Source organism: Solea solea, chromosome 10, assembly GCF_958295425.1.
Source record: "Solea solea chromosome 10, fSolSol10.1, whole genome shotgun sequence".
NCBI classification, from domain to species: Eukaryota; Metazoa; Chordata; class Actinopteri; order Pleuronectiformes; family Soleidae; genus Solea; species Solea solea.
Window position 1 is genome coordinate 29081213 of NC_081143.1, and position 71247 is coordinate 29152459.

The 71247-nt window shown below is 39.6% G+C and overlaps 6 protein-coding genes and 1 long non-coding RNA gene across 9 annotated transcripts in view; 4 read left to right on the forward strand and 3 right to left on the reverse strand.

The window, feature by feature from the left end:
• Positions 1–7307: 7307 nt before the first annotated feature.
• LOC131467641 (uncharacterized) lies at positions 7308–12010 on the reverse strand. Its single transcript, XR_009241518.1, has 2 exons — positions 11450–12010; positions 7308–7954 (listed from the first exon to the last, which is right to left on the reverse strand). It is a non-coding gene; the product is annotated as an uncharacterized LOC131467641 (long non-coding RNA).
• Positions 11102–16381, forward strand: cbx8b (chromobox homolog 8b). Of its 2 annotated transcripts, XM_058641664.1 has the most exons (5): positions 11102–11259; positions 11435–11478; positions 12783–12848; positions 13327–13393; positions 14395–16381. In XM_058641664.1, the coding sequence occupies exons 1-5, from the start codon at positions 11191–11193 to the stop codon at positions 15277–15279; spliced, it is 1131 nt and encodes a 376-aa protein (XP_058497647.1). In that variant the 5' UTR covers positions 11102–11190; the 3' UTR covers positions 15280–16381. The 2 variants fall into 2 exon arrangements, with proteins under 2 accessions (XP_058497647.1, XP_058497649.1); XM_058641666.1 differs by lacking the exon at positions 11435–11478 and having other exon boundaries at positions 11170–11259.
• A 2628-nt stretch (positions 16382–19009) lies between these two features.
• c10h17orf67 (chromosome 10 C17orf67 homolog) lies at positions 19010–25111 on the reverse strand. Its single transcript, XM_058640997.1, has 4 exons — positions 24901–25111; positions 21531–21619; positions 19949–20079; positions 19010–19401 (listed from the first exon to the last, which is right to left on the reverse strand). Exons 1-3 carry the CDS (start codon positions 24953–24955, stop codon positions 19963–19965), a joined length of 261 nt encoding a protein of 86 aa, XP_058496980.1. The 5' UTR covers positions 24956–25111; the 3' UTR covers positions 19010–19401; positions 19949–19962.
• Positions 25112–26404: 1293 nt separating this feature from the next.
• dgke (diacylglycerol kinase, epsilon) lies at positions 26405–36991 on the forward strand. The gene is made up of 11 exons (XM_058641071.1): positions 26405–27297; positions 28256–28415; positions 28502–28621; positions 28720–28863; positions 29591–29748; positions 30101–30149; positions 30948–31061; positions 31270–31341; positions 32445–32572; positions 32725–32836; positions 33381–36991. The coding sequence occupies exons 1-11, from the start codon at positions 26843–26845 to the stop codon at positions 33591–33593; spliced, it is 1725 nt and encodes a 574-aa protein (XP_058497054.1). The 5' UTR covers positions 26405–26842; the 3' UTR covers positions 33594–36991.
• Positions 36992–38415: 1424 nt separating this feature from the next.
• LOC131466549 (uncharacterized) lies at positions 38416–48051 on the forward strand. Its single transcript, XM_058639852.1, has 11 exons — positions 38416–38686; positions 39404–42694; positions 42796–42932; positions 43526–43666; positions 43740–43878; positions 44651–44735; positions 44829–45001; positions 45387–45447; positions 45549–45663; positions 46325–46416; positions 47100–48051. Exons 1-11 carry the CDS (start codon positions 38654–38656, stop codon positions 47258–47260), a joined length of 4428 nt encoding a protein of 1475 aa, XP_058495835.1. The 5' UTR covers positions 38416–38653; the 3' UTR covers positions 47261–48051.
• A 4641-nt stretch (positions 48052–52692) lies between these two features.
• On the reverse strand, positions 52693–59448 carry LOC131467327 (keratin, type I cytoskeletal 13-like). The gene is made up of 8 exons (XM_058641166.1): positions 58995–59448; positions 57502–57584; positions 57136–57292; positions 55885–56049; positions 55350–55475; positions 53938–54158; positions 53543–53568; positions 52693–53429 (listed from the first exon to the last, which is right to left on the reverse strand). Exons 1-8 carry the CDS (start codon positions 59370–59372, stop codon positions 53326–53328), a joined length of 1260 nt encoding a protein of 419 aa, XP_058497149.1. The 5' UTR covers positions 59373–59448; the 3' UTR covers positions 52693–53325.
• A 7756-nt stretch (positions 59449–67204) lies between these two features.
• krt222 (keratin 222) overlaps positions 67205–71247 on the forward strand; it is a 28569-nt gene continuing 24526 nt past the window's right edge. Inside the window, exon 1 of one of the 2 annotated variants that reach the window (XM_058641427.1) lies at positions 67205–67544. In XM_058641427.1, coding sequence (XP_058497410.1) covers positions 67539–67544 — 6 coding nt within the window. In that variant the 5' untranslated portion in view covers positions 67205–67538. Of the gene's footprint in view, positions 67545–70932 lie in introns of those variants that run through there. The other variant, XM_058641429.1, reaches the window with a different exon arrangement.

Genomic DNA, 71247 nt, shown 5'->3' on the forward strand with positions numbered 1-71247 from the left:
GTGTGACAAAAAAGTAATAGTTTAGTATGTCGTCCAAAATTTGACAAAAAAGCCATACTTTAGTATGTCGTCCAAAGTGTGACAAAAATGTCATACTTTAGTATGTCGTCCAAAGTGTGACAAAAATGTCATACTTTAGTATGTCGTCCAAAATTTGACAAAAAGGTCATGCTTTAGTGTGTCGTCCAAAATGTGACAAAAAAGTCATACTTTAGTATGTCGTCCAAAATGTGACAAAAAAGTCATACTTTAGTATGTCGTCCAAAATGTGACAAAAAAGTCATAAGTTAGTATGTCGTCCAAAGTGTGACAAAAAAGTCAGTTTAGTATGTCGTCCAAAATGAGACAAAAAAGTCATACTTTAGTATGTCGTCGAAAATGAGACAAAAAAGTCATACTTTAGTATGTCGTCCAAAATGAGACAAAAAAGTCATACTTTAGTATGTCGTCCAAAGTGTGACAAAAAAGTCATACTTTAGTCTGTGGTCCAAAATGAGACAAAAAAATCATAGTTTAGTATGTCGTCCAAAATAAGAGAAAAAAATCATACTTTAGTATGTCGTCCAAAATGTGACAAAAAAGTCATAATTTAGTATGTCATCCAAAATGTGACGAAAATGTCATAATTTAGTATGTCGTCCAAAATGTGTCAAAAATGCCCTAGGTTAGTATGTCGTCCAAAGTGTGACAAAAAAGTCATACTTTAGTATGTCGTCCAAAATGTGACAAAAAAGTCATAAGTTAGTATGTCGTCCAAAGTGTGACAAAAAAGTCATACTTTAGTATGTCGTCCAAAATGTGACAAAAAAGTCATAAGTTAGTATGTCGTCCAAAGTGTGACAAAAAAGTCATACTTTAGTCAGTCGTCCAAAATGTGACAAAAAAGTCATACTTTAGTATGTCGTCCAAAATGTGACAAAAAAGTCATACTTTAGTATGTCGTCCAAAATGTGACAAAAAAGACATAAGTTAGTATGTCGTCCAAAATGTGACAAAAAAGTCATACTTTAGTCTGTCGTCCAAAATGAGACAAAAAAGTCATACTTTAGTATGTTGTCCAAAATTAGACAAAAAAGTCATACTTTAGCATGTCGTCCAAAATGAGACAAAAAAGTCATAGTTTAGTTTGTCGTCCAAAATGAGACAAAAAAGTCATACTTTAGTATGTCGTCCAAAATGAGACAAAAATGTCATACTTCAGTATGTCGTCCAAAATGAGACAAAAACGTCATACTTTAGTATGTCGTCCAAAATGAGACAAAAGTCATACTTTAGTATATCGTCCAAAGTGTGACAAAAAAGTCATACTTTAGTATGTCGTCCAAAATGTGACAAAAAAGTCATACTTTAGTCTGTCGTCCAAAATGAGACAAAAAAGTCATACTTTAGTACGTCGTCCAAAATGAGACAAAAGTCATACTTTAGTACGTCGTCCAAAATGAGACAAAAACGTCATACTTTAGTATGTCGTCCAAAATGAGACAAAAGTCATACTTTAGTATATCGTCCAAAGTGTGACAAAAAAGTCATACTTTAGTATGTCGTCCAAAATGTGACAAAAAAGTCATACTTTAGTATGTCGTCCAAAATGAGACAAAAGTCATACTTAAGTACATCGTCCAAAATGAGACAAAAAAGTCATACTTTAGTATGTCGTCCAAAATGAGACAAAAAGGTCATACTTTAGTATGTCGTCCAAAATGAGACAAAAAAGTCATACTTTAGTATGTCGTCCAAAATGAGACAAAAACGTCATACTTTAGTATGTTGTCCAAAATTAGACAAAAAAGTCATACTTTAGCATGTCGTCCAAAATGAGACAAAAAAGTCATAGTTTAGTTTGTCGTCCAAAATGAGACAAAAAAGTCATACTTTAGTATGTCGTCCAAAATGAGACAAAAATGTCATACTTCAGTATGTCGTCCAAAATGAGACAAAAACGTCATACTTTAGTATGTCGTCCAAAATGAGACAAAAGTCATACTTTAGTATATCGTCCAAAGTGTGACAAAAAAGTCATACTTTAGTATGTCGTCCAAAATGTGACAAAAAAGTCATACTTTAGTCTGTCGTCCAAAATGAGACAAAAAAGTCATACTTTAGTACGTCGTCCAAAATGAGACAAAAGTCATACTTTAGTACGTCGTCCAAAATGAGACAAAAAAGTCATACTTTAGTATGTCGTCCAAAATGAGACAAAAAAGTCATACTTTAGTATGTCGTCCAAAATGAGACAAAAACGTCATACTTTAGTATGTCGTCCAAAATGAGACAAAAGTCATACTTTAGTATGTCGTCCAAAATTAGACAAAAATGTCATACTTCAGTATGTCGTCCAAAGTGTGACAAAAAAGTCATACTTTAGTATGTCGTCCAAAATTAGACAAAAAAGTCATACTTTAGTATGTTGTCCAAAATGAGACAAGAGTCATACTTTAGTATGTCGTCCAATATGAGACAAAAAAGTCATAGGTTAGTATGTCGTCCAAAATGTGACAAAAATGTCATAGGTTAGTATGTCGTCCAAAGTGTGACAAAAAAGTAATAGTTTAGTATGTCGTCCAAAATTTGACAAAAAAGCCATACTTTAGTATGTCGTCCAAAGTGTGACAAAAATGTCATACTTTAGTATGTCGTCCAAAGTGTGACAAAAATGTCATACTTTAGTATGTCGTCCAAAATTTGACAAAAAGGTCATGCTTTAGTGTGTCGTCCAAAATGTGACAAAAAAGTCATACTTTAGTATGTCGTCCAAAATGTGACAAAAAAGTCATACTTTAGTATGTCGTCCAAAATGTGACAAAAAAGTCATAAGTTAGTATGTCGTCCAAAGTGTGACAAAAAAGTCATACTTTAGTCAGTCGTCCAAAATGTGACAAAAAAGTCATACTTTAGTATGTCGTCCAAAATGTGACAAAAAAGTCATACTTTAGTATGTCGTCCAAAATGTGACAAAAAAGACATAAGTTAGTATGTCGTCCAAAATGTGACAAAAAAGTCATACTTTAGTATGTCGTCCAAAATGAGACAAAAGTCATACTTTAGTATGTCGTCCAAAATGAGACAAAAAGGTCATACTTTAGTATGTCGTCCAAAATGAGACAAAAAAGTCATACTTTAGTATGTCGTCCAAAATGAGACAAAAAAGTCATACTTTAGTATGTTGTCCAAAATTAGACAAAAAAGTCATACTTTAGTATGTTGTCCAAAATTAGACAAAAAAGTCATACTTTAGCATGTCGTCCAAAATGAGACAAAAAAGTCATAGTTTAGTTTGTCGTCCAAAATGAGACAAAAAAGTCATACTTTAGTATGTCGTCCAAAATGAGACAAAAATGTCATACTTCAGTATGTCGTCCAAAATGAGACAAAAACGTCATACTTTAGTATGTCGTCCAAAATGAGACAAAAGTCATACTTTAGTATATCGTCCAAAGTGTGACAAAAAAGTCATACTTTAGTATGTCGTCCAAAATGTGACAAAAAAGTCATACTTTAGTCTGTCGTCCAAAATGAGACAAAAAAGTCATACTTTAGTACGTCGTCCAAAATGAGACAAAAGTCATACTTTAGTACGTCGTCCAAAATGAGACAAAAACGTCATACTTTAGTATGTCGTCCAAAATGAGACAAAAGTCATACTTTAGTATATCGTCCAAAGTGTGACAAAAAAGTCATACTTTAGTATGTCGTCCAAAATGTGACAAAAAAGTCATACTTTAGTATGTCGTCCAAAATGAGACAAAAGTCATACTTAAGTACATCGTCCAAAATGAGACAAAAAAGTCATACTTTAGTATGTCGTCCAAAATGAGACAAAAAGGTCATACTTTAGTATGTCGTCCAAAATGAGACAAAAAAGTCATACTTTAGTATGTCGTCCAAAATGAGACAAAAACGTCATACTTTAGTATGTTGTCCAAAATTAGACAAAAAAGTCATACTTTAGCATGTCGTCCAAAATGAGACAAAAAAGTCATAGTTTAGTTTGTCGTCCAAAATGAGACAAAAAAGTCAAAATGTCGTCGACAAAAATGTCATACTTCAGTATGTCGTCCAAAATGAGACAAAAACGTCATACTTTAGTATGTCGTCCAAAATGAGACAAAAGTCATACTTTAGTATATCGTCCAAAGTGTGACAAAAAAGTCATACTTTAGTATGTCGTCCAAAATGTGACAAAAAAGTCATACTTTAGTCTGTCGTCCAAAATGAGACAAAAAAGTCATACTTTAGTACGTCGTCCAAAATGAGACAAAAGTCATACTTTAGTACGTCGTCCAAAATGAGACAAAAAAGTCATACTTTAGTATGTCGTCCAAAATGAGACAAAAAAGTCATACTTTAGTATGTCGTCCAAAATGAGACAAAAACGTCATACTTTAGTATGTCGTCCAAAATGAGACAAAAGTCATACTTTAGTATGTCGTCCAAAATTAGACAAAAATGTCATACTTCAGTATGTCGTCCAAAGTGTGACAAAAAAGTCATACTTTAGTATGTCGTCCAAAATGTGACAAAAAAGTCATAAGTTAGTATGTCGTCCAAAGTGTGACAAAAAAGTCATACTTTAGTCAGTTGTCCAAAATGTGACAAAAAAGTCATAATTTAGTATGTCGTCCAAAATGTGACAAAAAAGTCATACTTTAGTATGTCGTCCAAAATGTGACAAAAAAGTCATAAGTTAGTACGTCGTCCAAAATGTGACAAAAAAGTCATACTTTAGTATGTCGTCCAAAATGAGACAAAAGTCATACTTTAGTACGTCGTCCAAAATGAGACAAAAAAGTCATACTTTAGTATGTCGTCCAAAATGAGACAAAAAAGTCATACTTTAGTATGTCGTCCAAAGTGTGACAAAAAAGTCATACTTTAGTCTGTCGTCCAAAATGGGACAAAAAAGTCATAGTTTAGTTTGTCGTCCAAAATGAGACAAAAAAGTCATACTTTAGTATGTCGTCCAAAATGAGACAAAAATGTCATACTTCAGTATGTCGTCCAAAATTAGACAAAAACGTCATACTTTAGTATGTCGTCCAAAATGAGACAAAAGTCATACTTTAGTATATCGTCCAAAGTGTGACAAAAAAGTCATACTTTAGTATGTCGTCCAAAATGTGACAAAAAAGTCATACTTTAGTCTGTCGTCCAAAATGAGACAAAAGTCATACTTTAGTATGTCGTCCAAAGTGTGACAAAAAAGTCATACTTTAGTATGTCGTCCAAAATGTGACAAAAAAGTCATAAGTTAGTATGTCGTCCAAAGTGTGACAAAAAAGTCATACTTTAGTCAGTCGTCCAAAATGTGACAAAAAAGTCATACTTTAGTATGTCGTCCAAAATGTGACAAAAAAGTCATACTTTAGTATGTCGTCCAAAATGTGACAAAAAAGTCATAAGTTAGTATGTCGTCCAAAATGAGACAAAAAAAGTCATACTTTAGTATGTCGTCCAAAATGAGACAAAAAAAGTCATACTTTAGTATGTCGTCCAAAATGAGACAAAGAGCCTCAGGAAAGTGCAAAGAGATGCAATGTTTTTCACACGCTTTGAAAATGAGTCTATGCATAATCATGCAGGACGTCTTCTTACAGCTTCAACCTGGACCTGCTGTTGAGTCAAATGATTAATAATCAGTCCACACTAGAGTCTTATTCCCACCAACGCTCCAGCCACATCAAATCCTTCTCTCACAGCAAACAGACAGTGGGAAATTCCCGTCTGGATTGAGAACAACATCACCATCACCCTCTGTATCATGTGTTGTGTGTTTTTGTCTCTGGACAAAAAGAAGTTGTCAGTGTGTGGATGAACTGGTTGTATAATCCCTTCAATAAACACGATCTGTTTTATAAGATTGTGTCATAACTGAGGATCCACCTGCGGCTCATGTTCAGTGTTTTTGACTTTATTTGTTTCTGACACTGGATTTTAGATCATAAACTCAGACGCAGATATTTTGAGAGGAACAGGAGCTCGTTACATATACATTAGCAATGTTTAAAGTAACGGGAAAAGAGTCTGTTTAACACAACGTCCAATTAAGACCAAATACACAGGAAATGTTCAATTGAAGTCATGTTTTATTTACATGAACAGAGTTACACTATTCCTGATTGTATTGAACTCCCATACTGCAACTTTTACTGCAAAATTAAAAAAGGTCAATTTAACACACTTCTTTAGAACCCTAACCCTAAAAGAGGTGCTGGTGTGCAGGTCATCTTCAGTGAGATGCAGCTCAAAGAACATGGTCAGATATTTATAATTCAAGTCACACAACAGTTGAATAAAAGGAGAACTTTAAATCAGTGAGGCAGCTTTCACCAGCCACTTTATTAGGTACGTGGAACCTAATAAAGTTCTTCTGCCGCTGTAGCACATCTGCTTCTAGGTTTGACTCTGAGTGTGTGTGTGATTGTTTGTTAAACCAGTCTGACCAGTGGGAAACATTCAGGTCAGCCTGTTTGGCGACAGAAACAACACTGCCAAGTTCATATAACACAAATAACACCTTTCTTCCTTGTTTTAACTTCATTGGCTGATATTTGACAAGCAGTTGAGCAGATGTACCTAATAAAGTGGCACGTGGTTTGTTTTTGTTTTATCATGAGCTGCAGAGTTCACCTGTGCAAAGATAATAATCACATTATCGAAGTTGTATTAACCAGATTCAACAAAACGGTCCTTGATTAAGATCACAGACACAATGAATTCCCTTCCTTGTGTCTTGTCTTGTTGGCACGTGCGCCGTTGAAACAGTTGGATGTCACGAACGTGACGCGGCTCGTGATGGTGGCAGTTTATTAGGGAATCACGCAGCTTCATGCAAAACAAAGGCGCCAAACAAACAAGGCACTGAAGCTGGGGGGGGGGTAGTGACCTCTGTCCACGTGTCTGCAGACGCGGGTGGGTTCTGCAGGAACGTCTCGAGACCTGTGTGGGAAAACGTGGCTCTGTGTGAACGCGATCAACTCACTATAATAACCGCAGTGGCGTGTCCGCCGTGCGGTGTTCTTCTCAGGCGCCAATAAGGCCAGATTTAGATTGTGGAGAGGAAATCCAGCATGAAAGGCTGGATTTATATACAGCATATCAGGAAATAGTCTCATATAATATAAGGAAATCCTCGTGAGTGTATAGAGTCAAGATTTACAACGAAATGCTGGGAAAACTGGACTCAGTGTGGTTAAAAACATCTGATATAAGCATCACTCACTCACTCACTCACTCACTCACTCTTCAACACAGACATTTAGTGCCAAGATTTATATAATAACATTTATAAATAAAGACACAAACCGTGATGGTGATGACGTGTTTTAATGACTTCCTAAAGAACGTGGGTTAAACAGATGAATCCGTGCTAACGAGTCAAATCAATCATCCCTAAATAAAGAGGACTTGCTCTGTCCTCTGTTGTCCGTTCTCTTTTTATAAATGTTTTACAGTGTATTGTAGCTCTGCTGTTTCTATATCTATGTGTCCACGTGTTAAATACTGTATGTGATGTGTTCGTGTGTAACCGTTGCTTTAGGACCATGGAAGTCATTCAGCTGCTGATTTCTTTCCGATCTAATGAAGAATGACCTTTCATTGGCGCATCATCGTGAACGTCACACCCAAAATACTGATCATTCCAAGCGTCTGTAGAACAAGGACAATCTGAATCCGTTTATCTCTCCGCTCTGAGTGCGCGCGCGCGCGCGTGCTGCCGAGTGTCTGTGTAAAATGTGCTCGTTCTCCTCACCAGGATCCTGCGTCTACATCTTGCCCGGATACAAGGCAGCCAATGGTGTTGGTTCCGCGGCAGCGCCGCTGCTCTGCAGACGCGCAGAGACCAATCGCATCCAGAGGCTGAAGGCGCTGCTGCTGTTTGTGCCAGAGCCATTTCTTCTCCTCCTTCTTCTTCTTCTTCTTCTTCTTCTTCCTCTTCTTTCTGTCTGCACGTGATCTGCGTTTGTCAGAGCAGTGAGGGAGAAAAAAGACAAATTAAAACACTTGATATTCAGTATCATAACATCATGCCTTCATCCGCGCGTCTGATCTTCAAATACTTTATATTAATGTTTGTAATTAAAGCCTTTTCTTTGACTGTAAATCATTTTTCCAGAAATGCGGGTGGTTTATTCTCTTTTTCTGGAATATCTCCTTCCATTGACTACAGCTCTGACTGAGGAAAATGTCTCTTAATGTCTCTTTTATTATCTCTACAATGGGATTATCTTCATTATGTTCGACTGGTTGTCTGTGAATCTGTGACTCAAAGATTCAAGATTCAAGATGTTAATGTGCCATTTGTGTGCAAAGGGACGTCCGGGCACATGAGGCAGGATTTCATGTGCAGAGGCTCCTTTAAGAGTCTGTAAATACAAATAACAAAGTGACTAATCGTATAAGGCAAACAAATAAAGAGCAACTCAAAATAAAATAGAAAAAGACTAGAAACAACATATTTTAAAACTTAAAAACACTAACCACAGTGGAAACAGAAACCACACACACTGGAAATGTATATAAATACTTATATACTTATATATAAATAAATGTGTCGCACTTGTGTTGATTTATTGTACATGAGGGAAAATCGAAGTTTAGTAAAGATTATTGCACATTTTACTGCAGCTGAAGGATGTGACGTACAACCAGGCTGTAGTGAGGCCTCCAAGAGAGCGCGAGGACAGCGCGAGGACGCATTTATGTGCATTTTCTTGTAATTGTCATGGACAAGATTTGCTAGTGATTCTGATGCATATTTAGATATTTTTAATCATAAGAATAATTGCTCGCCGTGTGATAACCTGGAGGAGTGTATGGACTGTGGAGGAAACTAAGAGGCCTCAGCACAGGTTTGTCATGGAGTGACTGGTTTAAACTGTTCAACGAGCTTAACGATAACAAATGATCAGAGATAAAACACTGAACTGCAGTTAAACCTTTACATTATCACTCAATATAAACATAAACTCAGCCCGTGTCTCATGTTATACAATTAATCATTTGAATTTAATGTCGCCGCCACTTTATCACACAGGGACTGAAAAGATTGAAGTCTGCAGTGGCTGTTATTAATAGACAGGTTTTAACATCGTTAATGTTGCGTCATTGCGTAATCCAAGTGAAACAACGCCCTGATTATTCATGGTTGTTGTTCATGTTTTCCTCGACTCGCTGTGTTTATTTTGTCTGAATAAACTGCCGCATATGCAACAACAACAACAACAACAATAACAATTGTTATTATTGTTATAATTATTATTATTATTATTATTATAATAATGATTATAATAACTATTATAATCCGTCGTCAACAGCTCCGCAGTTTACACATCTTAAAAGTCACAGAAAAAGAAGCCGACCAGGAACAGTCTAATTAATTTAAACAAGTTAACATAAATAAGGTGCAATAATCGGATTATTATTATGGTTATTTTTATTATTATGTACATTCATTGATTTATTATATTATAATGTTATTAGTAACAATTGATATATATATATATATATATATATATATATATATATGATGGTATATGAACGAACCTGTGTCCTGCAGTGACTTTTCTTCTTTTAGACTCAACAAAAACAGAATAAAGATCTAAGATAATTTTATTTTTTTATTTGTTAGATATTTTCGTTTCGCTGTCTTTATTTAATTTATTTTATTTATTCTGTATCAAACGCCACGGCGGCTAAAATGTTGTTTTCTTTTGGATTTAGACTATTTAATCTTATTAACATTTATTTAAATGATCTTAGTGCATGGAAACAAAACATAGGCCCGTATAGATTTGTTTACACTGATCAATGTTGCGACATGTTAAAAAAAAAAAATTTAATCGATAAAAGCGCGACCGACTGTTGAAATTAAAGAGATTAAAGAGATACTGCTGAAAATAAACATATGATTATGTGCATATACATGTGTACATAATCATCTCATCTTTCCTTGGTTTCCACCATTATAGATCAACACTGACATTTCGCCTGCTGCATGTCTTCATTCATTCATGTATTCATGTATTTATTTATTTAGTGAGTGAGTGAGTGAGTGTGTGTGTGTGTGTCGGGTTTATCGCCTCGTAAAGCTTCTCACAAACACTAAGAAAGTCTTGATTGGTGCAAAAAAACCAAAACCCAGCATTAATATTAAGGGAAAATTAAAGGGAATAAAATATACGTAAGAAAAAGTTAAATAAATTAAAATTAATTATAGATAACATGAATATACAACAATGTGTGAACAAATAAGGTAAAACACACACCTGCTGAGCTGTATTACATACATTAATACATTCTTCCTATAATATAACGACATGATTCCTATAGATTGAATACATCTTGAACTGGGATTGTCAGAATGACATATACAAATACAGATACATACACATATACATATACAAATACAGATACAGATACAGATACAGATACAGATACAGATACATACACATATACATATACATATACATATACAGATACAGATACATACACATATACATATACATATACAAATACATACACATACACATACACATATACATATACAAATACAGATACATATACATATACATATACATATACAAATACATATACATACACATACACACATACAGATACAGATACATATACATGATCCGAAAAGGTGACGTCATCTGACCCAGGAAGAGTAGTAGCGCAGGTGTGGGAATGTATTAAGTGTGTGTATGTGTATGAAGTTTGTGTGTAATAATAACACACATACACATCTGCTGTTAAACGTGTGTTATTTCCACTGTTTACACGTTTCCCTGCCGCGCGCTACATGATATTTTTGCTACCACGTGCACATCTGAATGTGTGTCACATCATTTGCGCGAGATTGTGATTCACCCGCCACCGCGCGGGAGAAAAAAAATCCCCCCTCTCTCGTCCTCCCCCCGCAAGAATTCACTCAGGCGTTCGCTCCTCCCCTCACTTAGCAACCCGAGCACGTAGCAACGGCTAAACCAATGAGCGCTCTCCTAGAGGTTCCACCGACTGCGGTTTCTTAGCAACGCTGTAAAAAAAAAAACTGCTCTGACGTCCATTCTGTTCGGGAGTATTATGGTCTGTCGGGAATTCAGAGTGGCAGCGACTGGAGAAAAATATCTGCGCTGCTAGCTGTGTTAGCCAGCGTCCTGCGAGCTAACGGTAGGAAGCAGCGGAGTGAACATGGAGCTGTCTGCCGTCGGGGAGCGAGTGTTCGCCGCAGAGTCTATTATCAAACGCAGGATAAGGAAGGTGAGGCGAAACACTGCGTGTGACATTTATGAACACGTATATATATATATACGTGTATATATACACATGTCACATAGTGCACCACCATCGCTCTAACGTAACACTACTGTATTTGCCCCGCGAGCTAACCCAGTGGTTTGTGTTTGTGTTTGTGTTTGTGTGTGGCGGCACGCAGGGTCGCATCGAGTACCTGGTGAAATGGAAGGGCTGGTCTCCAAAGTAAGTGCTGTCTCATTGTCTCATTGTGTCTCCGGCATGTTTACTGTCTCTGTCTCTGTCTCTCTGTCTCTCCACTGTGACTGTCGTTAGCTTACTCCGAGCTAGCAGCGACACTACCGGATTAAAACAAGAAAAAAACGAGGTGAACACTGTAGCTCGTGGGCTAACGCCACGGTCACACACTTATCACGGCAATTACCCTACAGTCTGTACACGCTGCTGTCTCTCTCTCTGTGTGTGTGTGTGTGTGTGTGTGACAGCTTGGGCTGCACGATACAGGAAAAACATGCGATATCTGGTCGTCGAATATCGCGATAAATGAACAAATATACCTTTATTTATGTATATACCTGAGTATATTGCACATAAACATGTATGTCAACATAGAAAATTAAAACTCCAAATATGGAGAGAGTGAGTAGTTGATATAAGTTATAGTTGTTGAATATTGCCATTCTAATATGACATTAGTGATAAATACTTATACAGAGAGAATTCTTTCCACTTTGACTTTGCTGCTATTGTTATAACTATTGTATAACTATTGTTAAGCAGTGAACAGTCTTTTTTGAGTTGCACATTTAAAAAGAAACCGTATTTAAGTAAAGAAAATTTTAATAAATGTCACGTTTCTATGTCTTGAAGAAGGTTGAGTAATTGTTAAAATATTGCCATAAAATAAGTTTAATATCACCATGATGCTTAGATTTGGATTCATTGTTTCCCTTTTGGGTTAACTGCTAAGGTAAGGTGGGTTTACATCGGTCGGTTTTTATGGGCAAGTAATACATTTGAGAAAAAAAAGAAATATTGCATGTGTTTTGTGCTTAAGAGAGGTGGTAAAGTTAGTGTTATTGTTAAAACATTTAAGATAAAATATGCATATTTTAGTCCACATATTACAAAAAAATTGAACATTTGAAATAATGCAAATCATTTTTACACTTGTGAGCAATGAAAAAGATTGTTGTATTGATACATCTCAATGCGTGCAATGGAAGGAGACTCTGGGAATAAAAGATGATGTTTAAAAATCTGGAACGGTCCTTTAGCTTCTGCTTACTGCATAGGCTGCGCACTTTCTATAGTCTATTAAACTAAATGCACAGTTATGTAGTTTCCACCCTTTTTAAGCCAATACAGTGAGTGAGTTCACGGACATAAGCCGTAGGTGATGCAAAAGTCTGGGTGACCAAAAATTAAAGTTCCAACCATATTTAAAATGAAATGCTGACTTTTAAACATTTCCTGTTCTAAACAGAAACATTACCCTTGTGTCTAATTTGATGTTTTTAAATGGACAGATACAGCACTTGGGAACCAGAGGAGAACATTCTGGACCCCCGACTGTTTGCTGCTTTTGAACAGAGGTAAGACGACCAAGCAGAGTCGCTGGACTTTAATATGTCCATCATCTGGTGTGGTCTTCTGCTGCTGTAGGACATCTGCTTTATCTGCTTTGAGGTTTTCGATGCGTTGTGTGTTCAGAGATGCTCTTCTTCATATGGTGGTTGTAACAAGTGGTTGTTTGAGTTAATGTTGACTTTCTATCATCTTCATCCTGGCTGGTGACTCTTCTGTGACCTCTGGCATTTTGTCCGAGAACTGCTGCTCCCTGGATATTTCTCTTCTTTTTGACCATTCTCTTTAAACATCTCAGTAGATAAAGACAATGTGAAATATTTAGTCTGGCACAGACAACTATGACCACATTCAAAGTCCCTTAAATCACTTTTCCTCCTCATTCTGATGCTCGATCTGAACTTCAGCAGCTTGTCTTTGTTTGACATGACATGTTTTTTCTTTTTTGCCACTCACGGTGTGAGTCTGCTGCTCTGTTCTCCACAGGGAGCGTGAGAGGGAGATGTATGGACCTAAGAAGAGAGGTCCAAAGCCCAAGACATTTCTACTCAAGGTAAACTCAGTCGCAGACATAAGAAATGAAAATCCAACTGTGGTGTCTGTCTTTTATCAGTTTACTAACAAACATATGATAATAATAATAATAATAATAATAATAATCAAAACTGTTCAGAAATACTTGTTGTTGTCACTAAAACCAAAGACATTCAGTGTCACGTCTTGGAGGAGCTTTAAGAAACCAGAACATTTTCACAGTGAAGAGGCTGAAATCACAGGACAGCTTTTATTTTTACAAGAAAGAAAACACATTTAAAAATAGTAATTTCATTGAAGATTAATAGTCGCTTGCTTGTTGCAGCCCTAAAAACCCAGCTTCCAGCTTTTCAGGAGAGTGAACCGTGATAATTGCTCAATGAGCGACCTGGTGGAATGTCTGCTGGAATGTCTCGTATAAATCCTGTGGCCTGACAGGAGCCTTCGCTTCTTTCCACTCGTTTGTTTTTTACCAAAATCTCAGATCACACTGAGCTGTGAAGTTTCTTTTACATTCATGCCCACAGCTGTAATCCACGCATCACACTTTTTTTCTTTATACTAAAATGTTTTGCATGTGAGTGGGAAATGCATAGTGCAGTAAAATTAAAGTCAACAATGACATTACATACAGCAAATTAAAAACAGCACAATTCATACAAAGTTTCCAGAAAGCACAAAAGAGTTATAGAAATAATAACTATACTCTCAAAACACGGCACCTGTACCAGTGTTTCCACTGATAATCGGTGCTGAATGTGATGTTCATTTAATTATTGAATTAACTGCAAATTAAGAGATGTGACTCACACTAATACTTCACTGGCACGGCACTATCTTAAGTTAGAGTGTGAGAGCATCAGTACGTGTCTCTGTGGTCTGCTTGTAGTGTAAATATGAATCAATTCTTCTTCTCCGGTCGATGCCACTCTGAAGTCAAGGGAATCATAGAAATCAAGTGTTGGGTTTGAGGAGAATCTGGAGTAAAACTGTCCCTGTAATTGTATTTTAATTTTTTAGGCGCAGGCAAAAGATAAAGCCAAGTCTTATGAGTTCAGGAGTGAGGCCGTCAGAGGGAGGCACGTCAGCTACCCAGTTCCAGAACCTGTCATCACCCCCAGAGCAAGAGAAGGCCTCCGAGCAGTCGTTCCCACCATCTTCCCTCCCAGTACTGTCAACCGCGGAGAGAGCATGCGCGTCCGACCACCAGAACTCAGCACCACCCTCACCCTAACCCCTCAGCAGACGAGCACAGACGGACTCATCCACGTACCCAAAAAGAGAGGGCCCAAGCCTAAACCTCGCTTCCATGACAGCGGCTGCGGCCCTGCGGCCTCCGAGCCGCACAGGAGGAGGAGGGAAGACGATCAGGAGAGCCATGCCCCTCACAAACTGGTCAAGTACCAGGGAGTGGAAGAGATGAGGCTCTTCCACAGACACCCGGAGAACCACAGTCACGGCCAGAAACGCCACCAACACCACCACCACCACCACCATCATCATCATCACCACCAACAGCAGCAGCAGCACAACAGCGGCAGCTCCTTTAAGCAGCTGTACTCGGAGCGCGGTCTGCATCCACACAGGACAGACATGGACGTTCACAGGATGAAGGAAGGGTCCAGCTTCCTGGTGCCTGCTCACTTCAAGCACCGGTCCAACACGAGCCCGAGCTCGAGTCGCCCGAGCCCGAGTCGCCCCGCCGAGCTTCCACTCGCAGAGAAGCCGTACTTCCTGGACAGGCCGTCCCCGGCGCGGCTGGACGACAGCGTGGACGAAGTGTCGTGGAGGCCGTCCCTCAGCAGCGTGGAAAAGGTGCTGGTGACGGACGTGACGGCCAACTTCCTGACCGTGACCATCAAGGAGAGCAGCACTTCAAAAGGCTTCTTCAAAGACAAGAGATGATCTTCTGTTCGTTCGTTTGTTTGTTTGTTTGTTTTGCATTGTGCTTTGTTTTCTCTTGACACTCTGATGTGATTTTAAAGATCCAGTGTGTAAGAAAATAGTAATACTTAAACGTGAGACCTCAAATTGTCACAAATGGAGGACCTTTGCTCTCACCCCTCCCTTTCCCAAACACATCAAAAGACTACGGTGGCCTTCACAGACCAGAAAGGGTCTTGGTCTTTCTTTTTTGTGTGTACCAAGATTCTGCTTCTAAAGCAACACACACACACATTTCAGCTGGTTAGTCTCTTCAGGCTGCTGTAGAAACATTGGCACAAAATGTCTCGTCTAAAATACATAAAATGTTTATTTTAATGTCTGAAAAACAAATTTTATTTTTTACTTATACAAATATACTATAAAGGGTAGTATATGCAAATAAATCCTCCCTTGATTTTACGCACTGGACCTTTTAAAACAAAGCAGTTTTTGTATGTAAATATATAAAAAGCGATAACACAATGTGCATATGTGTATATATTATAAAGCCGGACATCTATTTAATGTACTGACCAAATCAAATGAAGTCCATTTTACATTGGTTAACATGAACGACTTGTGAATTTCTACTATTTTGCAAAACATAACAAACTAGAATGTATTTTTATTTCATTTCCACGCTTCTCTTTCAGCCTGAGCTCACGTTAGTACGTCAAGGTCTGGATTTTAAAATCCAGTCTGTGGATGATAAAAATCTCCATAATTAGAACTAATTAGACTGAAGATGTCCTGTTCAATTTCAAATGGTTTAAATTTAAAGAAAGGGAAAAAAAAAAGAGAAAAATTAACTAAAGCACTTTGAATCTAAAAGTATTAATCCGTTTTGTTGTTGTCCTTTGTCATGTCTCTAACGTTTCTAGTTGTAAAATAAATTAATAATCCAACACAGACACTTTAAGAGTTTCCCCAAGGCGCATATAACTACTACTATAGTATATTTTAAATTTTTCATAGAAAAAATCATGCTGCATTCATGTAAAAAAAAAAAAAAGGAAATAAAAAAAACTTGCTGTCAAGTTGCTTTTTAGACGCTTTTCAATAAATATATTGAATTTTCTCATTTCGTTGTGTTGATGTTTTTATTTGTTTTGCCGTTCAGGCCTTTAAAATTGACAGGAATCTTTTTAATTTATTTTCTTTAACCCAAAATCGGAGGCGCAGATATTGTGCAAACATCCCAATCGCTACTGTTATTAGTTACGTTTTCATTTCTTTAATTATATATATATATATATAATTTTGTCCCGTCTTTCACGTCATCAGTAGACGAGGCCTCCTCTCATCAAACCGCAGAAAAATGTCTGTTCGTTTTTACTTCCACATGTTCACTGACGTATGTATATATATATATATATATATATATATATATATATATATATCTTTTTTTATTATATATACATATATATATATAAAGAAAATAAACAACAAACGTGAAAACGAGATCGCATTGCAACCTATATTTTTTTATATTTTTCTTTTCTTACATATAGTGTATGTACGTGACGTATTAAAACAGACAAGACACGGATGATGTAGAATAATAAATAAATAAAACACAGCGATAAAATTGGCTCAACAGACGCAAATAAACGTTTGCGTTCATTTATATTAACATGGCTGATCCGTGTGTGTGCGCGCGCTACAGCGCTGTCTTAGGCTACAACAGAGACTTTAACATGAGCTATAATGCTAATAAAATTATTTTTAATAAGCAAACAAAGACGGAACATTGGTATATTTGTATTTTCTTACCTGCTGCCACGCGATGCCATTAAATATCTCGGCCGCCATCTTGTGAATCATTCATCATCGTCATCATCAGATGAACCTGACGTCAGCAGATATTATTGTCGTAAACACGTACACGCGCGAGCTAAAATGCTTGTTCGAACATTAGCACGAGTTCTGCTGTCGATGTGAAGGTAAAGCTTTATTTCTCTGACCCGAGATATTTGTGTGAGTAAATACAGACACTTAATAACGTAGTTAATTATGATGGCGTGATGAAAACTGAAATGTGACGTCATAATGAGACAATTCATCTTAATTCAAATGCATTGTCATGTACATTATGTTTTATGTCGTCACTTTAATGTATTGGGTTTTTTTAAATATATATGCTATGGACGTTTTTGTCTTTGATAAAGTAAAAAATAAATAAAAATAATAATAATCATCATCATCATCATAATAATAATCATCATAATAATAATGTTGAATAAATTGAATAAAGTTTGTAAATAATGAAATAAAATAAAAACTGTCGCCATCGGTCATTTAATGATGTTCTATGTTCTCTATAATTTCACAAAGATCCATCATTATATTGATCATGTAACCTTAATTTTTGTAGTGGAACGAGAATCGATGCAAATACCTGTTTATAAAAACACCAACAGGCCAAAACAGGCCTACACTGCTACACTGTTTCCTATAGATAAATATTATTCGATTTATCTCTAACTCGTCATGGCTTTATTTTGAGGCTTTAACGTGCGAGGTTACGAAAATAAATAAATAAATGGACAAACAAATGAATGAATGAATGAATGAATGAACAAACAAATGAATGAATGAATGAACAAACAAATAAATGAATGAATGAATAAGACGCAAAACGAAAATGCGTCCAGGGCTTTTTGTTAATTACACACACGTGAGGTAAATGTAATTTAAACGTTATGTAAAGTGAATGGTGTCGGCACGAGTATTTACTTATTTATATATTCATGTTTGTTTGTTTGTTTGTTTGTTTACTTATTTACTTGTGTATCCGCCCGCATCCCGAAGAGACGGACTTCACGTGGATATAACGCGTCGGAAACACGTGGTGAGCTGAAGGCGCGGTCACGTGATCACTGATACTCGGATCATTGAGGGCAAAGTACCGCCATGAAACAAATAAAGGGTCTTATCTTGGCTTATGAGTAAATTAATTCATTGATTTTATTTTTAAAGAAACTCAGGGTAAAACACCAGCATATAAATAATGGATAAACAAAGAAGGAATATATATAAGTATATACTTTTATTTATTTATTAAATAAACCTTTTTTTATATAGCACTTTAAGTTATTGACAATATGCATATGAATCCAGTGACTAAATAAACCACAAATAAACAACAATGTATTCATAAATCAGCTCCTAAACATGATCTATTTAGCGTCTAAAATGGTTCTTCTATAGTTTCACCTGTTCCACAAACTCACATACTCTTCATAGTTGTACAAACACAATGGTTTAATTTTTACTCTTAAATCATAACCACATTTTACCACATTTTACCACATTTTACCTGCAAGTCAATTATTTCCTGCTTATCCCAAAATATATCAATGCATGTGTCTTTAAAAAAACTATGTTCATGTGCTCCCTAAACTCCACATTATGTATTATATATGTATACATATATATATATAATATACTTGTATGTGTATGCATTATATTGAACAGTAAATGAAATACATTGATTTATGTTCCAGTATTTGTCAAACTGCAGTTTACACAGTGAAAATGTATATTTGCATTTCCATAAAGGCCTTTTACTCCCACATTTAAATTTTAGGAGGTGGAGTCGGGTTAAAGGTTAAAGGTTAAGATGAGCATCCCTAACTCCTCCTTCCTTTTTTTAATATCAATGGGTGAAAAAAAAAAACCACGATGAAAGAAGAGTCCACCATTGTCATTATCACTCATGAGATTTATTTTCAGTGGAATGAAGAGTTTTCTACTCTGTGGTGAAACATGACACACAGTTCACAGAGGAAAAGAAACAGGAAGCTACACCTGCTTCTAAACAGAGAGATTAGAGTCAATTATAGTATTGATGATATTGTTTATTTACTGTGTAAACACATTTGGAGACATCACCAATAACTGCATCATCATTTCTTCAGCTTTCACTCAGGAGCAAAACTGAAGCTTGAATTTTCAGACCTTTTATTGTGATGTCACAATAACATGGTTTATTTTGGCCATGTCACTAACAGTGATGGTGGTTTATTAAGTCTCTGTGTTTGTTGTTCAGACGTTTTCACTGCCGCCATTGTCGAGTCCATGTTCACTTCAGCTTCTTCACTGTGAGGAGGAAAAAACAGTGAAACATCACTTTAAATGAGATTAAACTCATTTAAACACAGTTTCAATATAAGAAAGCCTCTGTTATTTGAGGAGAAACTCCATATTATGCAGAAATCACTCAGAAAAACACAATTAAATATTGTCTTTTTAGAAAATATCTATTTTAAATCAATTTGAGGTTTCCACGACAATAATAAGAAAACAGACGCAGTAAAAACCTTCGACATGAATGTGTTGGACAGCAGTGTTTTGCTGATCGATCAGGAGAGCCTGGGCCAATAACTGATACCCATATATGTGTTTTCCCATGTGCCTCTAACTGCACAAGTCATTTTGTCTCTTTTTCTAGTGAAATTAACATAATATTTAGCAGATGTAGATACATAAATAGTCATAGAATGTTGACTTGTTTACTGATATCAGATCATTTCTTTTAAAGCAAATATTGGTCAATACTGATAATATACTGATATCGTGCTGATAATGTTGTGCCTCCCTCAGTGTAACAGTAATGACACCATTAAAAACTGAGCCTCGTGGTGACCTTTGCCCTCGTCCTCAGACAGGGTGTCCGTAGTTCCTGTCACAGCGAGGATAGCAGTGAGGGTTCAGCCAGTTCTCCATGTTAGTCTCCTGGGCTCGTTGATCCAGAACCTGCATGTGGACCATGTGCTCCTGCACAGGGAGACACGTGTGCGTGGTTCAACAGCAGCAACAACAACAACAACAACAACAACAACAATGATAATGATAATAATAATAGCAACAACAACAATAACAACAACAACAACAATAATAATAATAATAATAATAATAATAATATCCAGGAATATTAAGGTCATGGGAGAAATATGGGCATTGTTAAACTGTTAAAATGACATTCACTGTTATATTTTGTATATTTATTTTGGTAATGATTGATTTGAAGTTACATATGAACTCTTTCATGAAAGAATCACACAACAAGGACCATCCCTAATTCAAACTCATGACAGTGATGTACAGTTTACACATTTTAGAACTTGTACAGTTCTATTGTTAATGTTTGTTGGTGGAACCTTTGTTCTGTGTCACTTTGCAGTCAGTGCAGGTTCTGTGTGCGCACAGCACTGACAATAACAGAGGTGTGTGTGTGTGTCTGTGTCTGTGTGTCTGTGTGTTAACGCTCTAATGCTGGGCACACATGCAAGTATCTGCTCACAGTCTTAATCTTCATCTGTATGTTTTGTGTGTTTAGATTAGTTTTTCTATGCTGCTGTAACACCGCACTTTCCCCCTGGGGATGAATAAAGTTATCCATCCATCCTCGACCGCTTTATCCTCCACCAGAGGGTGCTGTGCCAATCTCAGCTGACAAAGGGCGATATGAATAAAGTTATCTTTATCTTTATATGGAAAGAAATGAAAAAGAACAAACGTAAAAATAAATGTATGTGAAATGTCTATGAAAAAAAGAGACTTGTTTGTGGATTATAAAGTGCTTATCATAATCAGACAGTTTGTGATGTTTATTGAATATATACAGTATATTTAACACATAACTGTATGCAAACATGTAATAAATGCTGGATCATGTAATCAACATTCAAGATTCAAGATTCTTTATTGTTATTATGCAAAGTTGTGTTCATTCATAACCAGCTCTCCTTGATGGGACTATAAACTGTTTTAATCACCTGAAAATGTGTATAAATGTCAACAAATAAAACACTGTAATAATAACTAATAAGTAATGCTGTAAAAAAGAGTGATATGAAACACATAAAGACATAATGAACGCAGGATAATGTAACATTATTCGCCGTAACGTGTGCATAAACAGTTATTAATGCTTCATAAAGCCTTTATTAACAAACTATTGCGACACACCAGAGCAGATCTGTGTGTAGCATAATGTTTGTGAGTATTTGTTTCTCACATTTCTGTTTCACCTTCTATGATAAAGTAAAGTAAAAGAAGAATTTCTACGAGATACTATATGTTAAAGATAACTCAATCTCAACTTTGTTTTATTGAACAAAAACCTGCGATCATACCTGCTGACGCTTCATGGATCATTGAGTGTGATGATCAATAATATCAATAGTCAGTGTGTGTGTGTGTGTGTGTGTGTGTGTGACCTTTACCCTCATTGGCTCATCAGGATGTCCAGGCTTCTGTCGCTTAGTGCGAAGCAGCTGCTTTGCCAAACTCTCCGTGATGACAGGATTTGCCTCTGACGGAGAGACAGACACAGGAAACAGTGTTTGTCATTTAGGATGAAACATGGATCATTATACTCCCCGAGAGCGTTGATTTGTTTATTGGTTCTTTTTTAAAGATCATTTGTACTTTAGACAAAGGGTCATCTTGTGCTGCCATGTTTCTACAGTTTCTTCTTGTTTGAAGTAAACGATTACTGCACTAACAAAGAAGTACAACATCCATTCTGGTACAGCAGGGCCACCGTAGTTTCCTGATGAGTTACAATCTGTATCTTTATGTTCAGAATCTTGTTGGAACTCAACGGCAAGTGAAAGAAATTCAATGAAATAAAGTGAGTACAAATACTCCGCTACAGTGAGCTACAGGGTACTTGAGGGGATGAATAAAGTTAATCTAATCTAATCTAATCTAATCAAGGGCCATATGGTGTTGCAGTGGCTTGCATTGTTGCCTCACAGCAAGGTCACTGGTTCCAAGGTCTGCATGTTCTACCCGTGTGTGTGTGTGTGTGTGTGTAGAGGTCACACAGGTCACACAGGTCACACAGGTCACACAGGTCAGTTGGACAGTGTTAATGTGAGAGTGATAGTTTTCCAGCTTGTGTCACTACTTTCACCCGACGATGGCGACTATAGAAGATGAATGTGCGTCTTGAAATTTGGAGGATTGAAGATTGATTGTTTTAGGGACTTGATGAATTTGAACAATGCATTTATCATGGTAACATGTGTTGTGCCACACACCAGTACTGACTCACACACTGATAATCTGCCTTCCACTTAACTATGTGCTCAACTACAAGTGGAGATGCCACAGTAATGTAAGACTGGTTTATTTAAACATAAACGAGGTGTGTGACTCCAAGGAGATCAGCTGTTATTTTAGAGACATTTGTCCCAGTGAAACTGTGGAGAACTCCCAGAAACTAACTGAATGACTTCAACACGAGATTATCTCCAAAGTCTTAAACCAACAGCAAGTAAAACTGGATTTAAATAAACAAGTGGGACATGTTTGCTCCCAGTGGAAGGAAACGGTATAAAAGCAGAGCCAGAAAAAACATTCTCGTCAGTTCAGGAAAACGCTTCTGCTGTGCGTGCACTTCAACTCCACAGATTTAGCTTTTTGCCTGGAACATAACAGCTGTTTGCTCAGCGGCTCACCAGGGTAACATTCCTGTGACTGTGGCTGTGTTCACACTCATGAATAAACCTCTCTCCACTATCTGCTGCTGCTGCTGCTGCTGCTGCTGCTGCTGCTGCTGCTGCTCCGTCCATGTGAGGCTGGTTACTTCCAAACCTCAGACCCCAGGGAGCTGCTCCCTCTCTCTCTCTGACACACACATCTATGCACTTTGGCCTCTGCAGAGCGAGGACTCTCTGTCTCTGTCTCTGTCTCTGTCTCTGTCTCTCTTTTTCCTCCAAACACAGGCTCTTATTGGGAGGCAGCAGGGTTTTTGGTGGAAGGTAACAATGTGCCCATTCATCCTCCTCCATCCCCGGGGAGTCCAGTCTGTGCAGCACATGACCCCGACAAGCAGCCAGGCACTTTCTCTCTGTCCTCTCCTGTCAGGAGAAGAAACTGCTGCTGCTGCTGCTGTTACTGTTACTGCTGCTGCTGTTACTACTGCTGCTGTTACTGTTACTGCTACTGCTGTTACTGCTGTTACTACTGCTGCTGTTACTGTTGCTGCTGCTGTTACTGTTACTACTGCTGCTGTTACTGTTACTGCTGCTGCTGTTACTGTTGCTGCTGCTGTTACTGTTACTGCTGCTGCTGTTACTACTGCTGCTGTTACTGTTACTGCTGCTGCTGTTACTGCTGTTACTACTGCTGCTGTTACTGTTGCTGCTGCTGTTACTGTTACTACTGCTGCTGCTGTTACTGCTGCTGCTGTTACTACTGCTGCTGTTACTGTTACTGCTGCTGCTACTACTGCTGCTTTTGTTACTGTTACTGCTGCTGCTGTTACTGCTGTTACTACTGCTGCTGTTACTGTTGCTGCTGCTGTTACTGTTACTACTGCTGCTGCTGTTACTGCTGCTGCTGTTACTACTGCTGCTGTTACTGTTACTGCTGCTGCTACTACTGCTGCTGTTGTTACTGTTACTGCTGTTACTGCTGCTGCTGTTGCTACTGCTGCTGTTGTTACTACTGCTGCTGTTACTGTTACTGCTGCTGCTGCTGCTGCTGCTGTTACTGTTACTGCTGCTGTTGTTACTGTTACTGCTGCTGCTGTTACTGCTGCTGCTGTTACTACTGCTGCTGTTACTGTTACTGCTGCTGCTACTACTGCTGCTGTTGTTACTGTTACTGCTGTTACTGCTGCTGCTGTTGTTACTGCTGCTGTTGTTACTACTGCTGCTGTTACTGTTACTGCTGCTGCTGCTGCTGCTGCTGCTGCTGTTACTGTTACTGCTGCTGTTGTTACTGTTACTGCTGCTGCTGTTGCTGCTGCTGCTGCTGCTGCTGCTGCTGCTGACCCGTCCATGTGAGGCTGGTTACTTCCAAACCTCAGACCCCAGGGAGCTGCTCCCTCTCTCTCTCTGACACACACATCTATGCACTTTGGCCTAGATGTGGCAAAACACCAAAACAAACACTGCAGTTTGCAGCTAAAGGAAAAAAGAACGGTGGCGTTTAAAAGAAGACATGCTGAAACTGAACTGTTATCATCTCTCACTAAAATCCATGCAGATCTATCCAACATGAGCTTTTCTTCATTATTCACTCTTCTCTTTTTTTGTCCTTTGCTGAATCAATGGACATGTGCAGACTCATTTACTTTATAAAATAACTAAAGAAAACAAAGGCTTTATAATTCCTCCTCCCAAACAGTCAAAAGAGAAACTGTTAAATCTTTATCGCGAATAATCTTGAATTCAAGCTCAAACTTGAAACCTTCATCTGGTAAAAAGTAACCATAGAAACCTGCTGTTTGTACATGTATACATTCATTTAACTGCGTCCTGTTCTCTGATGTTAGTTGTTGGTAAACAGTCGTCAGAATGTGGGTCTTTAATCTCAAAGTGATTTTGATTGAAACACACGTTTGTTATTATGCTTTAAATCATGTTTGTTTATGACAGACACACCACACACCCTGAGATATGACCTCATATGTGGTAACAACAACAACAGAATAAATATTATATAGAAGAAAAGATAACATTTGTGCACAGAAGAAACACAAAGAAATGGGTCAATTTGGAATTTGCTCTCTTGTGGCAAATGTTGTGGTTTCACTAGTGAAATAAATGTTGAATAAAACAGAAATAAAGAGTTTCTTACCTGTGTAAACGGTCAGCAGGACCAGGCAGAGCACAAACACCAGCAGCTTCTTCATCTTCTCCTCTGAGTCTACTCAGCTCTGAGGTCCTGACCAGAGTCCAGAGAATTCTCCACCTTCTCCTCCACGTCACTCACACACACACTGCACCTCCTCCTGTTACTGCGGAGATATTTCAAATAAGACACAAATCAGTGTTGATGCATTAAACCTGCAAAAAGTGCAAAAAAAAGAGAAAACACATGGAGAAAAAGGGTTTGATAATAACAACAATTCACTTTATTACTATTATAAACATAATGTGTATATATATATACATACATATATACACACATACAGTATATAACTGTAGTAACTGATCACCCATCATGTCCACTAGAGGGCAGTGCAAGCACAGTCACTGAGCACTGAACATTTTTGATATTTTAAAACAGCGCGCACACACACACACACACACACAGTGAGCTGTTTGGAGGACCGTCAGTGTCATAAGAGGGAAATACGTCATCGTGCGTCATCCTTTGCGTTTAGGCTCGTGCCTGGTGCGGCACGCGCGTGTGTGAAAGCATCCTGAGATTCACTCAACTGCTTTTGTTCCACGCGATGATTAAGGTCGTGAAGGGATTTTGCCACATGGATGAGATGAAACTCATGACGCATGCGCACTGAAGCCTGACCGTTTGTCTTCTTTTAATCAGAGACGATTAAAAAGTGAGATGTAGAGTGCACGCACTTCCTGGCTCGCTGAATAAACTTGGACCCGGTTTATATTTGTGTCAACAAAAATAGAACTGCATATAAATGATATGCAAATATCAAATATAAATAAAAGAATCTGGAAGTTTATATACAACCCATAAATTAGCCAATTGGTTAAAATCTAGACACATTTATTCGTCCTTGCTTTCAAAATAAAACAACAATTGCATGTTCATTTAATGTTGTTATAATGTTGTTGCTGTCTTTATATAATACTTTCATCTTTTTGAATCCTATGTTTAGTTTCTGGTTTTATCACATATTACATTCAGCTGTCAAAGTTTCAAACATGTCACATTTATACTGTTTGTGTTATTGTATATCTATTATGTATATATGTACATATATATACATATATGTACATTTATTAACATATACATATATATGTGTATATACACACACATATGTATATATACACATATGTACATATATGTATATATACATATATGTACATATGTGTGTGTATATACATATGTGTATATACACACACATATGTATATATACACATATGTGTGTATATATACATATATGTACATATGTGTGTGTATATACATATGTGTATATACACACACATATGTATATATACACATATGTGTATATATACATATATGTGTGTATATACACATATATGTATATGTTTATATATGTACATATATGTTTATATACACATATGTACATATATACATACATACATATATAAACATATATATATATATATACATACACATATATAGATATGTACATATTGCATGCTAGCTGCATTTAGCTGCTGTGTCACTTTGAGGAGAAGCAAAGTGTAATCCGTTCATATTATAATCTAAGATAAACTTTAAGATACAGTCCAAAAACACAGAGCTGGCAGATTACAGAGGGTTAAACGTGTGCTAACATCTGTACGCATGCGCGTTTCTCCCGCCCGGTGAGTGACTCATCTCGACATTAAAGTACTCTTTGATGAATGCTAGGTTAGCATAGTTAGCTTGTGGCTCCAGAGGCACCACGTCGTGTCCGTGTTTACATCTGCTTTCCCCGTAAACCATGTTAATATTTCGGTCAGCATTGGTGTCAACGTCCCGTCTGAGTGCGTGGACATGAGCGTGGCGGAGGAGAGGTGCTTCGTGTCCCGTGTGTTTACGGAGCTCTCCGCCTTTTCACACACTTCCGCTCGTTAGCGTCGCTCCAGCGATGAACCAGGAGCGGGATGAGGCGCAGGACGACAGCGGCTCCCGGGAGGAGTGGACCCTGCTCTTGTGGACTTCTCTGGCCGTCGTCGTCCCGGTCCTCATCACGCTGTGGTGCAGCGTCCAGCGCTCCAAGCGGAAAACCTACATGAAGGATTTCTTCCGCAAGAGCAAGCACGGCTGGCACTACACGGACCTGTTCACCAAGCCCACCTACTGCTGCGTGTGCTCGCAGCACATCCTCCACGGCGCCTACTGCGACTGCTGCGGCGTGTGCGCCGACGAGCAGTGCCTGCGCCGGGCCGACCGGAGCCTGCCGTGCAAGGAGATCATGGCCCCCTCCAGGCCTGGGGGGGGGGGCATGGAGCACCGCTGGGTCCGCGGCAACGTCCCCCTCGCCAGTTACTGTGCTGCGTGTAAACAGCAGTGTGGGACGCAGCCGAAGCTCTGCGACTTCAGGTAGGACTGCAACGATTAATCATTACTAATCGATTGAACGTTTGAATGTTTTTGTCATGATGAAAACAAGTCATCTGAGTTTCAGGCATCTTAAATGTGAATGTGGGAGGTCATGGACAAGTGGAAGGGAATTGGGCTCGTAACTGGAGGGTCGGTTGAATTCCCTGGACAGGTCAAGGGTCGGGTTCCCCTGAGGTGGATTAAATGCAGGGGTCAAATTCACTTTCACTAATGTGTGTGTGTGTGTGTGCAAATAAAGCTAACTGTAAATCTAACATAATTCTAGTTTCTTTTCTGCAGTGACACACAAACATTAACATTTGAGTTTGTGGCCTAAACAACGATCAACAGAACATGTTTTACATGTTCTGTTGATCGTTGTTATGTTCACCACTGTGGTGTAAATAACAACCGTAATTGAATAATGAATCACTGTGATTTTATAATCAATACTTCTTTGTTAAATACTGACTTAGAGACTTAGAGACTGCTCTTTCTGTAGTGCTCTTTTCATCTTTTTAAAAAAAAAAAAAACATTTATATACTGTGTATATTAAAATTTTGTATGCTTGTTATGCACCAATGACACCAGAACAAATTCCTTGTATGTGCAAATCGTACTTGGCAATAAAGCTCTTCTGATTCTGATTCTGATTCTGAAGAAAGCATCTTTGTTTGTCACAGATTTGCACAGTAATCATCATTTAAAATTCAAATGAAAATGAGAATAATTATTTAATATCACGATTTCAAAATAGTCACAGTTATTGAACATTATTAACAATCGTTCAGCCCAAGCACCGGCTACTCCCAGGTGGTGGGAGGGGCCCCCAAATGAAATTCTGCTTCGGGCCCCATAAAGATTTGAACTGACCATTGTGCTTTTGTAAACAGGAAGCTAGAATTAGACTCTTCCTGACTATTTATACAACCCTGTGTCCCTGTGTCCCTGTGTCAGGTGTGTGTGGTGTCAGTCCACGGTGCATGATGACTGCATGGACAGCCTGGCAGATACAGACGAGTGTGACCTGGGTGAATTCCACTGCCTCATCATCCCGCCTCACTACCTCTACCGCGTCAACAAACTCCGCCGCCGGCAGCCGGACGAGTTCAGCAAGGTGCCGGAGACTCTGCGGCCGCGCCGATAGTGTTGTGACATGTTCCCGTGCCGTTTGACGTAATTGTGGTGCTTGTGTTTCTGCAGCTGGCGTCTTCCTGCGGCAGTGGCTGGACTCCAGTGTTGGTCTTGGCCAACACTCGCAGCGGCAACAACATGGGGGAGGCTCTGCTGCGAGAATTCCGCACGCTTCTCAACCCAGTGCAGGTCGGTGTGCAGCGTGTGCAGCTTCACTTTTTGTTGTTGTTGATGTTGTTGTTGTTGTTGTTGAGTGAAACTGCTGTTTCTTGTCGTCGACTCTCCAGGTGTTTGACCTGTCTGAACTGACGCCTGTCAAAGCCCTGCAGCTGTGCACCCTCCTGCCCCCCGGCAGCGTCCGGGTGCTGGTCTGTGGAGGCGACGGCACGGTGGGCTGGGTGCTGGATGCCGTAGATACCATGAAGCTAAAGGTGAGACTCAAGAGTCACTTGGTTTTTGGATGACGACATTTTCCTGAAGTGATCACATGTTTACAGATGGATGTTAACCCTTAGTGCTCACGAGACACGGATCTGTGCCGCAGGTGCCACCCTCTGTGAATTACTGTGGAACCTTGTGTCTTATTTAAGCGCTCTTGTTATTCTGTGTTATTTTGTGTTATTCTGGGTTATTTTTTTGTTATTCTGTGTTATTCTGGGTTATTCTGGGTTATTCTGGGTTATTTTGTGTTATTCTGTGTGCGCCTGGAGTCGCTGCAAAATGTTGTCATGTCCTCGTCATGACAATAAAAGACTCTTGAATGATACACAACTGTTTATACGTCACATCTTCAGTGTTTTTCATCTTCTTATGTGTCGTTGAGTCAAAGTTATGATTCATATGAAATATTTACTTATTTAAAAAACAGGAGTATCAATAATTGTGCCTCGTTTTGTTGATAAAACTGAGGCAAGTGAACTTTGAACTGTGACTTTACAAATTTCACAAATTCAGTCTGATTTTACTCGTTGAGTACTGTGAGTACTGTCGAATACTCTGTGTTTATAAAGTAAAGACACTTCACGTGTGTTCTTATAGCCTCTGCATATACGTTAAAATAATAATGGAAAAAAAGCATCCTAAATTCTCCTGTTGAGGCCAAACATAGTCTAGCGCCTCCTCCTGTGCACAGTGAATAATCCAAGTCTTCTGTGTCAGGGTCAAGACCAGTTCCTTCCCAGAGTGACCATCCTTCCCCTGGGGACAGGAAACGACCTCTCCAACACTCTGGGCTGGGGGAACGGGTATGCCGGGGAAATCCCCGTGGAACAGGTTCTTCGTAACGTCCTCGACGCCGAGGTGGTCAAAATGGACAGGTGAGCGCCGTTTTACTGTCATAGCAACGACGCAAATCCAGCAAATGACCGAGACTTTTTTGACCAATCGTTGGTCAGTGTTTCTCACCCGGTGAGTTGTGGGACGATACACTTTACACTGGGACTAAAGCTGTGACTGCAGGTGGAAACACGAGCAGTTTATTCAGCAGAACAGTCAAGAATGTACGCAGTTCCACACACACACACACACACACACACACACACACACACACACACACACGTGGAGCAGTCCTTACACTGGGAGAAATGGAGTTTGTAAAGAAATCAAATGGTGTAAATGGATTGTGAGTTCTATTGGTTCCTGTTAATGACGCACAAACATCATTTTCAGGTGGAAAGTGCAGGTGGCTTCAAAAGGAGCTTATTTCCGAAAACCAAAGGTGAGTTTAACGAGTTTTCACTTGTTTTTTATCGCGTCGTTCAGGTTCTGTTGTGACCACGTTCAACTGTAATAGAGGAACTTTATTTACTTTCATTCTGTGGATATTATAGTATCATTATTATTATTATTATTATTATTATTATTAGTTTTGTTATGGGTTTTTCTGTGGCTGATGCCAATTTTTAGAAATCAGGGCAGCCAATGACTGATCACTGATGCCAAATTATTCTTTTTTTGCCCGTTTATTTAACCAATAATCTGTTTAATGATTGTTGTGGGGAGTGAATCAGATCATAATCAGTTGTGTGGTGATATATCGCCTTAGAGACGGTTTATAATTGAAATTACAAATAAACATTAATGTTTTTGTGGGTCAGTGTAAAAAATTAAATTGATATTTCAGTGCTCACTCTTACTGCAGCTGTTGTGTGAGTGATAATGTCGCGTTGTGGTGTCTTTTAATCATAACAAATTATACTCGCCAGTTATTGAACAACGCTAATGGAATTCTAAATAAAGAAAATATATGAACTAAATACTGAATAAATGAAATGTGTCATTTACAATAATTGGCAGTTGAATAAATAACTTTTAACTAAAGTTTATTTTTTAAAACTGCAGTAGCTGATAAATATTCCACTCAGGCTGCAACTAACAGTAATTTCACAATTGATGAATCCATCGATTGTGTTCGTTACTCATCGATGATTTGTTTGTTGTCAGAAAATGTTGAAATGATGACGTTCTAAAATGTTGTGTTTTATCCACAAATGTTAACATTCTTCTTCTTCTCCAGGTTCAGTTCATGAATAACTACTTCTCTGTTGGACCCGACGCTCTGATGGCTCTTAACTTCCACACACACCGCGAGAAAACGCCCTCCTTCTTCTCCAGCCGCATCATCAACAAGGTCCCACCCACTTCCTGGTTCCACATGCTAATCGTGTGCAAATATCTAGTTGTTTTTGAATACCAACACAAACATGTCGCCTGAACTCACCCTACCATGAGATCATGTGATCGTGTGATGATGTGATGATGTGATCATGTGATGATGTGATGATGTGATCATGTGATGATGTGATCATGTGATGATGTGTGTGTGTCTGTTTCCTCAGGCCGTGTATTTCCTGTATGGCACCAAAGACTGTTTAGTGCAGGAATGTAAGGATCTGGATAAGAGGATTGAGGTAAAGTTGTTTTCTTTATGTGCTAATTATTATTTTATTATTATTTTTTTTGTTTGTACTTGTCAGTTTTCTCCCATTTATCTTTTTCTTGGTTTAGAAACATTGTTTCTTCCTTATTTCTTGTTTGGTCAGAAACAGCTCACACAAACTACTGTAACATAAAATCAGGACTGTTTTTCTTCCAGTTTTTTCTACTGGTTTCTAGATCTGAAACAATTAATCGATGAATAATCTATTACTAATCGGTTTGAAGCTTTTTGTCATGATTAAAACCAGATTTCCGATCTGTTAAATTTCTTAAATGTGAATATTTTCTTCATTTCTTTGCTCTGGAGAACAAAGAAATCATTAAAAGTCAATCATTTTGATTTGTGGACAAAACAAGACATTTGAGAACATCCTGGTTTCGAGGTTTGATGAATACAATCAACATTTTTTAAGATTTTATGACATTTTATGGACCAGACGATTAATCGATTAATCGAGAAAATAATGGACAGATGAATTAGCTGCAGCTCTAGTGATTTCTGATATGTGCTTCAGATTTCCATATAATGGTTTAATAATCACAAATAATATCCAAAAGATTAAATGTATAATTATTGAATAATCGCTTCAATATCAGGTTATGATTTGTTATTTCTGTGTATTTTTGTTATTTATAGATTCATTTGGCATCTGAACGTTCTCATGGATCGTCATGAATATCCTCATATATTCTATTTTATCAGATATTCTGATTAAAAAAAAAAAACCTTCTAAAACGTTTGACTAAGTTTAAATGAATGAATTACACGTTAAGTAGTAACAATACTGATTGTTATTGCTAAATTAGCCAAATGTATAGATCTTCCTCTGCTTTGTTTTCATATTCTCTGCGTCTGCTGATAAAAGTAATACAACTTTATAGTGTATTATAAATGATAACGCATATTTTTATTTAAATAAAGATGATTAATATTATTGTTAATATCATTTATTGTAATTGCATTTAATGTCATTTGTTGGAGATTAAAGCCTAAAAACTGGAAATTGGGCGGAAATATGCTGTTTGAATGTTTTTAAAATATTGATTTAAAGATAAATATGTTTTCTGACCACAGTTGGAGTTGGATGGGGAGAGGGTGGCGCTGCCCAGTCTGGAGGGCATCATCGTTTGTAACATCGGTTACTGGGGTGGAGGCTGCAGACTGTGGGAGGGGATGGGGGATGAACCTTGTCCCCCCACACGGTAAGAATAACATGTTCCCTCAGAGGCAAGAATTTGTCCTCGGTTGTTACTAATGCTCTGCTGCTCTTACTGATGTGGGTAGTACAAGTGCTGCAGGTCACCATGGCAACCGACATTGATCAGCATTGCCTGTTTCCTGTCTCTCCCCGCAGACTGGATGACGGCCTGCTGGAGGTGGTGGGCGTGTTTGGCTCCTTCCACTGTGCACAGATCCAGGTCAAGCTGGCCAACCCTGTACGACTGGGACAGGCTCACACTGTCAGGGTGAGACACACACACACACACACACACACTTACATTAATCCCTGAAGACTCCGTAGTACTGACCTAATCCTAACCCAAACCTCATACTTATCATTCAACATGTCTTCACCTTAAAATGGATTACTTTGACTGTATAAACAAATATAGGTCCCCACAACATGAGGATTACCTGGAACACACACCACACACACAAACACAAACTTGTTTTTATATCTTATTGAGGACACATCTTGGACAAGTGTCTAACCTTAAAACCAGGTCTTAACCCTGAAAACGCCCCTCAAAGTTGTGGGGTCCAGACCAAAGGTACTGGTCTACATAAGGACTAGTGGTCCTGACAAGGTCAGTGTTTATGCCAGAATAAAGGTCCCAAAGAGGACATGAATACACAAGTAAACACACGTGCACTTGCACACACACGAACTGGTGACTGAGATACTGACTCCTAGTGGCAGACGTCCCACACAACACCAGTATTTAACACAAGGATTTGACTGACAGTAGCTTTAGTAATACTCAAACACTGTCTGTCACACTTCTACAGCTGATTCTGAAGAGTTCCAAGATGCCCATGCAGGTGGACGGGGAGCCGTGGGCCCAGGGCCCCTGCACCATCACCATCACCCATAAAACCCAGGTCCTCATGCTTTATCACAGCTCAGAGCAGACGGACGACGAAAGCAGCGCCTCCGAGACCGAGAGCCCCACCCCGCACGACTCGCCCCGGCCTCCGGTGCCAACCTCCGCCCGTGCTTGATGCACCTGGAACACAGTGTGTGGTGTGAACGCTCTTCTGTTCCGAGCGCTTTTTCTTTGTTTCAGCCCACTTTGACTTCAGGCTTCTTTTGCGATGGCACTTCATTTATCTTCCTCTCAGATCTCTGAATATACTTTAACCTTAAAAGCCCAGTGTGTGAACATGTAGGAGGAGCAGTTAGTGTGTGTTGTGTGTGTGTGGTGGGGGGGGGGGGGGGGGTGTAACAGAGAAAGACTGCTGTTTATTTGCACTGATGCTCTGTGCCATATATGTATATGTATATATACAGTATATATATGTGTATATATAGTCCACTCTACTGTATGTATGGGCCATTTTTAACAAGCTGCCCAGGTTCCAGTGAAACCCCACCCAAAGCCATGATGTTTAAATCAGTAACAGGAGAGAACAGTAGTTACACTGAATGTCTGCAGGTCATTATTTTATAGTCATTTGCAGAAAAAGCACAAACGCATTGAAACAATATTTCATGGTTCTCGCGGTGGAGACGTTTGTTTCGTGTATTTATTGGTGAGGGTTTTGAAGTGTGATTGTTGGCCCACAGGGCGGAGCGAGGACTCTGCCATGTGCAGTTCAAACACTGGACACTGACGTTGCTTTGTTTGCACTGACTCGAGCAGCTTGTTTGTGCTGCTAGATTATACTTAGCCTCAGTCTTTAAACTATAGAATATATTTAAGCAGAGCGGCTGACTTATTTGGGGTTATTTTAAAGTAGTTTTAAGTAAATGCTGTTCAGAGGAGCCTCCTGAGTTTTGCCCTTTTGACTGACTGTATTTTGTATTTTGTGAAAAACACCTTACACTGCTCAGAGCGTAGTTTACTCACAAGAAACCACAATGTAGACGTCACGTTGCTGCTGATGAGATTATATCATTTTATGTTTTTATTTTTTTATGATTTCTTCATCCATGTTTTAGCAAACAGTCACCACAAGGTGGCAGACTGAAGACAGTGTTTGTCTGTAGGTTAAGGAGAGACGGAAACCTCTACAGTTTACAAGTTACTCATCACTCCTTTTAACAAGTAATATTACTTTATTTAAGAGGTTGAATTACCCCAATATATTACTTCTGTTAGTGCTGGGGCTAATTTGAATGATTTCTTTGTTATATGAAGCAAAAACAACTATTTTTAGTCGCCCTGCTTTTACGACATTTACGCTAAGGTAGCCTCTGATGGACAAAACACAAATCACCATCTCGTTACACAGCAGCATTTCTTAGTAATTCAAATATAATTACACACTAAAATAATAATATTACACTGAGTAACATGTTACAGCCCAACACTGTTCATTATTCATCCATTGCTTATATGTTCTCGTGATGAGTTTTTTTGGTTGCATATTTCCTTAAACTGATTTAGCCTCAAGGTGCTCCCTTAAATTACACAATGTCTATCGCTTACAGCCATATGAGAAAATGTAATCTCAAAAATGTTACTTAATGCTTTCTAATGAACCTGGAGTCAAACCCTGCTGCTCACAATGCTAACCAGTGTTTAGCCGCGTCATACCTGTATACTGTTGCATTGTGTACCTCTGTGGCACCTGTTTGTGTGCTGAATGTCTTTTGTTTGACCTTGTGTCTCGTCGCACTCCATCGCCACACAGTGTTTTGTGTAGTTGCACTGAATTAGCTTAAATGTAACGTAATGGGGATTATCAGCAGGTTGTTAGCCACACTAGCTCTTGTTCAAAAACACTGATTTGGAGTGACTTATCTTAGACTTAGTACAAACTCTGATGGTTTCTTCATTTTTGAGGCACTAAACATTGGTGAAAATGGACGAAAATTGTCATTATTTACAAAATAAGGGTAATCCTTGAAAGTGGTGCAAAACCCAGTAGGACAAAGCCGAAACTCAGTTGCACCAAATTTCATGACGAACAAAAAAGCCTCAACTCATCAGGAAGTCAGCCATTTTGAATGTGGTGTCCATCTGGAAGATTTGCACGTTTCTTAAATGAACTCTGCTCAACATAAAAACCTGGCAGTTTGTAAGAGACACATCAAAGATTAAAAGTTATCAAAAGGCCTTGCAGATTTAAAAGGGCGTTGCCATGGCAACCACTGGAATTTTGGAGAATTTTGACCATTAGCCACAAAACAGCGAGTGGCCTGTAACTACATCACATGTCATTTAGCAGACGCTTTTATCCAAAGCTACTTACAAGGGAATTGAGTAAAACCTGCCAGGGGTTGAGTTGAGCTTGCGACTATGATGTCTTTTGCACACAGGGTACCGGTCTTAACCACTGAGCCACCCCAACCCTAACTATGTCATACATTGACCAAACCTTCATGCGTGAGACCAGAAACTGGGTATAGCGCCACCTGCTGACAGTACAGTGGCTGTGAGGGTCCACACAATGTGGCTTTCATTTTATTTGTGCTTGTTTTACTCACTAAATTTCTATCAGGTGTGAGACTATGCTAGCTAACATGCTAAACATTAGCATGATGCATCTTTACTACAAGATGCTTAACATTTAGCTTTCAACTTAATTCAGATTTGGGCCAAAAATAACTTACAGCTTATATTTGTATATGCTGTACATGTGGAGTTACACCTGCATGGAAAATATATAAGACATGATAATCTTTTTTTATTTCTGAAACATCACTGACCTGTAAAGCAAACTGCAACTGTTGCTCGAGTCGTGTGGCTAATAACTTTGACCTGTTTGATAGTGTGGGGTTTATTATTTTTTAAACTCTAGCAGGTAGAAAACTGTGAGTAAAAATGTGTCATACAGTTGCAGATCATTCAATGCCTGCACTCAAACTTTGTTCATACTCACATGTTGCTATGTTGTGTGCTGAGCTGCAACTAATGATTCTTTTCATTATATCAATTAATCTGTCGATTAGTTTCTCGATTAATCGAGCACTTGTTTGGTCCCTATAATGCCAGAAAATGTTGAAAAAATGTTGATCAGTGATTTTCAAACGTGCAAATGATTGTTTCTCAGATGTCTTGTTTTGCCACAAATCAAAATGATTCAGTTTTAATGATTTCTTTGTTATATGGAGCAAAGAAACCAGAAAATAATCATATGAAGCACCTGAAAAATCTGAAAGCTTGTTTTAATTATTGAAAGAACACTCCAACCAATTACACACTCAATCTTAATCATGCATTCATGTATACTTTTTTTAAAAATAAGACATCTGTTCAAACATTTTGAGAATCCACCAAACTGAGTCTGGGAGAAAATCACCTCTTGTTGGTAAAAAAATAATAATATTGATCAGGAAATCATTGCCAGATATTTGTAAAATGGGAAAACAGCTGACAGAAACTGATTTTGATTGAACTGAATGTAACTAAGCAATCATTTAGAAGAAATACCCATAAATATTTTCATATCTATGCCACATGTCTCTGTGTTTTAATTCAATTAAATCATATTGCAATAGCATAACACATGTATATCATTTACCAGTGAAACAACACAAATCAAGAAAGCCCAATATTTGATGACGTGTTCATTCTCACACAAATATTAGACAAATTAGCACAGCGACATGTGCCAGTCCAGTCAACCAAATGGTTTGGGGGGGCTTATGATTGTGTGTTGTAGGCGTTGCTGGCAGATTTTTCAGGATATAAAATCTAAAAATTAAATATTACAACTAAAAGTTAGCTGGCTTGTTTTATCTAAAATACAGACACCAACAATGTAAACGAACTTAATATAAATACGCTTGCACAGCTAGCATGGTTGTCCTAGACTGCTGTCACTATAGCTTAAGAAGCTATCTGCCTTATTTTATCGTCTGAAAACACACAGAACGGGACGTCAGTGTGAATAAACTTATAAATGTGTAGGACACTTGTTTTTCTGTTTATCTAGTATAGCACCCGCCAGATGGAATAATAAGGTATACTGAAGAAAGAAACAAAAGAGTTTGACTATGATATTCAAATGTGCCGACATTCCCAGCTGATGTACATTAGGTGGAATTTTGTTCAATATTCAGTCAGTATACAGTTGAATATTACACACAGAAATTAAGTAACATACGTGGTACAGGAATATTCAAGTTACATGCATAGATGCATGTAACTTGTCTATCCATGTCTATACCATGGATGAAGTATTCTCAGTAATTGTGGCAAAGAAAAACACAAAAAACTGCAAAAATAATAATTATAATAATATCTATATTTAAGAAGTTGAATTCCGTTGCCTTGGTAACACCTACAGATGATGTGCTCAAATCAGCGGACTCACACCCCTGGTGGTCTAGTGGTTAGGATTCGGCGCTCTCACCGCCGCGGCGCGAGTTTGTTTCCCTGTCAGGGAACTCACTAAGATGCACTAAACTGCACTTAATTATCACATACTTGAAGTTTTATATTTTGTTGTGTTTTACATTTCTTGTTTTATTTAAGTGTTTTGTTAAGTCTTTCGTTATTTGTGTTATTTTATTGTGTGCCTTTAAGGGACTCGCTGCAAAATTTCTTTAGGTCCTCATAATGACAATAAAAATTCTTGATTCTTGACATTCAAAAAATGATTATAGTACATAAAATATTAACAAAGATAATTAATAATAGGTCACGGCTATTTGAATGCTACTCTCAATACCATGAAATAAGTCCTGCGAAGGAGACAGTAGAACATTTTGATTGACTGTAGTAAATATGAGGGGAAAGAGTGCAGTGATATGCCAGAAGGGACAAAGTGTAAGGAAAATGTTGCATGTCTGCGTTCCTTTGAACTTTGATCCTCTGAAGAGAAACACTATGAAGAGGACCTTAAAGTGACCAAGAACCCAGAGAGAAGAATCCAGACGGAGTAAGAATTACCTCATTATGGATGACAACCTTGCTCCTTATTGTTTGCTCTCTGTGTTTTGCTGCTGTGGAGCAGCATCTGACACAAACCTGCAAAAGAGAGATCAAGACGTGATTCCATTAGAAAAACAACAAAGAAAAGGAATACAGACGAGCTTCATGACATCCTTAGTGTTTATCAAGTTTCTTTGAAAAAGAAAAATAGCACAAATCCTGAAAAGCTGCCACCAGATGGAGACCAGCCCAACGCTTCATAATTATATGGTTGGTTTAATCCCACATTACTAATGACTTGATTTGGTTGTACAGTGTATAGCCATAGTTAGCAGAACTCCTCAAATGCACCAATATAAAAAGAAACTTTACATGTTTACATCAGACTTGATACCAGAGCATTTTAATCATTCAAATTTGGCAAGGTTTTCCTGAAGGGTGACTAAGTCAGAATTGTCTTTGCATTGAGTTTAAACATATAACTAAGTCGTAGTTTGTAGTACTGTACTTTTAAAGATCTTGTTTTTCATTTCACTGCAACTTATACTTTTCTTTCACTCTTGGGGACTAAGACAGTGAGTACGTTTACATGCATAGTTTAATCGAGCTAAGGCAGACTATTGGACAACTTGTCGAGTCAAAGTATACAGTGTACTGGCAACAGTACTGCAGTTTATATGTGGTATGGTGGTCTGACTAAGACTAGCTCGATTTAAGTCTGACTAACGTGTTAACAAGACATTAAGAAAACCAAATTATTGTCTTAGACCGACTAAAATCTAACTTTTAAAATGCATGTAAACGCAGTGTAAAGGCCTTTGAGACAACAAAAATATTTTTGACATGTTAATGATAATAATAATAATAATAATAATAATGATAATAATAATATGTCAAAAATGGTGGTATCAATACAACCAACATACATGATAATCTATAGTTTGTCAGTTGAAAAGTTACAAACATTACTTTTGTTTTTGCTCATAGAATACTTTTACCGAGAAAGGCAACATGACTGTGCTAGAGCCAAAGAATACAAATGGAAGAAGCACAATCTTCAGCACTCAACAGACGGTCCTGCCATCCACTATGAAGAGTCTTCAGGAAACCCAATTGGATTTATTCAGCCAACAAGCACTCCTCTCCCCTGACTCTAAGGGTTGGCAGGAGCACCCACTGGGGTGCAGCTGCTTCAAGCATACTTTGCTGCAACCTATCATCAAGGACATGCAATATCAAGGTAAAAGCCAGCAAGGTGAACTGCTGCCAGTCTCCAAGGGCTGGCAAGAACATCCTCTGGGGCCCAGCTCTTTAAAGCATACTTTGTTACAACCAATTGTCAAGGACACACAGTATAGTGACAAATGTCAGCGAGAAGTCTTGCCACCTGTCTCTAAGGGCTGGCAAGAGCAGCCACTTGGATGCCGCTGTTTCATGCATTCTTTGTTGAAACCTATCTTGAACGACATGCGGTATAGCGGCAAAAGCCGGCAAGCGATCTTGCCACCTGCCTCCAAGGGATGGCAAGAACATCCTCTGGGGCCTTGCTCCTTTAAGCATACTTTATTGCAACAAATCGGTGAGGAAACACAATTAAGTGGCAAAAGCCAGCGAGGAGTCCTGTCATCGGTCACAAACAGCTGGCAGGAGCCCCCACTGGGGTCCAGCTCCTTTAAGTCTTCTTTGCTGCGACAAATCTGTGAAGGCAAGCAGGTTAGTGGCAAAGACCAGCAAGAACTCATGCCAACAGTCTCTAAGGGCTGGCGGGAGTATCCACTGAGGCCCAGTGCCCCAAAAAATATTTTGCTGCAACAAATCTGCAAGGACACACAGGTTAGAGATAAAGGCCACCGAGAAATCTTTCCACCTGTCTCCAAGGACTGGCAGGAACGCCCACTGAGGTGCAGCTGCTGTAAGCATACTTTGCTGCAACCAGACAATAAGGAAACACAGCATAGTGGCAAAACACAACAAGACGTCCTGCCACTAGGCTCTAAAGACTTGCAAAAGCATCCTTTGGGGCCCAGCTCCTTTAAGCATACTTTGCTGCGACCAGTCAGCATGGAAACACAATCAAGAGGCAGAAGCCACCAAGAAATCCTTCCACCTGTCCTTAATGGTTGGCAGGAGTGGCCACTGGGCTCCAGCTCCTTTAAGCACACTTTGCTGCGACCTATCTGCGAGGACACACGGGTAAGTGGCAAAGGCAAGCAAGAAGTCCTGCCACCAGTCTCAAAGGGCTGGCAAAAGCATCCACTGAGACCTAGCACCAATTTGAATACTTTGGTGCATCCAATCTGTAAGGACACATGGGTTAGTAGTAAAATACAGAAGGAAATATTTCTATCTGCCTCCGAGTCCTGGCAGGAGCACCCACTGGGGTGCAGTTGCTTTAAACATGCTTTGCTGCGACCACTCATCAAGGACATGCAGTTTAGAGGCAAAAGCCAGCAAGAAGTCCTGCCTCCAGTCTCCAAAGGCTGGCAAGCACATCCTCTGGGTTGCAGCTGCTTGAAACATACTTCACTGCAACCAGTTGTTAAGGACACACAATATAGTGGCAAAAGCCAGCAAGAAGCCCTGCCACCAGTCAAAGGCTGGCAAGAATATCCTCTGGGACCCTACAGCTTTAAGCGGACTTTGCGGCAACCATTCGTCAAAGACATGCGGTTTAGTGGCAAAGGCCAAGAGGAAGATCTACCACCAATCTCCAACAGCTGGCAGGAGCAGTATCTGATGCCTAGCTCCTTTAAGGATAATTTGCAGCAACCAGTTGGCAAAGAAATACAGTCAAGCTGCAAAAGCCAGCAAGATGTCCTACCACATGTCTCCAACACCCGGCAGGAGCATCCATTGGGGCCCAGCTCCTGTACGAATACTTTGTTACAGCCAATTGTCAAGGACATGCAGTATAAAGTTAAAAGCCAACAAGATGTTCTGCCACCAGTTTCGAAGGGTTGGCAAGAGCATCCTCTGGGGCCCAGCTCCTTTAAGAAGTATTTGCTGCGACCAGTTGTTAAAGAAACACAGTTTGGTGGCAGAAGCCAACGAGAAGTCCTACAACCTGTCTTCAAGGGCTGGCAGGAACACCCACTAGGGCCGGGTTGCTTTAAGCATACTTTGCTGCAACCATTCAAAGACATGCAGTTTAGTGGCACAGACCAAGAGGAAGCATTACCATCATTCTCCAACAGGTGGCAGGATCCTCTGGGGCAGCACACTTTGCTTCAACCAGTTGGCAAAGAAACACTGTCAAATGGCAAAAGCCAGCAAGAAGTCCCCCCACATATCTCCAAGGCCTGGCAGGAGCAACCATTGGGGCCCAGGTCCTGTAGGTATACTGGTCTGCAACCAATCATCAAGGACACACAGTATAAAGGTAAAGGCCAGCAAGATGTTCTGCCACCAGTCTCCAAGGGCTGGCAAGAGCATCCTCTGGGGCCCAGCTCCTTTAAGCACACTTTGCTGCAACCAGTTGTAAAAGACGCACAGTGTGGAGGTAAAAGCCAGCAAGACGTCCGGCCACCAGTTTCCAAGAGCTGGCAAGAGCAATTTCTGGGGCCCAGCTTCTATAAGCATTCTTTACTGCAACCAGTTGGCGAGGAAAAACAGCCTAGTGACAAAAGCCACCAAGATGTCCTCCCACGTGTCCCCAAGGGTTGGCAGGGGCACCTACTAGGGTCCAGCTCATTTAACCATATTTTGCTGCAATCAATCAAGGACACACATGTTAGTGGCAAAATCCAGCAAGAAATCATTCCACCTGTCTCTAAGGGCTGGCAGCAGCATCCACTGGGAACCAGCTCCTGTATGAATGCTTTGCTGCGACCAATCTGCAAGGACGCACAGTTTAGTGGCAAGAACCAGCGAGAGATCCAGCCACCTCTCTCCAAGGGCTGGCCAGAGCATCCACTGGGGCCAAGCCCCTGTGAGTATAATTTGCTGCCACCAAAATGCAAGAACCCACAGTTTGGTGGCAAAAGTCAGCAAGAGGTCTTCCCACCTACACATCCACAGGTACCCAGCTCCAGTAAGCACCCCTTGTTGCCACCAAGATGCAAGTACCCAGAAACTAGTGGCAAAAGGCAGCGAGAAGTCCTTCCACCTATCTCCAAGAGGCGACAGGGGTATCTCAAACAGTTCCTGACAGCCTATGAGCTGGAAGAGATCAAACACTACAAAAATGTGTGGTACATGGGAGAGAAGGTAGTCAAGATTCATAGCAAGAACTCATCCTTCAAATCTGGCTATGACACCAAGGATGGATACTATAAAGCAGTAATGGAATAAAAATAATAATTGTTGACAGTAATTTAAAACATCTTTAAACACATTGTGTCACTTGTGTTTGGTAAAGCTACACATGTTTAAATCCTCAGATAATCAATGACCACCTGGCCTACCGTTTTCAAATACTGACGGAGCTTGGGGTAGGTGCATCTGGACAGGTCTTCAAATGCAAGGACCACAAGACTAATGAATTCATAGCTGTCAAGATCATTCGAAATAAAGAGAGGTAAATATATTACCAAACAAATTGTGTGTAACATAGAACATACATTTACAGTGTTTTTCCTTTAGTATATTTTATTTCTCAACTTTCAAGCAGATCTCCTATTTATTTATTAATGTTATTGATTTACTGGACAGAAACAAAACATGTTAGCATTGTTCCATCCAACCACTGCTAGTATGTAGAACTTGTAGCTCTAGCTAATTTTGTATTCCTTGTCCCTGGTTAGACATTTTTATAATAACACAAATACTAAAAATGTATCAAATTATGATGTTACTGCTGATTGGTTGCCGAGCATTTTAATTTTCTTTGCAGTTTTTCAATATTTTCTTCACCATAACTACTTGTAACGCTTAAAAAGAGCCATTGCACACTATTCCGAGCCGAACCACATTTTCATGTTTAGTTTGTTTTAACTGCGGGATGAGTTTCGCCACAAGTCTGTAGAAAAACATTTCGTTCCTATCCTGTTCTTCCTGGTACTTAAATTATTAAATAATGTGAAGGAAACACACCCTTGGGTGCCTTTAGCACTTTACATGTTATTTTTACATGCACTCACAAAATTCTATCTACTGTCCAATGGTTTTCAGTATTCATCGGCTGGGAAAGGGTGAAGTGACCATTTTGAAAGCCCTGAGGAGATCAGGCCAGAGTAACAAGGCAAACATTGTCCAAATGAAGGAGTACTTCTACTTCCGCAGTCACCTCTGCATCACATTTGAACTCATGGAGTAAGTTCACAACACACTTATTTCCCCTCTTTGTTCTTGGAGATGTGATTGTAAATACGGATTCTGTTTTCAGAAAGGACCTATTTGAAGCAATGGAAAATGCTCTCGATAATAGATTCAGTGAAAAGGGACAAAGGAAATACACCATAGACATTCTGAATGGACTGCTGCTGCTCAGAAAGAAGAGGATCGTCCATAGTGACATTAAACCGGTAGGAAAGTGTTGTTTTTGGTGGAAAGGCATGCATAGTTGATTATTAGAACCAGATTGCAACTGATTTAAGATTAAGTTTCCTCGCCCAAATCAACAATGTTAGCTTTCAAAAGTACTGATGTAAATATTTGTGCAAACATTTGAGATATTTCAATACCTACTTTATTATGTAGAACTGCAACTAACGATTATTTTCATTGTTTTGTCCATAATGCAACACACTGAGTTTTGTTAACCCTAACCCTTTGAGTTCTAATTTTTGTTTTGTCAAATGGACAAATGAAACCAGAAAATGTGCTTGTTTTAATTAGAATAAACTCTGATTAAACTGACTAAGCAATTAACGACATAGTTGATGATTAAATCAATTAATAATCGATTAACCGAATGTTCAAAAATATATCGAATCGGCTCTATTATTATGTGGATGGGACCACTCTCATTTGCATAGTTATTGTTTCCACTCCCAAACTCTTGAAGGCTTAAGTGAATACAGATCTAATTACCTTTGTGTTAAATCAGTTACACACATATACGAGGAATAATTATGGGCTGTGTATTAAACTATCTGCTTATAAACCTTTCAAAATGAACTGGACCTATAGCACTGCTTAGCAATGTGATTTCTGGACTGGCAGATGCTAAATAACCCCAATAACACTGATACAGACATGCAAACAACTACTAAGGTACACAAAGAAAGGGACACAGCTTTTTACTTGTGTGATTATAAAGTCCGTCAGTAACACCATGTGCATGTCGTTTCCCAGGAAAACATATTTCTCTTCAAAAAGGACGGTGAAATGCATGCAGCTGTCGGTGACTTTGGGGGGAGCTACTTTTTGGAAGACACAGGTGAGTGTATTTGAATTTTCTGAAGATATTTCTTGTTTTTACTAGCTCACTCAGCACATACACACTCTTGTCCTACATCTTCTTCCTCCACAGATCCAGAATTCACCTTCACTCCAATGTATGCCTCTCCAGAGGTGCTTCTCGGTAAAAGCTGCAGTCCAGCTACCGACATGTGGAGTCTGGGCTGCATCATAGCCGAGCTCCACCTTGGTTACCCGCTGTTTTGTGGAAGCAACTCAGAACAGCAGTTCATTCGTATAATGCAGGTCATTTACATCATCATTAACTCAATAATGCTGTCTTCATTCCATGATCAGATCAGACCGGAAGTTTGCATATCAGTGTCAGTTTTTAGCCACTGTGGACATCCAGAGCCTGTTAAACATGTTTTATATCTATGTGGTCAATTCAAATGAGAACGACTGACCTGGAGCTTTTATGATCAATTTCAATATTGAGAAGAATCATCACCTTGCCATTAAGCCATTATTTCTTCATAATTCATACTTCAACTGTTCAATATGTTAGAATATAAAGCAATATATACATCTTTTTTCCTGTGGAGGGCAGCATTACACCTCTCTGGGTAAAGCCTGCTGGATATTATTAGACGAAGAACCTTTTTTAAGTGCGTGATGTGGATTCTCGCAGGTGCTGGGTCCTCCTCCTAAAGAGCTGCTAGTGAATGCACCCAAGAAGAAAAATTACTTTGGTGAGCAGAAGCATTTCAGAGTAAAACCTTTTCTTCTTTGCTTTGACACACAACACTCTCAACCTAGCAGCGCTCTGTGATTTTTCTGTCTGTTTTTGCAGATTGCAAGGGCGTCCCGTTAAGAATGGAAAGCATAATGCGCTACAGAACCTCACTGACCAGACATCTGGCTTCAACAAACTACCATTTTGTTGATTTCATACGACGCTGCCTTGAGTAAGTCCACTCTCTCAGAAATGTGTAGTCTGCATTTTTTGGTTGCAGTAAAGTCCGTTCATATACAGACGTCACATTTTTATTATTTTTAACGGAGACAAAATTCCATATTGGTCAACTTCTATATAGGATTCTTTTGGTGCTTTTCCATTACACAGTTCTAGCACTACTTAACTCGACTCTGCTCAGTTTGGTATCAGGCTCCTCGTCTTCCATTACTTCATAGTTCCTCCTCAGCGTGGGCGGGGTCATCATAGCACCGCTGCATGAAACTGCTGTGACATCGTTTTATACGAGTCCAGCTGGTGTCGTTGACAGACCACAGTGTGACAGCAGACATGTATGTGCGCTGTAACACTCTTTAAATGTTTTTGTTTGTTTTTTATCGACACTCTCCGACCAATCAGTGGCCAGCAGCCTGTTGACGTCACATTTTAACATCGGCTCAGCCAGAGCAGGTACCAAAAAAAATGGATGGAGCGGTTGGGGCTGGTTATTTTGGTATTATTCTTAATGGAATCGCAAATAAATATGTACTGTACCAAACTGTTCCACTCAGTGGAAACGCAGCTTAAGTGTAAACCTGTAGAACTATCTGTATCCATTAGTTTAAAATACCTCAGATAATGTCTTAATTGTGTGCGTGTATCTCATTATTTAGATATGATCCACAAAGGCGTATGACACCAGAGGAGGCCATGCACCATCCATGGATTCTCCAAGGCATCAACAACAAGTCTGCACGGAGAACAGGTAAAACCTGTGTGCTTGTGTATATATATATATATATATATATATAAATATATATATATATATATACACATACTGTATATATATATATATATATATATATATAAATGTATGTGTGTGTGTATATATATACATATACATATATATATATAATCTGTCTTGTGATGAAATAAAGCAGCAAACTTATTCATAGACTAAAACAGCCTTATATTGTATTATGTGAGCCTTTTGTTTAGAAGTTAAACTCTGTTTCTTTGGACATTTGCCTTTAGAGTGACACAAAAGAACATTTCTAATCATATTTAAGCAACCAGGTGCTCTGTAGTGTGCCTTAAAATGAGGAAAAAATGTGACTTAAAACATGTCTTACTTTACTTAATCAAGATGACAATAAGAATGTATACCTTTATTCTGTATTTAACACAACCTTAATACACACTAGTAGTGAAGACTCAACCCAGGAGCAGTTTGGGTGTAATTGTTTCAGCTTGTTACCAGTAATTAAATCTAAAGTCAGCTGATTAAGGCAAAGTCAGTTAATTTCTCTGAAAATGAAATGATTTTAGTGGAGCAAAACTTGCATGCCAAAATTGTTTTTGTTTTTCTGCTTATTTTACTTTCTTGTGTCATAGTATAAATTAACGTTCATGTTATTTATTTACCTTTCCATGTCCACCTGTGCTCAGATGTCCCAGCGTCAGCCAGCTACATGAGGCCTGCCCTGCTGAGAAGAAAGAAATTGTCACATCAGCAGCTGCAGCCAGTCGTTGAAGTTGAAGCAAGAACATTTCACAAACCATACCATAATGTGTTCCAGCACAACAGTTTACTTGTTGATTGTTATTAACATACATGTTTCACCTCTGCCACTGTTCAACTGCTCAACACATGAAACCTGATTCTTTTCACCAAAACAACACACAATGTTCATGCATGTGTTGGCTTCATGAGGCCATGTGACTTCTTCTTATGCAAATACAAGTTTAAAGTGGCTCAGTGGTTAAGACTGGCACCCTGTGTGCAAAAGACATCATGGTTGCAAGTTCAACTCCACCCCTGGCTGATTGTACTCAATTCCCGTGTAAGTCGCTTTGGATAAAAGTGTCTGCTAAATGACATGTAATGTAATTGTTATGGGAGTACATTCATTTTGTCCCAAAGTGGCATTTACAGCACGACAATGACACCAATGTTGCCTTTGTTACGCAGCACGTCGCAAGATTCAGTAATTTCATCTGTGTAAATACAAGAAACACTCACTATAAGAGTATATATATATATATATATATATATATATATATATATAGATATACACCCACACACATATATATATATATGTATATTCACAAATGGATTTTGTAAAGACATATGCTGTTTTAAAGTTATAAATCATGTCTTCTCTGACTTATGATCGCTGAAGAGCGTCTTGCCAAATTCGAAATTCACATTCTTAAATGCAAACAAGAAGCTAAATATGTTGGGGCTTAAGACCATTTCAACATCTGACCATGTACAAAACAAAAAAGCAGCTAAAACTATTATTATATGGACAATATTAATATTATTTTGTTTATGTATTATTTGCTGTTTTAGTCCATCTCTGTAAGGGATGTTCCTACTTTGTCAATGTTTCTGGACTGAAATAAAGTTATAAAAAAAAGGCCACAGCCCACCTTTGTTTATCCATAAGGTAACAATAATAAGCCTCGTTAGCTCACAAGCTGCAAAAGCCAAACACTGGTTTGGCCAATCTCATCGTGTTCGACTCAAATTCTGATTGGTCGACTTTTTGCCGTGTTCATTTCATACATTCTATGGTTAATTTGATTTAATCTGGAGGAAAGTACCAAGTGCTAATGGGGTTTTTTTCAGAGCACCCCTGTTTCACAGGTAACAGCGTGTCTTCAGAGAACACCCCCCTTGTTTTCACTATTTTGGATTAGCCCAATCCACAAGAGACAGATAAATTAGCTCTGTAGCTCAAACGTTAATGTTGAGTGACAGTCAGTTGTCCTCTAACATCCACGTCAAAGACGTCACAGTGTGGCAGCATTTTACAAAAAACATGGTGGGAAAAAGTCAAATGCAAAGTTTGCCAGCAACAGTTTTCATATCACAGCTAACGCTAAGCTAACTTGTCTGTGTTAGGTTGCTCCGTCCGTTTTGAGTATATCAGAATTGACATATTTCAATGTTTTAGTCTAATAATCGTGGATTCGTTTTATAACTGCAGGCGCACATAAATAGAGTTACATGTTAATAAAAATCAGTTTAATCAACAGCAAAAAAAAAAACCTTTTTAATGATCTAGGTATAAGTAACATGATCATGTTGTTAAACATGATCATGTGAGTCATGTAAAATACTTTGATTAAATGTATCAAAAATGTAGGCAAGGCTACTTTATATAGCACATTTTAGCACAAGGTGATTCAAAGTGCTTTACATAAAATAAGATGAAAATACAACAATTCAACATATAGCATCTGGGACAAAATACAGAAGTAGCACAAATACAGCATGTAAAAATGACAGGCTTAAATGAAAATGATATCAATTCTATACAATTGGCCATGCAGGAAATAAATGAAAGCTATCCCATCGATTTGCATAACAATCAGTTGATAAATGTGATGAATATCACTTTCTAACATTACTACTAGGGCTGCCAAATGATCAAATATGGAGAGTTTCACATAAATTGCAGTGAAACAATAATGCTATTTTAATTATGTTCATATGAATGTTACTTATTAGGGCTGTCTTTTTGTTCTTTGGGGATTTTCCTTTTCATTTTAGGGCTTTGGTTGCATTAATAGGTCCACATAACTGATTAGTTTAAAACAAAAACCATCAAGAAATCAATTGGTAGATTATTGTCTACATATATGTTGTCCCTTTGATGGAGGATTTATATAACATGATGATGCTGAAATACTTCATTTTCTTTGTCACTTACACATTCAGCCTGTCGGCAATATTCTGCCACGCCACATCCCTCGCTTTATTGATTGCCGCGGTATTGCCCTTCTTTCAGATTATGTGGCTGTAATCCTCATATACCTCCATGAGGAGGGTTTGCTCCACTGCGGAGAACATCTCTGCACGTTCTTTTCCTCTTGCTTTTCGGCATATTTCACAGTTTTCGCGCTCGACTAGAATGGGCTTTTTATTTTCCCTGTGGGCGTGCACAAGTTGAGGCTTAACAGGTGAGGCTTGACTAAGCGTCAGGTGGAGCCAGCTGATTTCACTTGATGGAACGACTTGGAGCTAGATTGGGAGATGGAGGTTAGTCAAGCTTCAAGTTTACACCTAAGTCTGGCAATTCTTAGCCATGTTGATGGAATACCCCCCTGGAGTTGAGGTCAGCTTCACAGGTTGTTGTTGTTTTGTTGTTGTTGTTGTTTACAGTAGCCCACAATGCACAAACTTAACATCTTTTGAGTTTTTAAGCCAAGTGGAGGCTACATAGCTTCTTGAACTCAAATTAAATGGTAGTGCTGTGTTCACACAAATTTGTCATGCAACAAGTTTAAATACAAAGTCAATGCACAGACGTGAAATTCACATTGAGCATGATACGATTGCTCAAAGTTCATGGTTATAGATAGATAGATAGATGGATAGATAGATAGATACTTTATTCATCTCACAGAGAAATTCACAACGCAGACCTGGGCATGATACGGCCACGTGTCGCTCAGTGGTCTTTCTTTCAGCCTTCTCAACGTTACTAAAGGTGATTACCACAGGGTTCAGTCTTAGGACTAGAGCTGCAACTAACGATTATTTTCATAATCGATTAATCTGTCGATTATTTTCTTGATTAATCGATTAATCGTTTGGTGTTCAGAATATCAGAAAACCTTAACAAATGTTGATCGGTGTTCGTCAAACCTGGAAATGATGATGTTCTCAAATGTCTTGTTTTATCCACAAACCAAAATATTCACTTTTGATGATTTCTTTGTTATCAGAGCAAAGAAATGAAGAAAATATTCACATTTAAGAAGCTTAAACAACCGGAAATCTTGTTTTAATCATGGAAAAAGCGACAAATCGATTATTTGATTATCAAAATAGTTGTTTATTTAGTAATTAATTTAGTAATCGATTAATAATCGATTCATCGTTTCAGCTCTACTTAGGACCCACTCTTTTTACCATCTGTGTCAACCATTTAATTTGAGTTGGTCAAAATACAAAGTGATGTGTACATCTTTATGCAATACTATTGTCCACTGTTGTCTTTGTATTTGAACGTGTGCAGACGTGTTCCACCTTCCAAACCAAGATGATGTTGTTTTCTGGTTGCTGCTGGGTTTCAGATCTCAAATAATAGTGATCATATTTATGTACCTTCTTTTTCTACAACTGTCTTCAGTCAACCATTCAACAGAGGAATTTTGCAAAAAGTATTGTTATAAAGAGGAATGTGAGTTGTAGAGGGTAACAGTGCTGATGATGTTTTTTAACTCATGAAATTTCAAATGTTTCAATAAAGTTTTATGGAAAAACTCTTTGTCGAGACTAAAATGGATGATTTTGGTGTTGTTAAAAAATGAACAGCTACAGATTTATCATATTGTACATGAGGTATTTAATGTCCAATCTACTTTTTCTTCATTTTTACCTGAATCATGTATTTAACAGTCAACATTGGAACTTCCCATTTTCCTTTGCTGAATGACTTCAGTGTTAACCACCATAAGTTACACACATATGTTCATCTGGGATGTTTTCAACCACAGGTGCAAGGAAATTAGATTAAGCAACATGTAAGAACACATTAGATCAGCTTTAAGATATAAATGTGAAATAAACAGTCTATTTTGAGACATGTTGAGTCAAGGTAAATCTGTCATTAAAACCCAAAGCTCCCCCAATTAGGGGACCCTGACAGAGTCTTTTCGATAAGGATCACAAAAACATTTTTTTGAAGCTGACAGCGACATCTGGGCTGTACAACGCCTTTCTGGAGCTAACGATCCGCCATTTTGTCCAAAACACAGCCTGAAATTACAGGTGTTTGTCTGCTGTTTCCAACGGTGTACGTCACAGCAGTATACGGAGATCAAAGCCAAAGAACACAGACACTGTAAAATCGCTCTTACCTTTGATGTTTCTCCGTGAAAACTTCATCTTTCACCGCAAACGAACTCTCTCCGGTTAGACTGACTTCCTGTGTTACATTCAAAAGCTTCCGGGCGTCTCACGTTTTGAGAAGCATTACCCAGATGGTTCCATTGTGTGACGCGCCTGGCTGCTCACATCCGCGCGCTCTGTTGCTTCTCATTGGCTAACAAAGCTGTCAATCAAAATTTGGAGACCACAGTGTCCTTCTATTGGCTGTGAGGAAGCCAATGAGATGTCGTCCATTCATGTAGACCATTCCCTCGCTGAGATACAGGCTAGCAAAGAGAGACACGGCTCAATGGAGCCATCTGGTGTTTGTTTTCGGAATGAAAACATATTAAAGTGTGCAGGAAGTTTGAAACAAGGCCATAAATTGTTTTATTGAACATTAATAGTTATATAAAAGTGAAGAAAGTAGTTTAATACATGGTTTGAATACAAATGGCACAGATGTTTCCAAAATGTGCCAAATGAGTCCTCGCCTGGAATGTTTGCACTAAAATCTCTCATTTTCTTCTGCTTCACTTGATCAAAGTCAAACTTTGCAGAGATGATGTTCACAGGCTGTACTTTGATTTGAGTGAGTTTAGAGCTGATTCTCCATCATTCCAGAGAGATATTCATCCTTAAACTGAATTATTTTCATTTTTTTGTGTGCCATCTACATTTACTCTTCACCAGTAACACTTACACTGATATATACACATCTTAACATCTTAATTTTTCCCTTTACTATGACACCAAAAGTATTAAAATAGAAATTGTGGTTGCAGAAATATACTCATTTTTATATATAATGTATAATATTTTTCGACCTAAAAAACAGGCCCAGATAAAGTGTGCTTTGCTAATACTGTAATCCTTGTAAAAATATTGATTTTTGTAACATGATTAACTTATTATAATTTATTATGTAATTACAAATATATATATCACTGTGAAAGGTTTAAATGTTGATAAAAAACGAGGTTAACTTGTCCATTGGCAGTAAACAGGCAGATAATAGATGGAAGACTGGCTGCAGACTGTTTCACTGTAATGTGTAGACATCCAAGGGTTCAGATTCAGGTTCCCTCTTGGCAGTTGTTTAAGATGAAAAAGCACATCTGAAGTTACATAATAATAATACAAGACCTTAAAAGATTTATTTTTATTATATTTTTATTATTTAAAAATGACCAGAAACACAAGTCCCTTGTTTGTTGGTGTAGAATGACAGTCCCCTGTCAGCCTGGTAAATGTGTGTGTGTGTGTGTGTGTGTGTGTACATAAATAAGCAGTGAGAACCAATTGGCTGGTCCTTACAACTTTAACAGGCTTTTTGAGGATTAAGATTTAGTTTAAGGGTTAGGTGTGTAGTGGAGATGGATAAGGTTAGAGTAAGGGTCAAGAGAATTCATCATGTCTGAAATAACAAATAATGCAAAACCAGCGTGTGTGTGTGTGTGTGGAGGGCAAAAAGTGTTAAAAATTTATACATTTAAGGGCCTTTTCCCAGTGTTTTGTATTAAATTGTGGACGTTCTACTTGAATTACAAATAATCTGTTATAATCTGGTAGAATAAATATTTTGTGACAATAAAATGACACTGCAGAAATCATGACACTTGACGACTACGGTAATGACCCAGGGAATTCTTCTCCAGGTTAGTTCTGGTAAACTTGAGAATACAGGAAGACCTGCTTATTACTGCTATCATCATCATCATCATCATCATCATCATCGTCGTTGTTGTTATATATTTGATCCAGATCCTTCGGGATGCGGTCTGTCTTCTATTTGAGGATCTCTTCGTTCACGTCTTCTGTGCGGGACACCACATGACCATCAACGATCTCCTCAATCAAAATCCTCCTTCTCTGGGTTTTGATTGATTGAGCTGCAAGAGGAAATAAAAAACATAAACAAATAAATAAATAAATAAATATTTGTGAAATAATCCATTTTAATTTGGCAAAGAGTTTAATAAATACAAAGATGATGTCAACTTACGTGGCGCTGGTGTGGGAGTTACAGTGCTGGAAGATAAAGAAGTCAAGAAATCACAAAAACTGTTTTTTTTGCCCAGTCTTACGACTAAAGATAGAAATAATACAAACGTAGAAAAATGACTAGTTTGGTGTTTTTGGACAGGAGAGAAGGGAACTGCTATTCCACAGCACAGCACTTACTACATATCATCTTGTTGTTTTCTGCTTAAAATAAATCATTAAAACATTTACTGCTACAGCAGCACAAATGGCAGGAAAAGAAAAGAAATAGCAAATGCATTGAAACATCCAGAAATCAATCACTAACTACATTCTGGTGGAAGTGTTGTCTTCATATTAATGAGGAAAACATTCACAAACAGACTATTTCATGAATATACTTTAATATCTCCTTACATTATATCCTCTCCATCCAACAGCCTCCTGTACTCGGCGATCTCCAGCTCCAGCCTGATCTTGATGTTCAGAAGCTCCTGGTAGGCGGCGGACTGCCTTTCGATGTCGGCCCTCATCTGGCTCAGCTCGTTCTCCAGGCTGTCGACCATGGTCTGGAGCTGGCTCAGCTGCTGGCTGTAACGGGACTCCGTCTCCGACAGAGTTCCCTCCATGGCAGATTTCTGCGATGGGATACAAAAAGTTAAGAAGCTCCGTGAGCGCTGATCGTTTGTTTTACAATCATTCTACCACGATTGACAGATGGCTGTTTAAAGGTCTCAGACCCAAACGACCTTGGAGCCACCGACCATCTAGTCTGGCCAGTAGGGGGCCAATCAAGTAAAAAACTATTCAGAAGGTGTGATCTTAAAATGATATCATCATATAATATATATATAATATATACCACTGTGATATCGCAACAAAAAGATTAGTAGTAGTAGTAAAATATTGATATTTGATATTTGAACTCTAAATTGTGTGTCCCTGTGATGACTGACCATCTGTCTAGGCTGTGACCCCGCCTTTCACCCTATTTCAGCTGGCATTGGCACTAGTGCCCTCTGTGACCCTCATGTGAAGGAGAAAGCATAGAAGACGGATTACAAAAGGGTTTAAAATTAGATTTGAAATGTTGCCCAAACGAGGGGCCACATAGTGGTTTAGTGGTTCGAGCCCCAGTTGGAACAAGGGCCTTTCTGCATGGAGTTTGCATGTTCTCTCCATGTGCGTGGGTTTTCTCCGGGTTCCTCCCACAGTCCAAAAACATGCAATGTGGGGATCAGGTAAATTGGACACCCTAAATTGACCATAGGTGTGAGTGTGAGAGTTTGTCTCTATGTGTGTGTGTGTGTGGCCCTGTGATGGACTGGCGGTAGATGATGACAGCTCTGAGACGCTGGGGGCGTGTCCACTGGAGGAGCCCAACACACACACACACACGTGCTTTAGTGGGGACCAAAGTCCAAAAACGTCGTTGTACAGAATATAAACGTAAACTCTCATGTAGAGAAGCGACATGTGTCAGTTTAACGACATACTGTCCACAAACTCAGAGTCCTGCTCTCTGTCGCCCTCTTTCTCTGTCAGTGGTACTGCAGCCTCACAGTTGGCGTCTTCTCGTCTTTAGTAATTATAATAATTAAGTGTCAGAGCTTTTCGGTGTGTTTGGGGTGAGACACATTTTTAGAATAAAGGATAAAGATGACTAAGGGTTTTTATATCATTACAGTGTTTGAGGAGGAGTTATATGTTACATACACACACACACACACACACACACACACGTATGTATATAGATGTATAAACCAAACCCTAAAAGCACAGGATGTGTCGTGTGTGTAATGTGTTGCATCTGTGCATGTGAGACGTACCAGACTGAGTTGGGAGTGCAGCTCTATCTGCAGCGCCTGCAGCGTTCGCTTCAGCTCGTTGATCTCACTGCGGGACGTCTGGAGACTCTCGGTGCTCGACGCCACCTGCTTGTTCAGCTCGTCGAACTGCAGCACGTCACATTTAACATGGAAGTTATTACAATTCTATCAAGACTTTTATGATCATTACAGATTTTTGGATAATGGTCCAACATTTAAGAGGGTGAGTTTATTGGTACAAATGAAATATACAATTTAAATGAGCTTTTAAAAAAAGACGTACTGTAGATGTAGTTAAGGTAAGAACCTCGCTTAAGCCAACAGGTTTTTACAGCATTTGACTTTTAAAGCAGGAGTTTAAACACAAACAATAATCAACACATTTACTAAAGAACCCCAAAGTGACAAAAGAAAAGTTTCAAAATAGTCGATATCAATAATAATCTTGATAAATAATCATATAGGTAAAAAAAAAGCTGTCTTTAAGCATGAAAACAGGATGTGACTCTGCTTTTATGTCTCTTGAACGTCTCACCTTGACTTTGTACCACGCCTCCATATCGCGGCGGTTCTTATCCGCGATGCCCTCATACTGACTTCTGATCTCATCCAGGACTCCGTTCAGGTCTTGGTGGGGTCTCGCGTCCACCTCCACATTCACAGAGCTGGAATTCACTTGGCTGCGCAGGGCTGCAAGCTCCTGCAGGCACGATCAAAGAATAAAATAAATTCACTTTTATTCAGATAAAAACATAATAAACAAAATAACCAGAAACAAAACAGGAACAAAAATAACCAACAAGTAAAGCTGCATCCCTGAGGGAGTGTTTGTATGCACACACCAGCACTGCAGAGGCGGGCGGGGACAACAAGCATTATGTTGAGCAGTAAACTTCACACATGAAACTTTTCTTTGCGTTTTCTGTCCAACTCCAACCAGTTTGGACTCGTCTCACTTCCTGTGTGCAGTCAGCTTTGTGTGAACCTGTCATGTGATCATCATTAAAAGTTGCTCACTCCAGCTTTAAAGAGGAACTCTGAAGAGGAAATGACGTATTTTGGTTCTAAACAAAGATAACAAACAATTCAGTGCCCAATTTAGCAGAACTGCCACAGCTACCACATTCTTAATTGTATTAATCATGCATGGTTCTTAAACTGTGGTATGTGTACCACCAGTGGTACGCAAGCTTCCTCTGGTGGTACTGTTCTACTGTAATATACCAGAGTTTGTGAAAATGAAATAAGTAACACAATAATAATAATAATAATAATAATAGGAGTCACCATATCACCTGCTCCATCTTAATCTAATTTCACTTTACCAGTGTGTGAAGTATGAGGAAGAGGAGGATGATGGGAGAGCAGATTAACGTTGGTGATGATGGTGTTACTGAGAGAGCTCCATGTTTTCTCGGTGTGAAACGTTTGAGAACCACGGCTGTAGATGATCATAGATTATCGTGGTCATAAATGCACAGTTAAACTGAAGCTAATCTGATGGATTATGTACATCTCAGGTTAAACTATGTCATTTATCAGACTAAGTAAACAGACTGTAAACATCAGCGATGATTCTCTCAGCAGGACGCAGCAGTTGCTTGGAGACAGAAGGCACTTCAAACAAGTTTGGCATCAGCTTGTGTGTGCACAAGCAAAAGATAACCAGGGAGGAACTGGGTAAATAATGACTAAGTGACTCAGGGAACTGCACCTGGAACCTGTTCCTCTCTGCTCGTGTTAGTGATACAGAAATGAGAGGACAGCTGACCAGCAGGACTCTCACCTCTTCATGGTTCTTCTTCAGGTAGACCAGCTCTTCGTTCAAGCCCTCGATCTGCATCTCCAGGTCGGAGCGAGCCATGGTCAGCTCATCCAGGACCTTGCGCAGACCGGCGATGTCCGTCTCCACCGACATGCGCATGGCCATCTCGTTCTCAAACCTGCACACGAGGTTCATGTCACTGCACCCGCACACGTCAATGTTCCAACTAACAACAAACCGGCTGCACCTGTTCTACCACCGTGTTGACCGTGACACCCTGTCCACTACCACTGACATGACTGATGCTATAATACTGCCACTGATCACTGGTGACAATGCTGCATAATGCAGGGATTATAATTCCAGATTGACGACATGTCCACTCACTTGATTCTGAAGTCTTCTCCTGCCAGTCTGGCGTTGTCAATCTGCAGCATCATCCTGGCATTGTCCTGTGTGGCAGCACTTATCTGGAATTTTTCAAAAATGGACACGTGTTCTTAAATAACAGCAGCAGGTGTGTCAAGTTCATAATTACTCATGATGTTAATGATGTTGCACAACCAGGTTTCTGCAGAAGGTCTTATTTTATATGTTTGTGTACGTGTATCATTGTTTTATAATAAAAATCTATTCTTTTTTGTTGCTATAGAATAAGACTCTGTAGGTACTGAGTAAGCTTTGCTTTACAGTGGCTGCCATTTTGTGCCACATTTCAACTTCTTTGATGAAGAAAAAGAAAAAAGGGCTTTAGGTTGCTTTAAAATACAAAGCTTTTGGCGTTTGTGGCTTTAGAATGTCTTTTAGATGGCCTCATTTCTACAGCAACCCCAAACAGAGTGTGGCGTTTTGTTTACCACACAAACAACAAACAACAGCCTCTCTCTGGTATGCAAAGGCCACCGTAGTTGCCCCGAGGTGAGAGGAGGCGTTCTGCAGTGTCAGCACTAACACTGGACCTTTGATGCCTCTGTTTTAATATCAATAATCCTGTGTAGGACGTATTATATACATATATACATATAGTTGTTCACCTGTAACATTTTATTCATCATTCCATGTCAAAACAAACAAACTGTGTGAAATGTTGTTATTTGGACCCTTTTAAACACACTAAATGCTGATTGGCCATTTGAGTTTGAGACCCCTGAAGTACAGTACAACACATGTGACATGAGGTTTACATTCAGGTGGTGACGTCCTGTCTCCACCTTGAGTCTCCAGTGGTTCAAACATAAGGTCATCCTGCTGGAGACTGCTATCTTTCCCTGAGTTGTAAACTCAAACTCTTTTATTGCACTTTAAGGTTCAGTCAGTCTACATGTAGATCTAGATCGAAGTGTGTTGTAACTTCACATTTTAAACTAAAGCTTCACATCACAGAGAAGCCCCTCCAGCTGCTTCATGATAATGTGTGTGACACTGCTGATGAGTCAGTAAACAAATGAGTCATTAATAATGATAATGATAATAAAATGTTCTTGCCTGTGGAGATAAATGATTTAAATACAGAGTATCAGGTCACGTTAGACAAGATTTTAATAAAGAATGACATATTTATATTATTTCATTTGCAATAATTAATAATACATCTTTTTCCGTTTATTTTTATGGAGGAGCAAATATATAAAAAGTTAGTATATTATGAAACTAGTTATAGATGAACGAAGTTATTGATTATCATCGTTGAGCTCTATCACATTGTTCTGGGAATAATATGATATGGTAAAACTTTTTCCAGATTATCAAATAAAAGTTGTTGGTACTTTAAAACCTTTTGTTATGATAATAATAATAATACTAATAATGATGATGATAATAATAATAATAATAATAATAATGACGTGTAATATCAATATCAATATAAAGCTAAAGCTCACCTTCTGGCGCAGGCCGTCGATGATGGCCAGGTACTTGCTGTAGTCTTTGACAGTCGGGGTCTGCTTGTCGTACCACTCGCGGATCTGACGCTCCAGCTGCGCATTGGTGGTCTCCAGAGTGCGCACCTTGTCCAGGTACGTGGCCAGGCGGTCGTTGAGGTTCTGCATGGTCACTCTCTCGCTGCCGCCGCTCCCTCCGCCACCGCCGAGCGCTGATGACAGGTCAAAGCCGGAGCTGCCGAGGCCGTTGGAGGCGTAGGACACCCGGGTGTTTCGACCACCTGAGCCGCCGTGGACGCTGCCGGCGCCGCGTCTGGAGCTCATGAGCGGCATTGAGGAGGAGGACAAGGATGAAAATCCGGTGCGGTAGAGGGTCATGGTGACGGACTAGTGTGGTGCTGGAGAGCGGTGTTGGAGCAGTTGACGCTGGAGAGAGACGCTGGTGCTGAGGCGGCGCGGAGGAAACGTTTTATAGGCGCCACCTGCACGGTGGAGGCGGAGGAGGCGGAGGAGGCGGCGGTGGGTGCGGCCGAAGATGCTGCTCTTCTCCCCGCCACCATCACAGGTGTGGCCACACAGGGCGTGGTGAGTGAGCATTCAGGTTTATTTTCTGCTTTGAACGACATGTTTAACTGTCCGCGAACATTTCAACGACGCGTGACTCTGAGGCATGTGTGAGCCGCTGCTCAGAAAACTCTGGCACGCTTCATTTCATCCGGTTACTCCGGAGGAAAGGCCGACATGCTGTCAGGGCACAGGAGGAGGCACAGGTGCAAACATTCAAATGAACGATGGCTCAGTTCCATGGAGCTTCCACAGCTGCTCGTGTTTGTTTGTTTGTTTGTTTGTTTGTTTTTGCTCAAAAAGAAAAACAAACAGAGACAAAGTCAATTCGGACTTTATTATACAGTTAGTTTTTTGATATTAAGTCACAACTTTGACACCATAAGTCAGTGTTTTTGGATAATAAGTAAACAAAAGGATCTTTAGATAGTAAGTTATATAGTAAATTCGAATTTTGAGATATTGGGTCATTTAAGTCTTCAGTTTGAGAAAGTCAGTCAGTGTTTGAGATATATTAAGTTTCAGATATTAAGTCAGTATTTCTGAGATATTATGTTAAATGTTTAAGAAAGAGATGATACATCAGTATTAAGTTATAATATGGATATGAAAAGTCAATATTTTAAGTCTTATAGTAAATCAAAGTTGAGATAGTATGTCAGAATTTAGTGAGTGACTAGTGACTATTTTGATATAGTAAGACAGTTAGTAAATATTCAAGATAATAAATCAGTATTTTTTGAGATTTTACGTCATTTAAGTCTAAAAATTTGAGAAAGTAAGTTTTTGAGGATAGTAAATCAAAATCTTGACATTTTCAGATATTGAGCTTTTGAGCTTGTCTTTTTGATACAGTAGGTCAGTAGTTTTAATATTAAGTTAGAATTGAGACATATAAAGTCAGTATTTTGTGATAGTATAGTGTTTGACGTTATGAATCAGTATATTTGAGATAGTGTTTGATATAGTAAGTCATAGTAAAATGACAGTGAGTCAATCTTTTGAGAAAGTAAGATAGTAAGTCGGTATTTTGAGGCAGTAAAACTAAAGAGATTATAGATCAGAATATAATCTGTCACTATTTTGATATAGTAAGTCAGGTTTAAGAAAGTATTCAAGATAATAAATTAGTAAAATAGTAGATATTAAGGGCAACCATTGGCTGATATTTTTTCAGAGAGACTTTCAGAGCCTCTTTGATGTGCTGCTGTTCTCTATTTCCTGCCTCAGTGTGGTTGGTGGTTTGATTCTATCCGGGCAGGTGTGTGTTGGCCAGTCTGTCAGCAGATTGTAATTCCGATTGGCTTCACCTGCACAGAGGTGTGTCACAGATGTGTAACAGTTGTTTACAGTGTCCAGTTCACACGGACAGAGACAAAAAAAAGCTTAAACACGCATTCTTCAAATCTTCAACGCCAGCTCATCAATGCTGGTGGCAAAACAACTAAAGTGTGAGGGCAAATGCAGCAAACACCACAATAACAAACAACTGTTTTAAACAGTCTAATGCTCTGTGGCCATCATGCTACGGTTTGGTCTGGTCTGGTTTGGTTTGGTACAGTACGGTTTGGTTTGGTACAGTACGGTCTGGTTTGGTACAGTACAGTTTGGTCTGGTCTGGTTTGGTTTGGTTTGGTACAGTCTGGTCTGGTTTGGTACAGTACGGTTTGGTCTGGTCTGGTTTGGTTTGGTTTGGTACAGTCTGGTCTGGTTTGGTACAGTACGGTTTGGTTTGGCACAGTACGGTCTGGTTTGGTTTGGTACAGTACGGTTTGGTTTGGTACAGTACGGTCTGGTTTGGTACAGTACGGTTTTGCTTGGTGTGATCTGGTCTGGTCTGGTCTGGTTTGGTTTGGTTTGGTCTGGTCTGGTCTGGTTTGGTACAGTACGGTCTGGTTTGGTTTGGTACAGTACGGTTTTGCTTGGTGTGGTCTGGTCTGGTCTGGTTTGGTTTGGTTTGGTCTGGTCTGGTCTGGTTTGGTACAGTCTGGTCTGGTTTGGTACAGTACGGTTTGGTCTGGTCTGGTTTGGTTTGGTTTGGTACAGTCTGGTCTGGTTTGGTACAGTACGGTTTGGTTTGGCACAGTACGGTCTGATTTGGTTTGGTACAGTACGGTTTGGTTTGGTACAGTACGGTCTGGTTTGGTACAGTATGGTTTTGCTTGGTGTGGTCTGGTCTGGTCTGGTCTGGTTTGGTTTGGTTTGGTCTGGTCTGGTCTGGTTTGGTACAGTACGGTCTGGTTTGGTTTGGTACAGTACGGTTTTGCTTGGTGTGGTCTGGTCTGGTCTGGTCTGGTTTGGTTTGGTTTGGTCTGGTCTGGTCTGGTTTGGTACAGTACGGTCTGGAGTGGTAAGCAGGCTTGCGTTTGGATTGAGAACAGTATCTTTACTTGGTTGCGTGTGGGCTGTGCCCGATGACTGTGTAGCTGGGTGATAAAACCATAATGATATAGAACTTGAAAGTGATAGAAAGTGAAGGGCATCACAGTCTGGACGTACAACAAGTTTACATTCAAAGTCAATGCACAGACGTGATAGACTCGCTGGACATTTTTCATCTTTGTGTTGACATGATGGCCAATCAGCATTGAGATTCTCAAGATGAAGACACATGCTTACAAGCGGCCAGACTCAGGTCTGAATGGAGGAGAAACTTTAGTGTGTGGACTCTCAGAGCTCTATCACACATTCTGTCTTGACGCACTTCTCAAGAAGAAGAAACAATTTGGACAAAACTTGGTTTCACCATTTACTTTGGGAGCTCCGTATGGATGAGAACCGCTCTCAGCGATACATCTCGTCTCAAAAAATGTCCAGCTTTGCATGAGAATAGCATTTGCCTCGACTTCAACAATGTTCCCAAGGGAGTGACGTTTTTTCACCCAATCAGCTGACCATTACACTCTGATACCCCAAGGGAAGGGAACCAAAGAATGGAACAGTCTGGTTATTTTGGTACTTATCGGAATAAAAACACAAAAACAAAGCGTACTGTACCAAACCGTTCCACTCGGTGGCTTAAGTAAAGCTCTCCCAGAGTGAGCACAGGACCTTTAAGGGCAGCTCAATAATAACAATGTAAATAGTTATCAGTGGTTACAGTTCCACAAAAACTCATTAAGAAAGGATTAACATTCATTATAAATTAAATGTTATTATACTCTCAAGAGCTGGTGATACCTCATAAGTTGTTTCATTGCGAGTGTGTTCACGGGGCTATTAGTTCCTTCCTCCTGAACATAATGATCATTTGTTGTAACCATAAATAAAGACTAACCACCACCTGTGTGACAGAATGTCAGATTCAGGTTCTAGACTGCAGATCCACCATCACAATGTGGTCTGGCCGTAGTTCAACCATTCACAGGTTTGAATCTGCCAATGAAGGAAAGAGTTTACATAAAATATTAACAGACATTAAAAGAGTTAAGCTTCTGCACTGCGGCGTTGCATCGTGTCTGAAAGTGCAAGTGCTGTTAATGTTGGCAGGAACAGTGGTACAGTCCTGGATTAACGCAACCACGGTGTGCTGTGAAGTGTCAGAGTGACAGTCACTCACAAACTAATTAGGTTAGTTCTCACAGCTAACAGCTAACAGCATCATGGATCCATCACATTGCTTCCATGTGATTGGCAGCTTTTATGCTGCAGTTAAAGCGTGAAACTGATACTGGTGTGAACACACAATTGAACAGGAGTAACTAATAAAGTGAGCATTACAAGAGAGAAGTAACTAGGGCTACGGCCTCACATATAACATTTGAGGGTATTTTTAATTAATATATAATTATAATTATTTGAATTCTCCACATACCTGTTTCATTAAAGCAACACCTGACTGCACATACGTTACCACTCTCACTGAGTGTCTCTGTACACGGGCCACACGGTTGGTGTAGTGGTTAGCAGTCCGGCCTTTGCAGCAAGAAGACCCAGGTTCACGACCCGGTCGAGATGTTCTCCCTGTGTGTGTGTGTGTGTGTTGGTGGGTGTTCTCTGGTTTCCTTCCACAGTCCAAAAACATACAATATGGGGATTAGGTCAATTGAAAATGTGGGAGGGGCTAAAGTTTATTTTTCAAACATCTGTCCTGTTCCTCACTTGGAGGAAGTGCTTTTATTTGTCTTCCTGAAAACAAAACTAAACACAAAAGTACCATTTTCCATATGTTGTTGTGTTGCCTCTCTTTACCCTTCAGAGACGGGTCAGAACATTGAATCCAGTGCAGTTAATCTTGTAGAAGTGAGGAGTCGGTGTTTTCTGTCCCAGAATGCCGTGTTAGTGATGATTTTTCAAACATTCCAACAAAGAGCGCGGTTGTGTCTCAGACATGCGCCTCATCCACAGCCTCACTCGTGACCTCACTCACAGACTCGTTTAAATATCTTCTGTCGCTCAGTGTGCCACTCCTACTCTAATTGTTTTGTAACTATTGTGTAACCCTGGAGTTCTGTTTGAACTGTCACTCTGATGATGGCGTCTTTTTTCCACTACTTAAAGATGATTCAATCACGTTAATGGAATAATTATTCTTTCTGACATTTGTGAGAATAAAACCAGTAATTTACTGTGAAAGTCCTTTTAAATCATTTACCTTTTACAGTCTTTAGAGAAGCACTCGTTTTCTCTTGTGTTTGTGTTCATGAGTTCGTGAGCGTGACGTGGCACAGAGGATGTTAAAGGGAGAGTTCATGTTGTTTTAACTGTGGTTGTATGAGAAACTGAAAAAGTGGCACGAATGTGTGCAGTACCTGTGTGAGTCTTATGTTGAGAGGCTATGACACCTTCAAAAAAACACAAACTATGCCTTTAATGGCACATAATGAACCCGGCTCCGTGTGTGGCACAGTTTTAAGTGAAGAGGAGAGGAAACACCCTGCCTGTCACATTCATCGAGCCGTTCCCTTTAATCATTCATTCATTGTATAATTGTAAGACACATTGAGCGGTTTGTCTTTCGTTTGTTTTTGCTTGGAGACAATAAACCATGAAGTGTGTGTGTGTGTGTGTGTGTGTGTGTGTGTGGAGCTCAGGTGGTAGACACATGGTGCATATGTACATACCCATCGGTATGATGAGCATTTAAGTCTAAGGCGTGGAGGATTTGTTCAGTCAAGTTCAAATTGTGAGGGAAAGTTTTTGGCTGGAAATGTTTTGAACTCTCACCGTTTAAAGAGCGCTGCGTGTAATATGTAAAGTGGTGGCCATTAATGTTTTAAATGGTACTGTGTTTCAGACTGTGATGGCTGTATCCATGGCAACACAATTACAATATTTCACCACACTCAGTATATAGATATAATAGTTTCACACATATATAAACAACCACGACACGACACTGTAATCCTGGTCCCAGTGTTTCAATTCTTTTGACCTCAATCATCACATCAATACATTTACTGTACATTTGTGCATAATAAAGCAGATGTTTGGTCACTTTGCTCATTTGTTTGAGGAGGCAACAAAAACGTCCTGCATCCGTCACAGCGAGGGCTGAAATGCCAAAATGTGTGTGAACATATCATTTTAGATGAATGATTGTCTTGATCTACAGACTGAGGAGAACGTCTTTGTCTCAGAGCTGCACAATGAATGAAATGAGAATAATGCTGTAAAAATGACCACTCCCTCTGATATCAGTCCAGTCTCCGGGAATCACTGCTCGACATGAAACACACACATTTGGTTTCCTCGGTTTTGTCTCAGATTGTTGTGTTGATACATTTTTCTTTGATTGTGAGTTCACGTGTCTGAAGTCCAGTCCAAAGCTGTTCCAGAGGGTGGAGCCTGGTCAAATACAGAGGCCCAGGATTAGAATGGGCTGTTTCTTTGTGATGGGTTGTAGTTATTGTGTTTAGTGTGTGTTTAGTTTCTTCTGTCCTTGTTTCCAAATGGTCTGATCTGCATATATATATATATACTGTATATATATATATATATATACATGTATATATATATATATACATATATACATACATATGTATATATGTATATATGTGTATATGTATATACATATATACATATATATGTATATATATATACATATATGTATATATGTATACATATATATATACATATATGTATATATATATGTACATATATGTATATATATATATACATATATGTGTATATATATATATACATATATGTGTGTCATTTCTCAGGTCAGTTTGTTGAGTTTGTGTTAAACAGTGTTTTTGTGAGTTCTGTTTAGTTTACTCAGATTTCTGCTTTAGTACTTCTCATTCATTGGACTTTTATTTTTTTAAAGAAAATGTTGACATCATTATTTGTCCTTTGACTGCTTGGTACACAAAACACACCCATGGCTGTGTTTTCCTGTCAGTGGATCAGTGGTAGAGCGAGTTTGTGTGTTCAATCCCCAGCACTGGAATACAGTTGCTTGTGATGGCGGTGCCATGGATGTCTGCAAATTCAAACTATTTATTATTTACCTTTTACTGCTTTTTATAATGTGTTTACACTGTGAGTCAAAAGCACGAGTCATGGGTTCAGCTTAGCTTAACCCTCAGAGCAGCATCTTTTATATCCACATAATCCCTTCATTTGTTTTGGATTTAAACACCATGGCTACCATCCAATCCAGAAATGTAAATGACATGTGAGACAACATCATGTGCAGACCAACATCTCCTGGCAGGGAGTGAGTTTTCTAATTGCTGAAGAATGGATTGAAATATGTGTGTTTGTTTCTTTTTGTTTGTCAAATGTCTCGAGTAAAACGTTCAGTGTTCAACCTGCTGCTGAGCTGGCATCCACCTCTGAAAACCTCCACCTCTGAAAACCTCTACCTCTGAAAACCTCCACCTCTGAAAACCTCAGAAAACCTCCACCTCTGAAAACCTCTACCTCTGAAAACCTCCACCTCTGAAAACCTCCACCTCTGAAAACCTCAGAAAACCTCCACCTCTGAAAACCTCCACCTCTGAAAACCTCCACCTCTGAAAACCTCAGAAAACCTCCACCTCTGAAAACCTCAGAAAACCTCAGAAAACCTCCACCTCTGAAAACCTCCACCTCTGAAAACCTCAGAAAACCTCCACCTCTGAAAACCTCAGAAAACCTCCACCTCTGAAAACCTCCACCTCAGAAAACCTCCACCTCTGAAAACCTCAGAAAACCTCCACCTCTGAAAACCTCCACCTCTGAAAACCTCAGAAAACCTCCACCTCTGAAAACCTCAGAAAACCTCTACCTCTGAAAACCTCCACCTCTGAAAACCTCTACCTCTGAAAACCTCCACCTCTGAAAACCTCTACCTCTGAAAACCTCCACCTCTGAAAACCTCCACCTCTGAAAACCTCTACCTCTGAAAACCTCAGAAAACCTCCACCTCTGAAAACCTCAGAAAACCTCCACCTCTGAAAACCTCAGAAAACCTCCACCTCTGAAAACCTCCACCTCTGAAAACCTCAGAAAACCTCCACCTCTGAAAACCTCAGAAAGCCTCCACCTCTGAAAACCTCTGAAAACCTCCACCTCAGAAAACCTCCACCTCTGAAAACCTCTACCTCTGAAAACCTCCACCTCAGAAAACCTCAGAAAACCTCAGGAAACCTCAGGAAACCTCTACCTCAAAAAACCTCCACCTCAGAAAACCTCCACCTCTGAAAACCTCAGAAAACCTCCACCTCGCCCCCTGAAGTCTGACTGACAAGTCAACGCCTGCAGCAGCCTGTCGCTCCCTGGACCACACAACTCCCAGAAACACTCCTGCAGATGCCGTGCAACGCTGGCGATTTCCCGTATCTATGTGGGAGCAACATGACATTAAACAAACTGGCTGAGTGACATTCTTCATCTGCTGTCACAGCACAAACGATCCGAGGGCAGCCGCGTACAACGCCCCGACAGGTGTTTTCCTAACTGACAACATTATTCATCGCCCTCATCATCACCATCATCGTCATCGTCATCTTCACCGCCAACAAGAGGATAACAAAAGCGTACGGCAGGGTAATGAGGGTAAGTGGTCTCACAGCGCTGTCTGTCTTTGTTTAGTTTGTTACCAGCAGTCCTCACAGAGACCAAAACCTGGTCCTCATATGGCACAACCTTGTTTCTGAAGAACTAGTCAAGTTTAAGTGAAGATGACTTGTGGTTAAGGTTAAGCATTAACTGGTAATACACTTAGTTTAGATTGAAGTCAACATTTCTTCATTCCATCGTTTACATCAGTCTTGTTTTTGGCAGCCATTTTAGATTTAGTCTCAGTCTCATTAGTTTTAGTCAAATTTTAGTCATTGCTATATGTGAGAGTTTTAGTCGACGAAAACTCAAAAAGGTTTGAGTTAATGAAAGAGTTTAGTTAAAAAATATTAAAAAATAAGGTCTTTTAACAAATGAATTCAGGTCACTAAGAATTGGAGGAACCCGACATTTTGAGACATGATAGGACATAAGCTGTGAAAATGAAATTTCCTGTACTGGTGGTGCTCCGCCCGGACCTCCGCCCGGACCTCTGACCCCTGCCTGGACCTCCGCCCGGACCTCTGACCCCTACCCGGACCTCTGACCCCTGCCCGGACCCCTGCGCGGACCTCTGACCCCTGCCTGGACCTCCGCCCGGACCTCTGACCCCTGCCTGGACCTCCGCCCGGACCTCTGACCCCTGCCCGGACCTCCGCCTGGACCTCTGACACCTGCCCGGACCCCTGACCCCTGCCCGGCCCTCCGCCTGGACCTCTGACCCCTGCCCGGACCTCTGACCCCTGCCCGGACCCCTGACCCCTGCCCGGACCTCCGCCCGGACCTCGGACCCCTGCCCGGACCTCCGCCTGGACCTCTGACACCTGCCCGGACCTCCGCCTGGACCTCTGACCCCTGCCCGGACCCCTGACCCCTGCCCGGACCTCCGCCTGGACCTCGGACCCCTGCCCGGACCTCTGACCCCTGCCCGGACCTCTGCATTTGCGGAGCAGATGTAAGGAGGTGTTTAGCTTCTCAAACACATTTTGGCAGGAGGGTTAAAAAGTCGACAACTGACCAGACGTTTAGTAAGTGACACTCCGTGCATTTGGTCCATTTTCCACAGACTCCATTCAAACAGTTATTAACACACCCGTGGAGTCGCCCCCTGGTGGCTACTTTCTAGTCTTCGCATTTCAAACCATCCTTATTTAACCTTTGCTTAAATAAGGTCTATGGTGCGGAAACAAATGTGTCTAAAGTCCCTCTGTCCCTCTGTCTCTGCAAACCCACTATGTAAATACTGCATGTATAGTGTGTTTATAAGACTCACTGTCTTCTGTCTTCTGTCTTCTGTCTCGTTGTGATACAGATGGATTGAAGCCACATCATAAAAGTGTCAGCTGCCTCCTCCTCATCCATCAATATTTGAACAGGCAGAGCTACAGGCCATAGTTAGTTAGTTAATAATAGTTAATGATGCATTCATGGAGGTGTTTTTTAAGCAAAGCTCAACAACTCTTCACAGAAGCGATCGAGGTGCAAATTCTGTGAAGTTGCATTGACTGAACACACACACACACACACACACACACGCACACACACACACACACACGCACACACACGTTAGATAAGGTGAAGGTAGATTATCCAAACAGTGAAATATCAATAATTGATTATAATATAAACACATTCTTTTGAATAACCAATGACTGCTGTTCCATTTCAGTCAGGAGACACCAGTGAAGGACAATGTATTCATTACAGTTATGAGTTATGTGGTCTATGATGGTCTACAGACGTTTCATGTTCTCCCCGTGTGTGCGTGGGTTTTCTCTGGGTTCTTCCCACAGTCCAAAAACATGGCCACGTTAATGGAACGCTCTGAATCATAGATGTGAATGTTAGATTGACTCCAGTGATGTGTGATCCTCATGTGAGGAGACAACTGTAGATAATGGAAGTGTGGATGTTACCATTCACAGGGAGATAGAGCACACATGAGTGGAGGGCCACATGTTTGACACCATTAAAGGTCATTAAAGGTGACATCAGCACATCTGATGTGTTCAGGATGGGACTGGCTCCTGCCCTCCTCCTCCTCCTGCCCTCCTCCTCCTGCCCTCCTCCTCACATACTGTGTTGTAGAGTTTAAATCCAGCTGATCTGTGTTCACACTGTGGGAAACTGAGCGGCGGCATTTCCTCCTCCGTGCTGCTCTTTCAATTTACCTTTAACATTTACCTTTTTAAATGTGTTTGTCTGTGGTCTGTGGTCTGTGTCTGTGGTCTGTGGTCTGTGTCTGTGTCTGTGTCTGTGGTCTGTGGTTTGTGTCTGTGGTCTGTGTCTGTGGTCTGTGTCTGTGTCTGTGTCTGTGGTATGTGGTTTGTGTCTGTGGTCTGTGTCTGTGGTCTGTGTCTGTGGTATGTGGTATGTGGTTTGTGTCTGTGTCTGTGGTCTGTGTCTGTGTCTGTGTCTGTGTCTGTGGTCTGTGGTTTGTGTCTGTGGTCTGTGTCTGTGGTCTGTGTCTGTGGTCTGTGTCTGTGGTCTGTGGTCCGTGGTCTGTGTCTGTGTCTGTGTCTGTGTCTGTGTCTGTGGTCTGTGTCTGTGGTTTGTGTCTGTGGTCTGTGGTTTGTGTCTGTGGTCTGTGTCTGTGGTCTGTGGTCTGTGGTCTGTGTCTGTGGTCTGTGTCTGTGGTCTGTTGTCTGTTGTCTGTGTCTGTGGTCTGTGTCTGTGGTCTGTGTCTGTGGTGTCTGCAGCCACAGATTCCTTCACCTGCCAGAGCGTGGGATCACTGACGTGAAACACACTCGCATAGAAGACAGAGCGATGGAAACCACGGGCAATAGTGATCATGTCATGTCAGGTACAGAATCCAGTGCTAATTGACTTTAATATTTGATTTATTGTCCATGCACTCTGTGGAGTAGGATGACTTCTCATAGTGGTGAAACTCCCCCGGGGGCAGTTTAAGGGGCACTTCTATCATATATTGCTAGATCTCCAGTGTTACTGTACAAAGACCTGACCCTCATGATACAGTACAGTACAGTACAGTACAGTACAGTACCCTGGCCACAGTGAGTCCTGTAATACTGTGTTGTGTAATGTGGTTTTTAATCTAGATTATTTTTGTGAAATCCATTTGTTTACATTTGTGTTGGAGTGTTTTAAATATCGAGTGAGATCTTGAAACCACACCTCGTCTCAGCAAATACACACCTGAAATGTTTTCATTACATTACTGATGATGACACACAGACTTTGTGCTGGTAAAAAGTTCCATGTTTCCTTAACCAATCTTTTCTCCGTTAATATCATGTTTTAATATTATTATTAATAATAATAATAATAATAATAATAATAATAATAATAATAATAATTCCCTCAAAAATAACAGCCTAAGAAAACAAGGATGATGAATTCCATTTGTCATTAAAGATAAACATTGAGGACGGTGAAGACACCACCCATAATTATGTTTGTACAAGTCATCATTATTATAAATCATTATTTACTTTGAGTCTTGCTTTATGGACACCCGCCATCTTAGGCCAACATGTTTCCATAGCAACCCTTACACGGGAAATGAAAGCCTACTCTGCAGATGAAGAAGAAGAAGAGTCACATGTTCACTTAACCCTGATGAAGAGGAACGAGGAAACAGCACAGAGACTTTTTACAAAGCAACTCAAGTTCTCTGGAAATGGTGAGAAGTGAGAAGTGTTGCAGTGTGCAGTGCCACCATTAGATGTCACTA

Coding starts and splice junctions, on each gene's coding strand:
- cbx8b (XM_058641664.1), top strand. CDS start 11,191: ATGGAGCTGTCTGCCGTCGGGGAGCGAGTGTTCGCCGCAGAGTCTATT. Junction 11,260..11,434: donor TCAAACGCAGGATAAGGAAG/GTGAGGCGAAAC, acceptor GGCGGCACGCAG/GGTCGCATCGAGTACCTGGT. Junction 12,849..13,326: donor TTTGCTGCTTTTGAACAGAG/GTAAGACGACCA, acceptor TGTTCTCCACAG/GGAGCGTGAGAGGGAGATGT.
- c10h17orf67 (XM_058640997.1), bottom strand. CDS start 24,955: ATGAAGAAGCTGCTGGTGTTTGTGCTCTGCCTGGTCCTGCTGACCGTT. Junction 21,620..24,900: donor CCTGCTGACCGTTTACACAG/GTAAGAAACTCT, acceptor TCTCTCCGTCAG/AGGCAAATCCTGTCATCACG. Junction 20,080..21,530: donor ATCCTGATGAGCCAATGAGG/GTAAAGGTCACA, acceptor CTCCCTGTGCAG/GAGCACATGGTCCACATGCA.
- dgke (XM_058641071.1), top strand. CDS start 26,843: ATGAACCAGGAGCGGGATGAGGCGCAGGACGACAGCGGCTCCCGGGAG. Junction 32,573..32,724: donor GAACCTTGTCCCCCCACACG/GTAAGAATAACA, acceptor CTCTCCCCGCAG/ACTGGATGACGGCCTGCTGG. Junction 32,837..33,380: donor GACAGGCTCACACTGTCAGG/GTGAGACACACA, acceptor ACACTTCTACAG/CTGATTCTGAAGAGTTCCAA.
- LOC131466549 (XM_058639852.1), top strand. CDS start 38,654: ATGGAGACCAGCCCAACGCTTCATAATTATATG. Junction 38,687..39,403: donor CAACGCTTCATAATTATATG/GTTGGTTTAATC, acceptor TTTTGCTCATAG/AATACTTTTACCGAGAAAGG. Junction 46,417..47,099: donor CAAGTCTGCACGGAGAACAG/GTAAAACCTGTG, acceptor ACCTGTGCTCAG/ATGTCCCAGCGTCAGCCAGC.
- LOC131467327 (XM_058641166.1), bottom strand. CDS start 59,372: ATGACCCTCTACCGCACCGGATTTTCATCCTTGTCCTCCTCCTCAATG. Junction 53,569..53,937: donor TTGGATGGAGAGGATATAAT/GTAAGGAGATAT, acceptor TTTATCTTCCAG/CACTGTAACTCCCACACCAG. Junction 53,430..53,542: donor AACTCCCACACCAGCGCCAC/GTAAGTTGACAT, acceptor TTCCTCTTGCAG/CTCAATCAATCAAAACCCAG.